The 72,089-nt window shown below is 39.5% G+C and overlaps 3 protein-coding genes across 3 annotated transcripts; 1 reads left to right on the forward strand and 2 right to left on the reverse strand.

Moving 5' to 3' along the window:
- The first annotated feature begins 2,077 nt into the window (after window positions 1–2,077).
- On the forward strand, window positions 2,078–32,112 carry IL16 (interleukin 16). Its single transcript, XM_029958847.1, has 21 exons — window positions 2,078–2,127; window positions 6,231–6,636; window positions 14,349–14,485; window positions 15,183–15,315; window positions 16,966–17,059; window positions 17,504–17,646; window positions 19,515–19,625; window positions 20,284–20,398; window positions 20,601–20,674; window positions 20,768–20,981; window positions 21,540–21,657; window positions 22,830–22,962; window positions 23,830–23,917; window positions 24,669–25,144; window positions 26,035–26,176; window positions 27,366–28,461; window positions 28,966–29,149; window positions 29,356–29,457; window positions 30,169–30,421; window positions 31,288–31,413; window positions 31,675–32,112. The coding sequence occupies exons 1-21, from the start codon at window positions 2,078–2,080 to the stop codon at window positions 31,866–31,868; spliced, it is 4,389 nt and encodes a 1,462-aa protein (XP_029814707.1). The 3' UTR covers window positions 31,869–32,112.
- A 3,069-nt stretch (window positions 32,113–35,181) lies between these two features.
- STARD5 (StAR related lipid transfer domain containing 5) lies at window positions 35,182–38,847 on the reverse strand. The gene is given in 7 exon segments (XM_018069536.2): window positions 35,182–35,369; window positions 35,811–35,904; window positions 36,899–37,016; window positions 38,381–38,513; window positions 38,621–38,670; window positions 38,759–38,823; window positions 38,826–38,847. Coding segments are annotated over 7 exon segments (630 nt in total). The 3' UTR covers window positions 35,182–35,221.
- Window positions 38,848–39,632: 785 nt separating this feature from the next.
- Window positions 39,633–60,833, reverse strand: TMC3 (transmembrane channel like 3). Its single transcript, XM_025894833.2, has 22 exons — window positions 60,724–60,833; window positions 59,341–59,484; window positions 57,957–58,032; window positions 55,129–55,210; window positions 54,309–54,415; window positions 53,413–53,511; window positions 53,178–53,320; window positions 51,606–51,753; window positions 50,269–50,312; window positions 49,966–50,113; window positions 49,100–49,209; window positions 48,866–48,944; window positions 48,154–48,387; window positions 46,468–46,596; window positions 45,736–45,803; window positions 45,379–45,507; window positions 44,465–44,575; window positions 43,887–44,012; window positions 42,454–42,532; window positions 42,214–42,256; window positions 41,498–41,792; window positions 39,633–40,766 (listed from the first exon to the last, which is right to left on the reverse strand). The coding sequence occupies exons 1-22, from the start codon at window positions 60,831–60,833 to the stop codon at window positions 39,956–39,958; spliced, it is 3,315 nt and encodes a 1,104-aa protein (XP_025750618.2). The 3' UTR covers window positions 39,633–39,955.
- Window positions 60,834–72,089: the final 11,256 nt, after the last annotated feature.

Raw genomic sequence — 72,089 nt, forward strand, 5'->3', positions numbered from 1 at the left:
AGAAGATGGAAAAAACTGCAAAAGGTTAGAGTGAAACAACATGAAAAAACAGCCCCTCCTTGTGATATTTATGTTTCTGCTGCTGGCCCTGGCAGGAGTCCAGATTTGGAATGAACAAAACTCCCAGTGGCTTAGGGACTACATTATTCAGCCCATAGTCAGGAAATGCAAAAGTATGTGACAATGGGAAGAAATAAAGCAAGCTTTCCAATGCTTTTGAGCTTCCAGCTCAATCAGTTTGGATCAAAACTCAGGGGCTGTTGAGATTTTGTGTGAATGAGTTCTCTATTGCTAAACAAAAACATGTGTGTGTTACAGTGAAAGACAGTGAAGTGGTAAACAGTATGTGGCTTTGCTCCCTTGTTGATATTTCATTTTTACAATACTAGCACTACAAAACCCCATTTAATGTACAAGGCCACTGTCCTTTCTATTCAAATACAGTGAAAAACTCTTTTCCAAAATACAAAATTAGCTCCCTATTTCTCCTCCTCTCCAGCAAAGCTACCTGATAACTATTGATCACTACTTATTGCCAAATCTCGGTTCTTTTATAAGATTAGAATGTAAAAAAGTTCAGTAATGTTCTATGTTATTTCTTAAAATAGTTAAAACTGTATCCTTTAGAAAAGATATCCTTTAGAGAACTAGCATCCTAAAAACTTAGTTGTTAGGAAAATAATGTCAAATTCTCTTCATAAAAATTTTAAATACAGAATACCCAAAATATTATTATCAAGGACAGAGTGTTGCAGGGTGCCCATAGACAATGTACAGAGCAGAGATTTCATCTTCCCTTTTTTTCCCAGTAGGGAAATCATTCCCACAGGGCAGATGCTTGTCCTCACAGTCCATGTTTTATCTAAAAGTCACAGGGCCACTAAGCACAAGACCATATCAGTGCAATATTTTAAACCTATTTTATAATTCCTCTCTCTCTTTTGCAAGTTTAGTGACAGACCAATAAAACCAGGACCTTCAAGCCACAGAACACACAGGGTAGCAGGTGTCTAAGTGCTCTCATGTTGAGCATTTCCATGACCAGACATGGCCAGGTTTATGTTCACATTTTCCTGAAAAGTATAGGATTTATGGTTTGTAAGAACATTCTAAAGAGGCCTCACAATTTCAATAAACTAACATGAAATATTTTAATTCACGCACTCATCACAAAAAGTAGTTTTCTGCAGCAGGATTGATATTTGTCGGAGTGAGCAGAACTGAGGATGGACAGCTGGGGACTGACACTGATCTCTGTGACCAATAAAAAACAGCTAAGCATGACTAGGACGTGGCAGAAAGGGTGAGCTGCCTGCTCCCACAATTGATGGTGGATGCAGCTCAAGCAGTGTTTTGTGGAGGGAATCACCACAATAGGAGAATAGATTGTGAACCACTTACTCTGCAGCAAATGAAAGGTGTGACTGAGGCAATTTGGATTCCATGGCATAGTTCTCATTTCCTGCATGCTCTGTGGAAAAAACCCAATAATTTTCTGAGTTCTTGATCAGTTTGGATCACAAAGTTGCAGTCTAGCCCATAAAGGGGAAAGTATTTAAGAACTGGTAAGTTATAGGGACCGTTTCACTTCGTGGTGAACAATACAAGGGTTTGGCATTACTTTTTGCTCCTGGAGCAGAAGTGGTCTATGAAACTGTGACTAGCTTAACGTTAAAATATCTACTAAAATATATGAGAAACCTGTTTGCCATCTGAGCCTCCAGCAGAAAATCCTGCACTTGATTAGCACAGATTCTGGCTGTCACCCTAACTCCCCTCAGGTGGGGTTAACATGTCTGAACCCCATCAATCCTTGGACAGGGGAGCAATGGGTAAAAACAAACGACACAAACTCCTTAAATGGTCTTGCCACCTCTGGGTAGCTGGGAGCCTGCTGGAAACAGTTTCCCCAATACTGCATCCCATTGCTTTTGTTTATCTAGCCTTGCTGACATTTTCTTCAATTAGGAAACAATAGCTCCGTTCCAATGTACTGAGCAGAATTACTGAAACTGAGTCACGTGGCACCAGGAGAGTGTGTTTTCAATTATTCACTCTGTCTTTTTTTGCCAGGCCTATGAAGAGGAACAGCCTTCTGCAGGAGTCAGGTTTGTCTGCCTCGCTGTTGTAAGTTCCTCCTTTTGAATTTTTCTTTTACAATTAGGTATTTTTAATTTTTAAATTTTTTTTTTAAACAGTAAATTCAACTCTACAGTAATTTCTTACTCTTTATTATAAAAATTCCAAATCTCTAGCTCTTCCTATTGCCTGGAAGCCTAGACATCTGCAATAGTGCTAATAATACTGCTCAGTAGTGAATCTGACAAAGATCACAAGATCTAGATTAAAATAGAATGCGAGATCTAGATTAAAAGAGGATGCTGTTATCACTTGGTAATGTAAATCTCATCTTGTTCTTGCTAGTAAAGAAAGGTTCTGTCTTTCCTACTGTCTGGTTAACAGCAGGGCATTCACATTCAATCTGGGAGCTACACCAAATTATTTGCATCTTGTAAATGCTCGGTTTAATATCCAACCAAAAATTTGAACCAAATGGGCACAGCTCAAATCATGTATTTTGTTTGTAGAAGACAGACTGAGTTCGGGCTTTTTAAACTTAAAGCTGGAAAAATAAAGCTTGAGGAAAAAAAATGAAACAGAGAAGGAACATTTGGTTTGCATTACAAACCACAGACAGCTTCCATCAGGCGAGCTGGAGGTATAAGAACAGCAAAAGAAAATGACAAGCAGTGAGTGCACTGGAGGAAAAGATGAATGGTTTAGAGAATTGACTTTGAAGTAATTGTCCATGCCATCAATACCTTGAATTAAATTTGGTGGAAGATGGCAATGAATCATAAAGCTTCTCTGGCACTTGTGATGTTGTTTTCTGTGTAAAATATAATTTCTTGATATTTTTATCAGAAAACATATAGACTATGCTTTTGGTACCTCCTATATTTCTGTCACTTATGCAACCCTGAATCAGCAGCTCTGGAGAGGATGTTGCCCTAGTTAGGACTTGTGATCAAATACTTATAGCAAGAGCAAGTATTTAACTGGAGGTCTTCAGGTCTACTGGGTTTGTTTTCACCTCAACCACTGGCTCGCTTTGAGATTAGGTAAGTCCTTCAGGGTTAAACTCGGGTTTTGAGTGGATGGAGCTATGATGGGGGTGGGGGAGGAGGAAACAGCTGACAAAGCAGGGCAGCAGAATTCTCTCTGCTGCAGGTAAAAGTCCTCAGGAGCATCACAGGGGGCTGGGATAGCAGAATGCACTTAGAGCAATGTTTTCTTCCCTGTTTCAACAGGTGCTTGTGTGTGTTCCCTGCATCCCAGATGCTTAGCACAGCCAGAGAGGCACCTCTTGGAGCATTTAGTACTGATGGCAGCACTCCCTTCTTAAGCTCAGCAGCTTCAGGCAGAGCAAGAAAGGGCTCGTGCATATCTCCATCCTTCATCCTAGCATGCCAGTCTCCAGAGAGCTACATTTTGACCATTAAGATATCAAGTCTTCTGCTTATCCACATGCTTAATAGCTCTTTTTTAAATTCTTCCTCTTTGGAAGCGTAAGAGTGCAGCTTATGTTTGTACAACATTGAAATCCCTGAATGAAAAGTGCTATTTCTTCTAATTTCCCCCCATAGGCAAGACTGTTTATGTCTGAATGTGCAACTTGGGCTCATTTCTGACATTTTTATTGCTACTGTCTAATAGCAATTATCAGAACACAGAAGGAACGCTGATTCCTATTGCAGATTTTCAAGTGATCCACATTCCACTCACCTCCAGCAAGTAGCTTTGTTGCTTCCTGCCCAGGTACTGAGAGTAGAGACCTGCAGAAGTTCCCCTTATCCCAGACATCCCACTGCTTTTTCAACTCCACATTCTGGTCTAGTGAGCCAGATTGCGTTTTTACCTTCCTTCAGACATACAGGAAATGCAACATCATAGGCTTAAATCTATTTCCTAATACACTGGAGATGCTAACACGGATTTCTGAGTTCAAAAATTGCAATTGAGTTCATTTATATTATAGTAGACTGAACTGTCTTTTTAAAAGACTCGAACAAGATGTTCAAACCTTGAGAGTCTTTACATATTCATAGTGATAGTGTTAGGCAGTTTTTAGCTAAAGTAATCAGCAAAGAAGCATACAAAAAAATTGCAAACTTTTGATGCTAAATTATACAACCACCAACTACTTAGTTCTCAAAATTACTGTTCTAATATAATTCATAGCACTTTTCATCTCTGTACTTCAAAATAAATTACCACATAGAGGCTCTGACAAGAAGGTTCTCTCTATAGTACAGGAATGGAGATGAATCCTAGAGAAATAAGACCCTGTGTCAACTACAAAGTACATGTGTTAAAACTGAGCTCCATCTATGTCATCTTTTTCCCCATCCCCTCTTGCCTCTGTGTCCTTAAATACAGTCCAGGATTGTCCTTTTATTCAGTGTGTCCTCTGCATCACAGGAAGGGAACATGGCTGTGCTGTTGGACAGTCCCCCATCACAGCAATCTTGTCATTCATAAGAAGAGAGGCTACTCTGAAAGGAAGAAAAAAGTAAAATTAACTATCAAATACACCGGAAAGGACCATCCAAATAAATCTCCTTTTCCCTGGGGCCTCCTTGCTTCTCCTGAAAAAGCCATGCACAAATTTTTTTTATTTTTACAAATTCAAAAAAATTCAGATTCATGTTGAACTGTGGATTTCTTCAGCAATGCCATAGACTTCCTTCAGACAGGTACTCAATGGCATAGTGCTTATCATCTGTTTTTGGTTTTTCCCTGTTTATTTATATGAAAAGGAAAAAATAAAGCCCAAGAAAAATAATCCTGCAGATTTATTATAATGTTGACTTGGATTTATTATATGAAAGTGGCTTGGTCTGAGTTTGCAGGACTGTGTTTATGGTTGTGGCTGTAAGGAGCCTTTAGAAAACCTTCCTTCTTCCATTTCTGTATCACTAGTGGCACTTCAGGTGCAAAGTGCCTATGTACCTAATTAATTCTGCATAGAAGCACCAAAAAAAACCCCAAACCAAACACAAAAACCCAGTTTAGAGCACAGTGTACAAACTTTTTCTCTCAATAGTATATCCAAGAAATGTTTTTTCAAATTACATTGATTTTCTGGTTTGTGTGTAACCCTTACAGCATCGTTATGCAAATACTTCAGTTTCAATAGGTACTTTCCCCAGAATGACAGCATTCAGTATCTATTAGGTACTGTGAGGAGAATAAAAAGTTTGTGTAATAAATACAATGATAAAAATGGTGAGAAAGTCAAAGTAATTAATTTAGAGTTTGTCTGGTTGAATTTTCAGCACTGATACATGCATACTAAAGTATTTCTAGAAAGCTTTTTCTGAGAGAAAAAGAAAACAGTTTTACAAAGACCCCCTTTGTTGCATTAACATGTTCATTATTCATTTTACAAAAGCTCCAACTTCCGCCACATTTTGATTGTATAAATTTTCTTCCATTTTACCTTAATTTTGTATGCTGAATCATGTGCTGAAACAAACCTTTTCTGTAATAGGACACTTTTTGATTGATGTACTGGGGCTGTATTCCTTTATAGAGTTCAATCCCTAATCAGATATTCACATCTTAAGTGCTTCACTGGATCTCTCTGTTACTCTTAAATGCACTGTCTTAAGTGAGTTCTGGTCTGCAAAGGTGGAAGTTTTATAGCAGCCTGACATTCCTTATTTTCTCAAGGCTATGATCTACTTTTGCTAAACCACTTACAAATCAGATGAGCCAGGCAGAGAACTTAATGTCAACAATTTGATTAATCTTCTTTGAATTATAGTGGTTTCATGAATCAGGCTTCAGAAGGAGCTTGTTCTTTCCAAATAATATTAGGAGGATAGAATAATGCTTTTAAAGTATCCTCTTTTTCAATATGGGATTTCAACATGCAAATTCAGCAGATGCCCAAAGCCAGGAGACAATGGGAGCATCACAAACTTTTATTAAAAGCACTCCATTGTGCTTGAGGAACATGGCAAGAGAATGAAAAGGTGAAGGAGAATCTAGTAGAGCACTGTGCAGAAACAGAATTAGCAAGTCATGAGATATCACGTGGCTGTTCGCAGACTGAAAGGCTCTGTTGATTCGATTTATTCATTAGGGCTTTTCAGTAGTGTAGGTTATTAGTGGGAGAAAGTGGGGTATATTGCAACTTACTTTTTATATTTCCTTTCCTGGAGGATATTTAGCACCAGAGAAGCGGCGAAAGTTATTGAAAGTATCATGCCACACAAATGGGAGAATGACAGGAAGAAGAGCAGTGGCTCTCTGAAGATGGATCAAAAGAGCAACGCTGGGAACAGGAAGTCGAGGAAGTTTCGCTCCATTTCAAGATCACTTATACTTTGCAATGCCAAAAACAGTGACGATGGGTCAAGTCCCGACGAGAAATGCCCCGATCCCTTGGAGATGTCTACCAGCTGGGGTCAAGAGGACTTGGACTGCTCTCCTAGAACACAAGTGCCATGCACATCGGAGACAGAAGACAGCCCACCCGATCCTCCACGTGTGATCACCAGCACGGTCCAGTCCAAAGCTGCTGCAAATGAGAACTGCAACAACATGAGAAGAAAGTTACTCACCAAGGTAGGCAATTTGTCCTGTATATTGTAATGTTTCCCATTACAGTAGTTTCTAAATTAATAAATTCCTAAATTAACTCATATTTCTCAGGAACACAGGGTTCTACTCAGCTTTTTTAGAGCCTGCAGTGTTCCTGATCTGCATAAACAATACGAAAATGTATTAGCATCCCTGCTGTGCTGTTGCACTCTGCTGATCGACGTTCTGCTGAAATCAGTGACTCCAGGACACACAGTGTTCAGATTAGCACAGCTGGTGTGTTCTACCTGCAGTACAGAATTCAGCTCAAAATATAAAGCTGTCACTATAGTAAAGTACATTTGTAGAGTGCAATACCATAAGATCTCATAAGCTATGCATGCACGAATTATATTAATACTGTGGAAGACAGGAGATTCTGTAGGAAGATGCTCTTTCCCTCTGATTCATGAAGAAGCTAGTGATGGCTCTAAAACCACCAGAGACATCACACTTCCTAGAGATATAAAAAGTCTTAACAGCCTTGTATTTCAATATTATTCTTTAATCAAGTAACTATATTAACACTAACAATCCAAACAACTTTTCAACCTGAACAATATATTTAGATGCTTTCAGAAAGTTCCTTTTCAGTAGCATAACCTAATTTTCCACTTTCTCTCTACCTGATGTGTAAAAGGGACCTCACTGCAAGCATCCTCCTGGTACCTCCTTTATTATAAGCCTTTTATCTGTGCAAATAGTTACTCATGTGAAAGAACTGATTCTTTCACCTAAAATGTTTTTCTTATATATATTTTATTTTATTTTACATACCTTCCATAGAAATTGGTTAAAACTAGAACTCTGTCTAAAACACAGTGGCACAGTGTTACTGAAAATCAGAATCTCCCTATACTCCTTGAGTTTCTTGCTAATGATCACAGCATGCCCAACATTGCAAAGACAGCAGCAGGATGGATACAAGGTTTTTCAACCCTTGGCAGAGTCCCAGCATGAAGGCAAAACCAAAACAAATTGCTATTACATTCTGACAGAAAACAAGACCAAGTCCCAGTATACACTCAGTCACCTGAAATCCATACCATCGCCTCCTTTTTGGAACACTGCTGATTCCCTGCTGCGAGTGAAGGAGCTGGCCCCTGTGGACTTCCCCACCTTCTCTTTTTAAAAGTTGAAGCACTTAGGTGTGTGTCAGCTGCCACGGTCTACTTGCTTGCGTATCTCCAAAGCGTGCAGGGCTCCAGTAACTGTTGAGATCCATATCCATATGAAACTACTCAGTATCTTATTGCAGGCTGTAAGTTTAGATCATTGCCTTTTATAGCTGGTAAGCAGCTAAAAGAGGAATCTGGGGAACAGGGTAAGTCCCATAACTAATACATTTGCACAGATAAAATATAACTGCTAAGGGTATAAATCCACTCTTTGGCTGAAGCCTCAGTGTCACTGACCAGGATGGGGCAGGAGCCGGGATGGATGGTGACATAAATTAGTCATCAGCCCAGTCCCTTACAGCAGCATTTGGGTTGCTTAGTGCCCCTGCAGACAAGGGGTACCATTAAATTCCCACTCCAGAGCTCTCATAGCAATATAAACCTCTTCAAATGCTACTTGCTAATCTTCCATACCTTTCAGAGTCATGGATCAATGAGTGATTCTAAAAAGTCTTATCTCATCATGGTAAATAGGATGAACTTTGGTAACAGCCATACTGACCTTATCCTGTACTACTGTTGCTGAGGCTTTCCCCTGTATTATGAACGCAGTGATCTCTCTCTTCCATATGGCAACAGCCTGTCAGTACAATCTTCCTGTACTACGTCTTAACAAAGCTTAAGCCTAAGACCTCTCTCGTTAAGGAGTCCACAAGCATTTTTCAAGTCCCAGTGTAATACTCTCTCTCTCCATCTCCATGTGACACTTTAGAAATTCATGATGTGTGACTCAGAGCTGAAGGATCCTTGCCTTTGTTCAAGAAAATTGATTCCATTCTTACAGTGGTGTTGCTGAGGCTATTCCATTATTCTTCTGCTTTCCAGCACCTGCAGCCCTAACCATAACTCTGAAGGTGTTAATAACTCCCACAGAACTGAACAACTTAATATTTGCTGTCACAATGGAAGGAGAGGAGAATGTTTAGAAGTGCTGCATGATTTAATGTTCCCGGTACATTTCTTCTCCAGAGTAAGGGTGAACCTGTAACATCAGTATTCAAAATACGAGTTCCTTTTTTCTGTTAAAAGCCTTAAGTATCTCCCTGGGCATGAGATTCACCACAAGCAATAAATCAAGAGCAAATCAAATAGTGTTTCAAGACTAAATAGAAAAGATTTCTTTTCCTTCTCTAGTGTTCTGTCAGCAACGATGAGAGCAGATGAACAGTCTTTTAATTCATTTGGTATCTGTGCTCCACTATTCACTTATACTGACTATTGCTCATCGTGTCCAGAGACCCAGGGTTACCTAGGGTGTCATTTGTTCAGCCAGCTGCCACACCACATAGCTTCCAAGATGAGGTGTGCTTGGTGTGGTATGGTGGAATGTCAGCTTGACAATGCATAAACAAGCAGATCTCCCTTATAGCTTGCTTCTCACAAAATCAGCAATTTTCAGATGGCCTGAAAAGAAACCAAAGAAATTGCAAGCAGTATCTGATACCATGAGCACTGCCACAGCAAACACTGTGGAAGATGTCCTTGCCTGGTCACGTCACTACAGAGACTATGCCAGTTATTGGGAGAACTGGGCAGAAATAGACAATACAAACTCCTATTCTTCAGGGAACAGCAGTCTCTGCTGGGTCTGAGAGCTGCTTCAAGAAGCACTTCCACTAATTCAAGAAACATTCTATTACCTCTTCCCTGTACCACAAGTGCCCTGGGAAGCATGGGGAATTACCAGTCAGTGGGGCTGGCAGCAGGGTTGAAATAGTATCTAGAATAAACCAGAATAGAGAAGGGCTGATTCTTTATGCAAACACTGGATCTGAGCTGATCTGACTGCATGGCTCTATTTGGTTCTAGAAACTTCTGTACCGTTGCTTCCTTTGGTTCCTGCCCCTCTTCTCAAAGGAGAGAAAAAGCAAAAGGTAATTTTTCTCCTTTGGTCACTACCAGAACATACTTTTCTTAACTTGCCTTTATGCAAACACCAGTTAGCTGGCCCTTTGGTACCAGGACAAGTGCTATGGCAACAGACTGTAATGTCTCAAACATGAGCCCGTGGGCAGGACAGAAAAACAAAGCCAAGAGAGGAGGCTGCATTTATTTAGATACTTATGTGTTCTCCTTACTTTTCCTACTTGTTCTCTCTTTCTGTCTTCCCAGCCTTTTCGATTTTGCTACACAAGAGCCATGTCATCCTCAGAGAAAGATGGGAAAGAGGCTGTTGCATTAAGACAGTGAGTGCTGCAAAACACAAGCCAGGGCAAAGGCTCCCAGAAAAACATACTTAAGGCCAGATGATGGGTGGAAAGGTCCTTCTGTAACATCTGATGTGCTGAATTGCCTGTCTAGGGCAGAATCTTAAACCCATGCCCTGCTCCTTGCATCATTCTTTCTAGCTTCTGCCATTTTATTGATTGCACAGGGAATATGCTGCTGGGAAAATGAATTACATTTACTATAAATATTTTGATAAGACCAAAGACCAAAGCATCAGGCTAGGATACATCAGAACCAGTAGAGTGAGTTTATGCCAGAGCAACTCTGGCCCTTTCTTTGTTAAACTTGATGCAGAAAAAAATTCTTCTTGAAGAAAATCCCCAAAGACTCTATTCTCTTGGAAATCCCAGCTATTTCACAGTCAGAAGGCCATAAAAGCTAAATATTTAAATTCATTATTGTACTGTTGTTAGATTTTTTTTGTTTATTTGTTTTGGGGTTTTTTTCTTTTCTTTTTTTAAACCAGCAGTCAGTCAGCTCATTGTCATACCCTTGGTTAACTGAGTCCAAGACCTTACTTGAACTAGCCTTGTATAACACTTCATTTCAGACAATCTAACTACTGTGTCTTACTTTCAGAGCGCACAAAAGTTTTTCAGTTTTCCACAGATGCCATGGTTACCCTTATGTCTAAACAACATCTGGAATTAGATGTTTTGAGATGAGACTGGCTACAAATGTCTAATGAAAACACGAAGGAAAAAGAAATCTTTTAAATGGCAGATAAAAAAACATCCTCAGAAGCTTTGCATTTTGCATGACAAAAAAGGGGGACAGGAAGAGAGGGTTGGCCTGGATGTGCAAATTACTTTTCCAGAACTAAATACAAGAAAAATTAATCTGCTCTCACCTATGAAAAAAATGCATTAAAGAATGCTCTTGAACTCCATCTTTGATTTTTATCTTTCAGCCAAGCAGTTTAAATACAAATTTTCTTTGAGTGCATATTATAACACAGATAAAAGTTTCCCCAGAGTCTTGAAGTGCTTGAAGGCAAAGCCCTTTATAAGCAGAGATTTTATTCACTGGCAGCAAATTCACGTTTAAACATATGTTCTAATACTGAATAGACAAGGTTGAACTAGAATCCACCTGCCCCCACACCAAACCTGCCAACCTTCTTTTAGCAAATTTTTAGTACTCATTGCATTCCGAGCTATAAATTACCTTTCAAAACCAGCAGGATGCTTTGAAAAGGAGAAGGGTGCAAAAATAAATACTGTCTTTACTCTTGGAACCATCCACAGTATTTCTACGCATAAAATAATCAGAGAGACAGGAAAAAAGATATTAAAGAACAAAACCCAAAGCAAATTGACTGCTGGCACATGAATTGGGTCAAATGTTTATTTTTCTACAGAACAGCTTTTATTAATTTTCTGTCGTGTTGCAATAACTTGGATATGAATGCAGTGATCTATAACCAGGACCCAAAAAATACAGATGCTGACAACATACAGATACTTGTCACATGTCCACAGCCCAATAAAAACTTTTTTTTTTTTTAAATTATTCACCTAAATGAATTGCAGCAACGATTGAGACACAGAGCTGATTTGAAATGTAGCCCAGCTTGGTAAGATGACTACATGTGTAAACAAAAAATGTTCCCAAGGTTTTTCTGCAGTGTATAACAGATTTAACCTCTACTTTCCTAGTGACTAAGTGCACGCAACTTACTGCTCTTACAAAAATATCTGTATCAGTTTTGCTTTAGTGTCATTTCACATGTATGTCCCAGTACAACCCAGAATTTCCAGCCTGGCACGTGTCCCATTGTACAAAACACAGTGTCTTCCCCAGGGGACTCACACAGTTCTGCACTGAAAGACCTCAAAGCCAAACCCACTGCACTCTGTGATGTCCCGTGAAACTGGTGAGAGCCACATAACTTTTGGACATGAAATCATGAGGATATTTACAGGTACCACTAACACAGTAGCTGTACACTGTGAACAGGTTATATGTAAGGCACCAGCACGACTCTACTTTTAACACTGGTGAGTTGGAGACAGTCTGAAAAGGCCTATCAGCTGGAAAATCAAGAAGAGGCTGAAGTATGGAGAATAGCTATGCAAAATTCTGCGTGCATGTCTGACCAGTATCTGTGAGAGGGCACACATATACTTCAGGGGAGCGTTATATAACAGTAAAGACTCATAAGAAGATAAGTTGGCAAGTCCAAATTTGAATTCTGACTACAGAAAAAAGAAAGGAAATAACTTTTTTAAACACTGAGATTATAATACCATTATTCTTTCACAACACCCCCAATCCGCAATCAGCTGACATCTCAAAATATTTAGCCAATTTCCTGCCTTTAATATCTCTCTTATATTTCTCATGTTTTAGAGCAAGCACACTACCCTATTGAAAACCCCTTGGGTTTTAAAGGATACTTCACGCATGCAAAATTTGGCCTGTAATTTCATAATCATACCTGAAATAAAGGACCAATGCAAACAAACAGAAAAGTGAGCTCACATTTTTGGCTACTCAAGATCTCAAATTTTAAGGTATCAGAATTTTAATCTTTATTTTGTTACTATGCCGAAGACTTCAAAGCACTGCCATAAGATATAAAAAAAGAACATAATGTAATCCTGATTGCAAGTAAGTATTTCCCAAGATATTTATCTTGGGTGAAAAGTAAATACAGAATCTCCAAAGCTAACATTAGAGTTCAAACAAACTGGTTTAAGACAGAATTCTGTCCGTGCTTATACGCTTCCCAACATATTACTCACTAGAAGCACTCTTTGTGAACAAAAGAGGCTTCGTAAAATTCAGACACTCCTCGTTAAAAGCAGACAATCTGGAATGCAAGTAAACCCACAGAGTTAACGAGTCAGTCAATACAAGTACAGCCCTTATCCCTTACCTACTGAACTCAGCCTGCAGTGAGCCTAGGGCTCCAAGCTAAATACTTCATTCATTCACAGCCTCAGATTTACTCTGGCAGGTTTCAGAATGGGAGCCAGGCTTCAGCAGTCAGCCTAAAAGATAATGACCTTTATTGACATTGCTGTAAATTTGAAGTTTGTGTTTGCTGCCAGTCAGGTATGATGTGATCCCTATTGATTTGTGGTGAAAGAGCATAATGATTCTCACTCTCGGGGCTGGAGGAACTCTGCTTAGGGCAGAAATGGAGCCCTACTGACGGTGAAAGTGGCTACACAGCTTTCCTTGTGTCTCAGAGGACTGCAGATTACTGGAAACAGTTTATGCCACTCTGATCAGGGGCCCAGGGAGCAATACAGACAGTTGACCACTGCTATATTTTGTGGCCTGTCCTAACATATGAAATTTGCCTCCCCTTCAGAAATCTATACCTCAGTCACACAAATCTCTTGGGAACAAGCCTGGACCAGGATACACTGAGAGTCCTCTTCACTTTGTGGAGTATGGAGAGGCTGGCGAGGGCAGAGGAGGTGCGTTCAGCTGGGAGCAGAATGAGTGAATACTTGAACCAGGACATATACTAAGCAAATGGAGAAGAAATTGTGTGCTAACGTTCCAGCTTTCCTTGCCTCTTTAGAATGTTTAAGTGTTCACATATTTGTGCCACAGGAGCATATTTCCTAGTCAAATGTGTTGTGCTTCATGTGCTTAGTCACTCCATTCTTTGCTTTCCTTAAAAGTCTTAAGACACTATTTCTCCTCCTGCGTAGCCGTGTGTTAATGATTCACAACTGCATTAAAAATATGCTTACAATTAGTCCTCCAGATGCAACACAGACTACAGCAACTTCAACCAGTCTGGAGTGGACAAAGAATTTTCCACTGTTGCAGACCTCTCTATTCCCCTGCCTCTACTTAACAAGTCAGCAGCAGGGGTGGAGCTTTTAGTGTTTTGTATACACTTATTTTCCATCCAGACCTCTTCTGTTTTCCAGAGCATTTAATTTTCTGGCATGTGTTTATTTTCCTCCCTGTCTTTTCTTATAATAGTTAGTATAGGCAAAGCTTGCCCAGTTACTGTGAAAAGTCTATTATTTGTTCTCTTCCCCTCTATGCAAAGGGACACTACATTCTAATTCTCCCCTCTTGTAGCCAGAAGCCACTGAAGTTCTAAGGAAAACAACTTTTTTAAAACACTGACTCTATAATACCACTGTTCTTTCTCAACTGCACAGTGTTAAAGGCCTGCTCCTATTCTTCTTGGAGGCAATCTGGTTCTAAGAATGTGAACACTTTCTGTATTTCTTAAAAAGACTCAAGATAAGTGTAAGCAACTTTTAACACCCTTGGTACATTTTCTTTTATGCAACCTTTCATCTTCTGAATCAGGACAGCTGCATCTGCAGGCTGTGTGCAACGTCGGGGAGCAGCAGCTCAGGATTCAAGTTCTCCAGGAGTCCAAAATGTTCATCCTTCTGGAAAGGGTTCACAGGCAGCCACGTGCCTGCTGAAGGCCGAGCAAGCAGGTACCGTACACATGGAGTCAGCAAGTTATTAGAGAGACATTTTTTTTTGCATGGAGTTTGCATGACCAGCTTTGGGTGAAAAGCTATGCCTTGAAGCTCTGTTCCAGAGAAAAGCAGTGATGCCTGGGAGTAACTTCTTACTACGCTTACATTTGGAGACATGGGTCGAGGTTCTAGAAAAATAGAACTATGAACATTCAGGAATTTATTGCTTCCCAATTTACACTAAGAAATAAAACCTGGAAGAATGAGAGAGCGTGCACATCAAGTTTTCAAACATGATTTCCTAGTCACCCTATTAAAGGGCAGTGTAGGATGGCCCCAGCCTACCAAGGTTGCTGGAAAACAATGTGAACCAAGGTTCTGACAGGGAGTAAAGCGTGTTTATAGTCTCTGATCAATTTGCAAATGCAAGATGGTGAGAGAGGAGGAATATCTTGCCTAGAAGTTAGCAAAATGTGGAAAGGCAGCCACTGATCACCAGGATAGAACAGCAACAGGAGAAAATCCGAGCAAGGGATGAGATGTATCACACATCAAGGCATCTTGCGGCAGCCCTCTTCAAGGCAAAGGGAGAATTGCAGCCAACTCCTCAGTTAGTGAGGGGACATGTAGCACAACAGTGCCATATTGTTCTTTGTAAAATAATATGCAAATGTTTCTGGTTTTGTTGGGTTTTGTTTTGTTTTTTTTTAAGGGATGGTTGCCTGAGCCCAGGGGACGAACTGTTAACACTAAATGGACAGTCACTTAAAGATCTGCCCAGGAAGGAGGCCGAATCTCTCATTCACCCAACGACACGGCTGGTGAACATCCTGATGGCTAACAAAGTAAGCATGAAAGCTGTGGTCCACTCCCACAAGTGTGGGGTGATTTGACATTTACTTTAGAGAGGAGAGGTATTTGTTCATCAGACGTTTGAAGAACATGGTTTTGCCTTTCCTGACAAAACCCAAAACCTCTTGTGGTCAGACTCTGGTGACTTTCAGCATAGCTTTTTCCCAGATAAACAGAAGTTATGGGGAGGCCAAGGCCCTGGGAAACTCTAGCAAGGGCTGTACAACCCCTCCTTTTAGAAGCACATAGCTTGCCAATGTTAATTTTCCATTTAGAAGTTGAACAAATGCGGATTGAGAGGTGGATTAAAGGGAAGATCCATGAATCCAGGAGCCAGAGAGCAGGCCCTGTAATGAAGTAGTTTTGTGGATCTAGGATCTATAGCTAATAGCAAAGGCTTTCCAAGCTACCTAACCTGGTAAGAGAAACACTGCAAAATCATTTTCAAAATTCCTTTTCAAGGATCTTCTCTGTATTTCTTATTCTGAACAGTTCCTTAAGGGAATGGGACTGAAAATCCCTAGTAGGATTTTGCTACTTGGCAATACCTCCACCTGCTGTCCAAGAGGAAAATTTTCTCTCATTAGATCTTGAGGTATCTCCAAACAGAACCACTGAAGTCAGAATTCTGGAATGAAGTGTTTGTTGGTTCCAGAAAGATTAGAACATACAGGTCGTGCTCTTATGCTGCTCTTGTGGTCTTTTTAGCCCCTGTAGAATATTGCTGAGCAAAACGCTTTTGTACTTGGAGTTTTACTGTATTCATATCACTTTCCATATTCTGTCTGTATTTAGTAACGTTCTTCCTTCAACTGTGATTCCCTCAGGATCAATGTCATAACAAAAGCAGGACTTGCAGGAACTATACACGTACAGAAATTACTCCTAACATGGACTGTTATTCAGATGTGATAATTTATTTATTTTCAAACCATTCTAAAAACCTGCCTTTATAAACCTGAATGTTTTATCTACAAGTTTTTAAGTGCAAGAATTACTGGCCATATTTTCAAAAGCAACAGGATTTTCCAAGTAGAAGATACTGATTTTTTTTTAAACACAAAATCCTAATCCTCAGTGGTTTTTAAACATGCAAATTGTATTTTGACTAAAAACAACCCTCTGAAATCAGAAGTTGAACACCTAGCCACCATCGTAAAGCTGGGTCTAAGAATTTCTCCCTTGAATATAACACCCCTCTAAGGTGCTTGAGTACCCAAAAGCACCAGTTAACCCCAGAAATTAGACAAGCATTTGCTACAATTCACCCACACGTCAAACTATTAGTCTACCTGAACCAACTGGGAGTGTCCAATTAATTTTCTGTCTGTTTTGATTAAAGATCAGAATCTATTTTTATTTTATTATTTTGTTACACCAATACTTCTAACAAAGTACTTTGTTACACTAATATTTATAACAAAGTTTTGAGCTACATTCTCCTTTATCATCCTATCTATTTTAAATAATTAATTTTTCTTCATATGTTTTGATTCAGGCTGAAATTTGTGCCAGCCAAATTAGGATAAAATTTATTTTTAAGATTAGACCAATTCAAAATTTTCTTGCATAGCAATAGAGTTTTTTCTTGTTTATCTGGTTATTGTTTTTTGTTTTTGTTTGCTTGTTTGTTTTTGTTTTAGGAAACGCCAAGGGGCAAGGAAAGGCCTTTGGAAATACAGAATGGTTTTCTGCACAGTAAATCTGCATGTCAGAGGACTCGCAGTAACTCAGCCAGTAAGTGGTAGAGAAGTCATCTGCTCACTTGTAATACTCAGGGAATGCACAGCACAGAACCTCCTGGTGTGATGGTACTGGGGTGTTAAAAGAAATGGCAACTGTTGTCCAAAGTTATTCCAGAATCCTTAGCTAAGAATTGCTGATGCATAAAACCTTCAGCTTGTCCATTCACAAAATCCTACAGTCAGGTTTTGTGCATAAGCTTTACATTTTATGGGGCATTTTTAAGGTGTATTCTAAGTGGGTCAAGAGTTGTTTGGTAGGGAATGTTTGCTTTTTATTATGTTTAACATTAGGCTATCCCCACAGTGAGGACTGAAAAGATTGATCCCTTCACAAAGAGATTTACGGGAGGAAAACCATTTCCAAGTAACGTTTACCTGATAAAATGACTGTGCAGAAGTGTCCAGCGCTTGAACAATAACAGCCTCTCTGTGTCAGGTGTGAGCCCGTTCTGGATGGGGGAGGTGGAGAGCACGGCACCCCGGAGAGCTGTGCCCCTCAGGGACCGACAGCCCCACACTCTCCACACCAGCCGCAAATCTCTTTCCCAGCAGCTGGACTGCTCTGCAGGGAGAGCCCCGGTAAGTGCTGCAGGAAATCACCTGAAAAACAGACAAAATTGTCTCCAATAAGACTCTGGGTGACTGTGGCAGCCGCTTTCCTACCAGAACCCAGCTTCTCTCCAGGCCCTGTCAGGGACGATGGTCACTCTCCTCTGCTTTCTACCCCCAACACCTCCTCTGTGAGGGGCAGGAGACCAGGAAAGGCTCATGCCAGCAAACCCCCATTTCTCCAGCAACTTCTCCCTCCTGTTGCCCCAACAAGTTTTATGGTGTGTGTAAATCCCCCTATGTGGTTCACACCGCCCCACTTTGGACCCCACTGCCACCACCCTCCCCAGTCACCTCCACTGGCCTACCCATGGCCACAAGAAGGATGGACTCACCTGATGGCTGGAAGTGGCTGCCCTTGCTGCACTGGCTGCACAAGGCATCCCAATTTCTGCCCACACTGAATCAGAAAGATTTAAACACCCCATTAATGTAGGCTAGAGACTGGCAGCAACTCACCATTGTCTGGGACAGCGAAGGCTGGGTAGGGCAAAGAGGTTGATGGTGTTTATGGCCAGTGGTTCCCAAGCTCAAGCCTGGAGGGAGATATGGAAGTGAAGCTCCTCACTGTCACCTCTTGCTGTGCCTGAAGCAAGGCTGGGGGACTCACTGCTGCTCCCTCTCTTTTCCTGGCCAGTCCCTCACCCTTGCAGTGCCACAGCCTCACCCAGGGCTTTAACACAAGTGAAGAAGGGCAAACTGGAGCACAAAGACCAATCAAACAACACCCACATACACAGACAGACCCTCAGGGATTCACTGGGTTCCCTACTCCTCAAAGGCCCTGCGTGGCGTGTGCTGCCCACTGGCAGAGGCTCTTTGGCAGCATCCTCGTTTTGGGTATCACTACCCACCACAAACATATAAAAAATACATCCTCTCACACAGAAGTAAAAGACACATGAAAATTTCCTGTTTCAGATTTAGAAGATCCACAATGGAATAAACAATCACCCTGATCTAGTAGAGGAATGTATTTTGGAGAGTGTGGTTTTGGTGTTGCACAGGCATCTCCCTCTCAATCATGTTCCTAATCCCATGTTGAACAATTAATCTTGTTTTTATGTCAAAACTGAGACCTATTTTCTCACATATGCAGAAGACAAAATTTTGGCTGATTTTCCACATGCTTCATCAGCTGTTAGTTTCACTTTGCTGCATTAAAAAAAAAAGTGTTGAACTCTCTCCTATGTGTAATGACTGCAATTAACTCTGGCCCTGCTGAACTTCATGCATACTTAGCTTTAGGTAATGACTTTTGTCAGGGCTTAAATTAGCTTGCGATACCCAATTCCATGTTGAAATAGGAGATTTCCATTAAATGCCCATTAAGATGGGTTAAATCTCAGGGGCTGGAGTTATGAAATCCACTCTCTGTGGAATGGAGGGAGGAAGAACACTGAGAAATTGCTCACCTTGGTTATCAAGCAAAAAGGATGTGCTTCACCTCTTTCGGCAGTAGAAAGATGCTTATGTAGTGGTTCACCACATAAGCAGAAGCACAGAGTAGTTCATGATCTGAAGAACTTTCATGAGCAAAACTGGTTTTATTTGTCCCAAGATAAAATATATCTTTCTACACCAATGCACCACTTGAAGGGTCAACGTTCTATTTTTTTCCAGTCTAATCACTGCAGGACAAATTCAGTGATCAGCAATTGTCTGAATAAAAAATGGCTTATGAAAATTAGAGAGACTGAAAAAAAAATCTTTAGTACCATCAGTTATAAGCAGGAAAATTTCAAATAAACAAGCAGGTGTAATGTATGTCCAAAAATTTCTGGTTCTGTATTAAAAATTTTTTGTGAGCCCCTTTTTTTTTTTTTTAATGTTCACAGGCAATTTCAAGATCATCTAGATCCCTAAGTACAGCACAGCTAGTGCACACTTCCTGTGGCTCACAGGCTTCAGTAATTTCAAACATTGTACTGATGAAAGGACAAGGGAAGGTAAGACTGGCTGTGTTGATTTACCATAGAGTTTTACTTCATTTCACAAATGTAATCTGCTATGCACAGGGAAGTGAATTCAGGTATCAATGTTGCTGCTTCTGGGTTGCCAATTCATATCCAGTCTTTGCCAGGAGTGATTAGTTACCATTCACCTGCTTCTTAACCTTCTGAAGTATCTCTTTGATGAGGTAGAACCTTCAAGTTCTAACACCACATCCACATCAAGCCAGCAACATCAACACTGACATTCACTGCTACCCTTTCTGGCAGCTGGAGGTAGGATTGAAATCATAGACTCTGTGTCATCCAGAAGTTGCACCAGCACAACAGCTTCAGAGCTTCTTTCAAGTCAGAGCTGAGCTATAAACATGGTTCTGTTGAGATGGAAAAGAAGAGCTACCAGGAACAAACCAGACCTTTCTATGCACTTATGATAGTGATTGAATTGATTGCAACAAACAAAATGCAAATCATGGGATATTTTGTGAAAATTCCCATTTGTTCTTACTATTGGAATGTGGTTGACTATTTTTTCATGGATTATATTACTCTGTTGACAATACTGCCTAAATAGGTAATGCAGAAGAAACTGCAAATGAACTATTATGACAACTGATCACAGGCCCTCACACACTGTTTTTCTTCCATAAATTAGGGTTTGGGATTCAGTATTGTTGGAGGGAAAGACAGCATTTATGGACCAATAGGCATCTATGTCAAAACCATCTTTCCTGGTGGAGCTGCTGCTGCTGATGGAAGGCTACAAGAAGGTGGGAAATCCCTCTTCTCTCACTTTGCCTGCTTCCCAGAAAATGATACCTAAAGACAGATTGAAGTGAAGCTGAAATGAGCAATAAGTGACTTCTACACCTGCTTGACATTATTGCATTTACAAGGCTACTTTTGAGTGCACGTATGTATCTTATTGCATAATATGGTAATAGTAACATTATTTTTTGCCTTTTGAAACAGGTGATGAAATCCTGGAGCTGAACGGAGAATCCATGCATGGATTAACACATTATGATGCTTTACAAAAATTCAAGGTTACATAATCTTCTTCCAGAACAATCTCTGTCTTTACACACAACATATACGTGAACTCAACCCATTCATTCACTCTCTGTTCTTTCTAACAGGCCAAAAAGGGTCTTCTGACACTTACAGTCAGGACAAGCTTCAGCACACCTCATTCTGCTTCCAGCTGTCAGTCACCCCTCTTGTGTCAGTCACTGAGCTCCAGCACATGCATAACCAAAGAAAACAGCTCTTTCAGTTCAGAAAGTGCATCATTCTCATCAAATCCTACAAAGCCCAATGACAGGGTCATAATGGAAGTTACCCTAAACAAAGGTAAGTGTTGAAATTAACTGATCACTGACAACAAAGCACTGATTGATGAACCGCTGTTCATTTGCTCTCTGAACAGCGAGCCTTTCCTCACTAATCTGATTCTTTTCCTGAACTAAGTTTTTTTAATACACTTGGTGCCTGTCAGTGCTAACAACTACCTATCAACAGCAGGATTTTGAACACCATCTGTCCTCAAGAGCCAATCATTCAGGTTTTTTTTCACTCGAGCAGAGTCAAATTCATATCCTTCACATGAAAAAATAAAGCTCTTGTCAACAACCAGATCTTGGAACCCCACAAGCAATATTGGTGTGCACTTACTTTAATCATGAGAGGGACAAAAGCCCTCAAAGCAACCACACAATAAAAAAATAGAAAGGAAAAGAAAAAAAGGAGTGGAAGCAGCAGTCAGTATTGAAAGTGCAACGTTCATGAATGCAAGACTTTGGTTGTGGTTTGTGCAGTAAAAAAATTAAGACAGTTTTTGGAAAGGTCTCTCCAATGGTTTGTTTTGACTATTTCTTACCTTTTTTTTTTAATTATTATTAATTTTTTCAGAACCAGGTGTCGGCCTTGGAATTGGGTTATGTAGCATCCCTTACTTCCAGTGTATTTCTGGGATTTTTATTCACACCCTCTCGCCAGGCTCAGTGGCACATATGGATGGGAGACTCAGGTAGGATGAGAAAGACTGTCTTATGCCACTTTTTCATTGCTCTGGTTTATGGGTTTATTTTTGACCTCTTTGGGCAGGAAGACATAGTGCTTTCTGTGAATTTTGGGTTTCTAACATGTGTTTTAAACATGTGCTATCCTCAGGGTTTGAGCATGTGCATTCAGGAGATGTGGGATTTTCAGAAATACAGCAACCCAGTGAAATTACTGTCTCTTGCCCTGCCTGGGCTAGCTTTGAAGGTCTTAGACAAGCATATAGCATTGCTACTGGAGGAGATTTTCAAATGAGAAAGTATTTGGAAAAATCCAAACACCTGGCATATTCTGGCTTTCTTGTGGTTTTTCTGATACAAGCTACTTAAATTCTATCCCTTCCTGCCCAATAGAAATGCAGATTTTCTGAAATGAGCTTTACTGGGAATGTAGAAATTCACTTTCAAAAATTTATGACCAGTTAGTAGTGTTGAATATATTGAGAACTGAACAGAACACTGCAGTTTCAGTGAAGGCTTTTTGATTTAATTTGAGGTGTTCTGTAACTCTCCTCTCATGCATGCCTGAGACTTTAGCTGAAAGAGCTGTGTCTTAAACTATTTGAATACTTGTGTGATATAAATCAGTGCCTTCAGTCAGCCTCTTAATATATGGGGATATTTTTTGTAGAGTAAACAAAGACAGTCTCAGTTTCCATGTGGGCCTAATTTGGATTTCATCTAGAAAGACTCAGTCTAGCAGTCAGCAGGATTAAAATAGCTTGTTATTAGAATTTTTCTATTAACAAGTTATTCATATGTAGCAGAAACATAACATTCTTTCTGACCTTCAATAGCACTAGCATAACAAAAAGATATGAAAAGTGAAGTGTTAACTTGAAAGGCAGGAAGGTGTAGGCGGAAGCAGCAGCTGAGCAGAAAGATCACAGGCACAAGGTGTACATAGCTGAGCATGAAGAAAGCTCAAATACTGCTTGCAATGAGACAGATCAAAACCCCTTGACATCCAACTCATTCCCATTCCATTTTCTGTCATGGCAACAGACAGATATAATCTGTGATCAAATTAGAGGTTAACCATATGGATTTTCCTTTTGCATACTTTCACATGGGTGAGACAAGGTCGGGACAGAATCTCTTTTGTTTACATCCTCTGCCTTTTTTTTTAATATCTCTGTAGGTGTGGAGATGAAATTATTGAAATTAACGAAACTTCAGTACAAAATACAACTCTCAATGAAGTTTATGCTCTGCTAAGCCACTGTGATCCTGGTGCAGTACAAATTATCATTAGCAGACACCCTGAACCACAGGTAGCACACTGTATTCTTTCTGACCTTCAGTATACCACATACTGAGAACTAAGAGTGAGGGAGGGAGCAAGTGCTAATCTAAACTTGGTGGAAAAATGTTGACAACAAAGGTGTTGATCTCTTTATAATCATCGCTGCACACAAACAAACCTGAGATATGCACTATCTTAAATAGAATCATGCAAGATTTGAAGATCACTGGAGACAGTCTTACATGAGTTTCTGTGCAGTGAATAAGGAAATTACAGAACTAACATTCAATTAGTATTGGATAAACCAAAATACAGTTCTTACCCAAGAAAGAATTCCCAATGATAAGTAAATAATTTGAAAGACGGAACATATCTCCCCCTAAAGAAATGTTTTTACACTTGTCTTTCAGTAATTAAAATTTAGGTCTTGCCCAGTCAATATTTATAATTAAATTATTATTGAAGTAAAATATTTTATTCTTGTAAAATTTTTATTGAAAAATGCTTCCTAAAACCAAATACTGTAGAAATGATTACCAAGTTTAAATTGTTGCATAAATTATGCTGCATTAAGTCATCTTATACTAGTAAATCCAGAACTCTACTTCTAGTGAAATATGTGAAAGAACATTTATCTTTAAAAGATCCCATTTTACCTAAATAACCACTTTATACAGCACATCCATAGATATACTTCATCTATTCTAGAATATATACAAATATAATGGTGTGCAGTGAGCTTTAAAATTAACTGATGTGTGATTTAACTTGGTCTATGCCTTTCTGTTTGGGGACTTGCAGGACTTGGAAAGCTTTGTGAAAGGAATAAATGTTTAAATGTTAATCATCACCCCACAGCAATCTCATGAGAGTATAATGGCATGATATTTCCTAGGTGTCTGAGCAACAGCTAAAGGAAGCTGTTGCACAAGCTGTGGAAAGCAACAGATTTGGAAAGGAGAGACATCAATGGAGCACTGAAGGTAAGGGAATAAGTGCATTCACTGAGACATGGTAATTTTGACTTAAAAGATGTTGAGAATGAGTACATGCTGTATTAGAATCCTTAGTAACAGTCAAGTAACCTGGAGCAGAAAGATGAAGAAACGTCACAGGACAACCTTCCTAACATGTCTCCTATGATATGTTGCCTGAGTGAAGAGAACAGACCAAATCTCTCTGATTACCAAAAAGAATTTTTGTGCAAACTTCCTCTCACATTTGCTCATCCTTCCTTATTTACAACCTCTGCTTAGAGCTTTTCAAACAACTATCTGTCGGTGACAGCACCAGGACAGCAACAAACTGCACAATGCAGGTGATGTGCTGGGAACAAACAGCTTGTTAATCCCCTAATTATGAGGAAAGGCATATGCAGTCATGGTTGGAGCTATTTGCCCAGTTCAGGTATGACATTCTCCCACAGTAACATACTCCCTTTAGCGTCCTCATGTCTTCTAAAGGACCAAAAGGAACAGAATTATCATTAGTATAACTACACTGCTGACATACATACATATATGTGTACCTATATATGGAAAATGCTATTTTGGTGCCCAGGAATGTACCTGTTGACTCTTCACTCTACAAGCCACCAATGCATCAATCACACCTTGGCATCCACTGATAATGGTATTTATCTGCAAATTTAATCTTAAAAGATTAAAAGCTGAATCTTAGAAGAGATCACTTTGTATGTATTGAACAGACACTTTGAACGTGTTCCTGATACAGGTGTTAAAAGACTGGAAATGAGCTGGCATGGAAGACACCCGTGTGAAAAACACATTGAAAGAAATGCTGCTTACTGCAACCGCAGGGTCCAGAGGCTGATGACCCGCTCCAGCAGCGACAGCAGCTACAACCCCCGGGCCTCGTGTGGCACTGGTGCTCTGTACCAACTGACTGACCTGAAAGCAAGAGTACATAGCGTTGATGTACCAATTACCAGACAACCTGGCCTGCTGTGCTCATTCTCTGCTCATAATTCAGAGAGAAATTCCCCTCCTACTTGTAGTGAAGTAGGTCGACCTTTGCAAAACACTAAGAAATCATCAGAGATCCTGGTTAGAAAACCTAAGTCGTCAAAGCCCAAACCTCCACCAAGGAAATACTTTAAGCAGGACTGCACATGTGATGACCAGTGTAACGCAGACAGAAAAGAAAAGCTTGTGTCAGAAGTGGCTGCATCACCTTCTGCAAGTGTTCAGGTAAAGCAAAATTTACAAAATCTTTCTTGTGTCTGCATTTTATATGTGTATTTGGACGCCACTAAATTTCAGTTCCCTCTCATCTAAAAGAACAGAAAGATAGCATTTCACATTTGCATGAGTGTGAAGGATTGTGAGATCTGCATATTGAAACAAAGCTGTGGTTAATTTAAAAATGAAACCTCTTTTCCCCAGCTTTAGTAATGTAGCAGTAGAAGTGAACCGTTCTCAATGCAATGCAAAGAAAAAAAAAAAAGAAAAAACCCACCAAAAAAACCCCAAACAGCTTCCAAGCTGCAGTATCAAAATAAAATTATATAGATCAGACTGAAGTCCACGTATAATGTTATTATCTGAGAAATTTTCAGTTACGCACCTTATGTAAGGTCACTCTTTTAACATTCCCTCAGAAGAGCAGTAAAAATATATTCAACACCTACTAGAAAATCACCTTTGAGAAGTAAAATTAAGAGAAATAAACACTTGTTGAACTTATCACTGACTGCAACTTCTTATTTTCTAGTACTTAGTAGTTCTAAAGATAATGAGAAAAACTTATGTCTTGAGATCAGTAAAGTCAAACTCTGTTCAGGAAGACAAATTCCTCTATTAAGACAGTCTGTATATCTGTATATGCTCAAGACAGAGGGTTTCTTATCAGAATTTCAGGTCATTAAAAGAAGGTTTTATTACTGCTTTTTAAATATTTTTTTCAAACCTTTATTTCCCAAACATTTTGTCAGTTTGAGGCCTGCATACCACACTTTTGTATGTGGTTTCTTCTTTTTTTCAGATTCACGTATTTTTTTCAGATTTTTTTTTTTCAGATACATATATACTGTGGTTTGCATAATTACGTTCTGACACAATTCTTTTTCCTGTTTGTTCAGCAGGAAGTTGGAGAACCAATGCTAGAGGGACACCAAACTGATGTAACACACAGTGTCTTTACCACTTCTCCTACAGCACATGATACAGAACACACAACTGCTGCTCCAGTGGGCAGAGATCAAGAAAGAAAAGAAAACTTAGGTATGTTGAATTCCATTAACTTTTTTTTCAGCTAAACCTAGTATTTGGTTTTAATGCCAAAATGGGTATTGAGCTGACTTCACCTTTCTCTTTAAATGTATCTGTAAATTTTGGGGTGAACAGATGAAATTTCAAATTATTGAATTATTATTAAAAAATTATTCCAGTCTTGGGAAAAAAAAAGAGAAACTAAATCAAAAGCAGCATAAGTGATGATTTACCGTAAAAAATGTTAATGGACAGGTACAATATTGGTATATTCTTCAGATGAAACTGCTTAGTAATTGAATATTTTATAGTAAAAGTTAATTTTATAATTTCTAAAGGACATTTTTATGCCTAGTTTCAAGGCTCTAGTGTTGCAATGCTACAAACCACTGATAAGTTAGCTTTCTGCTGTGCTAGTTAGAATCAAGGAAACTTAGTGTTAAGGGAACGAGACAGTCTCAAGAGGTCTCTTACAACATAAATAGCTATGTAATTCCATAACTTCTTGTTCAGATCTTTAAAAAAAAGTAAAAATGATGCCTTAAAAAAAACTTACACTGGAGCAGATAACAGCACCTGTGCAACTGCACAAACAAAAGTTCGCTGCCGTTCAGCTCTACCACATCTAACATTAAAATGCTGAATCAGTCTGTGACGTAAAAAATTTTCCTACATTACAATCAAGTTTTTACTTTTCAGAAAAAATCAACTGGAAATGCCTGCACAAATTTAAGAAAGCAAAAACAGTCATCAAAGATTTCCTTAGGACAGTCCTTTCAGAGCAGGATATACTTAAAAAACTAGAAAAAAACATTTTAAAAAAGAATTTACTGTAACATCACCTTTTTCACTAGGCTGCAAACAACACAATTTTAAGCTTCTATTTTAACTGTTCCAGTTTGTATCATGACTTCAGCACCCCAGAATTTTAGGTTACATTTAGAATTTGCAAACCCTTTAAAAAGGGATCTCGCATATAAGTGTGTAAGAGCCTTGTTTTTCAGTTAATTTCAGTGTCTGGATTCAGAACTTGTAGATCAAGAGTTATTAATTTTTAAAAAGTTTAAACTTTTCAGAAACTTAAAAAAAAACCTATCAGAGGCTTGAATGAAATTCAAATTTCTGCATTAATAATGATGCAGAGATAAGGAGTGGAGAAGTAGAGGGAAGCTTGTTTATAATCACTGTTTCTTTAATACAGGGACTCCACTTTCATCAGTACAAAGGCCTGTACTTAAAAGACAAGCACGGGTAGATTATAGTCTTGATACAACAACAACAACAACAGAAGACCCTTGGGTTAAAATTTCTGATTGCATAAAAAGCTTATTTAATCCTACCATGAGTGAAAACAGCGTCCATTTAGATTTGCAACCTGGCACTGACAAAAAGAAAGAGAATCAAAATCGAAGCAGCTCAGAGACAGTTCAGAAGAAATCAGAATCAGAGTTAGTCGGTTCAAAAGGGCTAAAATCAGATGAAAATGACAGTGTGAAAAAGGGTCCTCCTGTTGCACCTAAGCCCACCTGGTTTCGCCAAAGCCTGAAAGGATTGAAGAAAGCAAATTCAGATCTAAAACCACAAGCAAATCAAAGTCCTCTTAATCCTGACAGTATTTCCATCAAAAAACAATCCAGTTTATCACTTATGTCTCCTGGAGGATCATCAATAAAACAAAGAATAAGCTCATTTGAATCCTTGAGTGCTCCGCAGTCACCTGAAAAGACACACCGAAGGTTCAGCCTGAAACCATCAGTCCAGAAAGAATCCTCTCCCACTGCAGCAGAGCCAGAGGTGGCTCCAGCCCATTCAAACCAACCCTTCCTCCAACGCTGTGAAACCAGCCAGCAACAGCCACCTATGCCCATGGGTACAAAGAGCCTGGATAGACCTTCCTCTCGCAGGGAGGATATTGCAGCCAGCTCAGAGAAAAGCAGCAGTGCCAGCACCGAAATTTTATCAAGTCTCTTAACAACAGGAGCCATTGCAAATTCCCATCTTGTGTCAGTAGCAAAAGCACACAGTCTAAGGTCACGGAGCTTCCCACTTACTGCCAGGCAGGCTTGTGAGATGATGAAGCCACATGACGAGAAGTGCAGCAAAATCTATTCCATCAGTAACCAAGTGTCGTCTGCTTTAATGAAATCATTGCTTTGCCTTCCTCAGTCTCCAGCCTCTCCTGGAAACAGTGCATGGGAAACTGCAGACACAGTGTCTCAGTCCTCTGGGGAGGAGGACGGGACTTCTTTCTCACCTGCAAGTGACCATCATCACCTGGACACTGGGTTTTCACTAAAGTAAGATACCATGTTTAAAACTCAGATTTACAGATCAGCTTTGGTGAGCATCTGTGCTGATCTGCTGACAGATTAAAGTTCTGAGGTAGTAGCACACAACAGTAAAGCACAGACTAAGTTAGGAACTTTTTAGACCACAAAGGTTAAATGACTCATATGACTGTTACACTTGTTTTTAATTCATACTACATACGCCCATGTATATTTCAAACATCCTCCTACTTAAGGAGCAGTATTTCTAGTATCTCCATGATAAAGGAGATTAAAGTCTGTTTTTGCCTGGGACCAAGGGATTACCCTTATTCTTTTATGTGATAGATTCTACTTGTGTTACACTCATGATTAATTTACATTTGTCTGTATTTATAATACTTATAGGAATTACCACCCCAAGTACAGGCTAATACAATCAAAAGATGACTGCTCCAAAATTGTCTTTTGCTTTTCTGGGTATGTTCTTTCATAACTCAATGCTTCTTTTTCACTCTTGCCACAATGGGACAGCCTTTCTGAGTTGAGAGAATACACTGTGAGCTTGGCAGACAATGAGAAGGAGGAAGAGAGACAGGAACACAGCTCACCTCAAGCATCCGGTGTGTCAGGGCAGTCAGTCATCTCTCTGCTTTCCCCTGAGGAGTTAGCAAAGCTTATAGAGGAAGTCAAAGCACTAGATGAAGCAACGTTAAAGGTAAACCTGCTTTTTGTGCATGATTTTCAGAAAGATGTGGAGCGAATGTGTCTTGTTAATCTTTGCAACTTTAATGTTATGCTTATGCCATAAGTCTCATTATAAAATGCACAATAGAGAAAAAGAAAACATGCTGATTTTCCAGATTTTCCAATCATTGTGACATATCTTTTGAGAAGTTTGACTGTATTCCTTTCTCTGTCTAGGAATTTGATGATATTCATGTTACAATTTTGCATAAAGAAGAAGATACTGGGCTTGGATTCAGCCTGGCAGGGGGCATTGATTTAGAAAACAAAATAGTAACAGTAAGTAACATAATTCTTAAAAAAATACTCCCCAAACAAGTACTCTGTCTAAAAACATAAAACCTTGCTGGTTTTCTGCTCCAGTGTTTGGTTTTTGGCATAATCAAATAATCAGGCAGCTGTACTGATAGGATTGGAAGAACCACAGTCTCAGTAGGTGAAAAGGGAATCCTTCTGCACAGATCTGCCTATCCAGGTGACTGGCAGCAGTGTCCTGCTTCCTTGGGCACCCAATCCCAAACAGCTCTGAAAGCCAAGGCAGAACACACAGCCCTCAGCAGGAAATAACCAACATCTTGTGCTTACAGAAGATCAAGCAGTGTGCTCTGGAGGAATGAGATGGGTGCATAAATACATGAGGGGTCTGGAAGATAGAGATAAGCTTCATGCCTTCCTCCTCCCTCGAGCAGAGCAGAGAGAGGGTCAGGAAGTAGCATACGCAATGTACACACCACAGGCAGCACAGCTTGGGCCATCTGGTACTGGGGCCAAACTGCTTGCCTGGCTGCTTGAGGAGGGATGTGCACAGGAGAACTTCTCTGTACAAATTTTTTCAGTCCTCAGTCCTGAAACATGATAGAAGCAACTCGTTCCTGGCAAAGAATGAAAAATTCACATGGTAAAAAATATCAACTGAATGATTTAGTGATTTGACCTCTTTCCCCCCCCTCTTTCCTTGTGTGCATGTGTGGTGTCTGGGCTGTTCAATAGGTTCACAAAGTGTTTCCCAATGGACTGGCATCTCAGGAAGGAACTATTCAGAAAGGAGATGAAGTACTATCCATTAATGGAAAGTCTCTCAAAGGTGTGACTCACAACGATGCCTCAGCAATCATGCGACAGGCCCGCCAACCCAGACAAGCTGTTGTTGTCACTAGAAAACCTAAAGATGGAGAAACAAATCTCAATGCTTCAATCAACTCTAGTACATCTTCAGTAGCAAGTGATGCTTCACAAGAGTCTGGTAAGTTTAGTGGCATTACCCTGCAGTCCCCACATAAGTGTTTACTCATCACCTGAAATCCAGGTGTTCATAAAGCAGCACTGGCTGCATGAATCTAAAAAAAACACGATTAAGGACAGCACAGTTAATAAAGCATTCCTGTAACAGACATTTGGAATAACTTCATTGAAAAGAGAAAGAATTAATGGATTTCTAAAATAAAAGAACTCCCTAAAAACCCAGTGTGATTCTCTATATGAATTTCTGTAGATGTATAAAGATGGTTATTGTAGCAACACATCTAATTGAAGGTAAAATGACAATTCAGCGAACAGTGATTCTTTATTCTAATATTATTACAAGACTTGTTCTCTGTGAAAGAGAATTTAATTTTGAACAAACAACGTGCTATTGTTCGATGTAGCAGGTGGCTACATCTGAACCACAGCAAGGTCAGAATTTTGCAGAATATTTCACATTCAAGATATTTTTGTGTTGGGTGTTTTTTTTCCCTAAAGAATGATCTGGAGATCTGTAGCTTTATTTCCATTTGCAAATAAACATTAGCAGCTTTGTAGTTGATAGCGTCTTCATAACTAATAGCAAGTCAAATGTTTACTTTAAATTTTGTTCATGGAACAGATTTTTATACTTCCAGTAAATGTCTTGTATTTCCATTCTCACATGAATTCAAACACAACTAACTTTCCTCAGCTCCCCAGAGGGCCTTAAAATGACAAAAGGAGAAATTAAAAGTTTTCATTTTCTCTTTCATTTCACAGTTTATGGTACCTTTGCAAACAAACCAGAAGTTCATTTTCTGTAACAGATGTTTTAGCTTTTCAGACTATGTGCTGCCCACCTGGTAACTCTCCATTTGTTTCCAGCAACTGGAGATACAATCTGCACTGTAACTCTAGAAAAAACACCTGCCGGTTTGGGATTCAGCCTGGAAGGAGGGAAGGGCTCTGTTCAGGGAGATAAACCCATCATCATCAACAGGATATTTAAAGGTAAACACACTTAAATGGATACACAACATGTTCCCAGCTGATGCAGACTTGTGGGTTTCATTACTGCTGATTTATAGCTGTGGGAATAGTATTTTTTGCAAATGCAGCATTATCTTGTTTGGTGCCAGTAATTCATTGCCTGCTGGAACCAGGTGGTTTATACCAAACATGCTAGTGGTCCAGCTATTTCACTGCTAAGTCAAAGATCCATTAAAGTTTCCTCCACATAAAGAATTGAAGGGAATTCATTTTCTTTCCCAGGGACTGCATTGGAACAGAGCAGCCCTGTTCAGCCTGGCGATGAGCTGTTACAGGTGCACACAACGGCCATGCAAGGACTCACTCGTTTTGAAGCATGGAATGTAATCAAGGCATTACCTGATGGGCCCATCACAGCCATCATCAAGAGGAAGAATCAGAGCTCTGTTACCACCAAGTCATCCGAAACTTTGTAAAGAGAGGAATTAGACTACTGCCAATAATCAAACAAAGGATTTTATTACTTGCAGGCACTTGGTGAGCACAGCAAGATGCTCAGAAAGCACACATGAAGAGTATAAAGGACATCACTGCCAGTACAGAGAAAGCTGTCTGGGATGCACCTAAGCTGTGCAGAAAATGGGCATGATTCTTATTCCAACATTCAGAAACAGATGTTATAAAGTGTAGAATTATAAAATAATGACTTTATTAACAATATACTGGCTGTAATAAAATACTTGACAGCTAAAGTATGCTCCTGTTTTAAGCCATTAACTAAACAAATATCATAAGCACATCCTGTGCTATGTTTTCAGTGCCACTCTCCAAGTCCTGTTCCCTGCCTTGCCTTACCTTCCCAGGAAGAAGAAATGTGTCTACAAGCCTTCAACTAAACACTGCCTTAGGGAATACTTAAAGGGTAGAGAAAGGCTCATGCAGCTCTGTTTATCAAAAACCTAGAAAATTCCAGCTTTTCTATTCAAAACACAGAACATCCAGGACAGCCAAAACCTGTCAAGGTAACTTTCTACTAGCAGTTAACAGAGCCATCTCAACTCCAGCAGTGAAAGACAGAGTGGGAAGGAATTCTCATGGTACTTCTAGGGTGAGGCAGGAAGATGAGGGTAATACAGTGCAGGTTTTCCTAACCTTCCTCTGGCCAGAGATCTCAGAGGAGTACAGCAGGAAAATAACAAGGCCATTCAAAACCGTCTTACCTTGTAACCACACTTATTTTTTAAAGGTCCCTGTTAATTCTGTAAGGGAAAGCACCAATGAGAGTATGTGAGAATCCAAGTACTTCTGAACTGAATTGTTTATCCCGGAAACACTAAACTTGGAGACAAATATATGCTTGAAACACTGCTATCAGCATTGTGGCAGTGCTTTCTGTATGCACTGCATGGAATTCTACCAGCAGCAGCACGTGTATCTAAGGCAAGATGGTCCCGTGTCCCCAGCTGGTCTTCTCTGACCTGCTTCACTGAAGGGAGAGAAGCAATGGTAAGATGGAAGTAGTAACTCATCAGCTAAAAGCCAGATGGCTGCACTGGTTATTGTCCTTGGCTATTCACCTTCCCAGAGTTGGGAATTTCCTGTACCCTTCTTCGGTTACTTAATTTCAGCAGGAAGAAATTAAGGAGCTCGGAAGCTATTTTCTGTGCACTTAACACAATGCCACAGAAACAGCAATTGACAGAAAGGGAAGTAGGACAGGCAGCAGAAGCTGTTAATTGAATCCAGGCATCTAATTTGCTTTGGCCTTTCCCCCACCTTCCAAACCCTTAACCAACCGAGTTGTCTTTTCCAAAAAACAACCTCTTATCTCAAAACAAAAATTTTATTAATTGGGTAGCAACCAAAATAAGAGAAAAATGTGAATCTTTTTGTACATTTTTACACTGGTACCTACACAAAACTCTTTCCCAAGGCATTTTCAACTCCAACTTGGCAGGGCAGAAGGTTAAGGGCTCTTAATTCCTTCTGGATAGAAGTTGTTGAGCATTCAGAAAAGGGATCCTTAAATTATTGCAACAAAAAGCCTCACCTACCACCTTTGTTGCTCACAGCAATAAAAAAAAAAATTACAAATAGCTAATAAGAAGACACATTGTCTGCAAAAGGTTTACCTGCAGAAATAATGAGTGGTGATCTCAGCTCTGCTCCTTGAACTTTTTGCTAATTAAATTGAGGACAATCCTGGAAAGACTTTCCAAGATATTGCAATTCATGCCAAACAACTTCAGTACATTTAGAAAAATACATATAAGCCTCTCTAACATCCAGGCCCAAATCTCTTCTCAGCGAATTTATTACTCTTCCTGAGTATAGAACACAGCAATTGGAAATAAGGACCAACCAAGGGCAAAGAACCTGTGAAGGGCAAGTGTTTTCATCAAAAAACCTCTTCCCCAGGTAGTGGGTAGGGAAGTAGCTCTTATGTTTCCTTGACAGCAAGGCAGGTGCACAAAGAACCACTTTAAAGGATGATTCAGGAAAAACAGTAAGAGGTAGCAGAAAAAATATTTATTTCATCACACTTACACAAGTTTTTACATCTTTGTATACAAAGGAGACTACACTAAAAATTGTTTCCTTAAAAAACTATTCCATGGGGTAAGATTTACAATGGGAAGCTTTGTGTGCAAGTCCATGCCCTATAATAAATATAAAAAAATACAGGGACAGAAAGCAGAGCATATTAACCTTATTAAATAATTGAGTTACTGCATTAAAATCACAACCTGCATTTAAATTCCTAATTCAGCAATTATTTTTCTTTTTGTAATTATATGTAACCTACAGTAATGTCTGACATTCCTGTAGCAAGCAATGCCATAGGTATTTCCTAAATATAGACACAACACTGCACACAAAATCAGGTGTTGGTTTCCAAAGACAATGCTGAGGCAAACCAGTCTTAGAGAAAAGCAATGTCCTTATGGCCTGTCAAGACAAAGCTACAAAACAAGATTATTTACCCGTTAAAATCTTTCCCCACAGGAGACTAAAAAACATTCAAGCACAGTTCAAAAGGATCATTTCAAGTGCAGTTTAAGAAATGGCAAGTAAAGTGCTTAATCCTCTTTATTTATTGCCACTGTGTCAATTCAGTTTGTTTAATGACACAGGGGAAATCACTGGTTTTGGTACAGAGAGGGGAAAGGAAGAGTGTCGATTTGCCAGCCCACAGACCTGTGAATTGATTTGCACTGTTGCACCCTGACACAAAAAAGCACTTAAGGCATATTTACCATCACTGCTGACATCTGCTGGAACAAACAAGCGGAATCCTCCACACAATCCAATTTTGGCTTTTTACCATTTCCTAGCTTAGACCCACTGATACATCCCAGCAGCTCTACAGGTTCTTCTTTTGGGGAAGAAACACTGTTCCACAGGAACCTACAGGGTTTCAGAGACCAAACAGAGCTGACCCACACCTGGCTAACCCTGTGGTACTAAGTGGGTTTTAACAACGCTCCCCTTCGCACACATTGACATAGTGTGGCCAAGAACAGATCCAGCATGTGCATCTTCTCCCTGGAGACAGCCACCACTGCTGTCTCCAGGATTCTTCCAGCCTCTGGTGGGATATTTTTCTAAAAGTGAAGAATTTTGTATTAGAAAAGAATGCATTGTTCTGCACGGAGACAGGTACAAAATGCTATTTTAAAAAATTATTTTACTCAGTTCATTGTTTCATGTCACCTTTCTTAAGTATCTTTGCTGACTGAAAAGTCCTGAGGTCAACTTCCTACTTTTACCCTCGAGTTGCCAGGTTTCTTTTCCTACCCTCAGCTGGTGATGTCAGCAACTCATCTTGTCATGCTTTTAATGTCTTAACAGCTTTGGTCAGGTTACTGTAAAATCCAGATATGCTAGATGGAAAAAAGGAATCCACCACTGTCTGGGGAAGGTAGCCACCAAGATCCGTCTGAAAGAAAGTGAGGAGCTGAGTCCTGTCTGGTTCCCTGAAAAGACAATGTAAGTGATTTTATAGCCAGTAGTTTAAGAGCATTAAGAACTTTTCAATGACTCTTTCAATGACTCAGTAGAATAGATATTTCTATGAAGTTTTTTTTTTTTAACAAACAAGCAAATGTCCGTGAATGTAGCTACCAAATTACAGATTAAGTAGGCCCTAATTAGCTACTTGACTCGGTTTATAAATTACTATAAATTATAATAAACAACTAGATACTCATTTACCAAAGATTAAGACCATATTTGTATGTTTTGCTGAATCTCTGCTTAAGAGGTCAGCGAGAATCCTACCATGATGACAGTTCCTGTAACATTAAATACTTCCCTCCAGGAAAGGAAGAGAAACTAACTCATTGCCCAAAAATGAGAACACAAAAAGGGCACTCAGTCATAATGAATTCAAAACAGTCAAATAGATAATTTCTTACCCTGGAACAGGTATACAGAGACAGCCACAAGGGTAATTAAAACCTCTCACAAAATTTGGTCGAGGTGGACACAGTGGGTGTTCCACGTTGGTGGCTGTAAGAAAAAGCAGTGAAGAAAAGTGTCATTCTTACAGAAGTTGGGAGAGTGCTCGGTACTCAAAGCACCAGCTGGGAAGCAAACTCACTATATGAAAATATATTTAAAAAGAATGGCAATATAATCCTCTTAGTGTGGGGCTATGTCACAAAACTGGCAGGAAAGACCATTAAAAGGAACCACTCTGGCCTTAGAATGGGGAAATCAAAGAAGAGTTGAATTTACAAGCAATTGTTACTGAGCTCTGAAGGAAGCATCAGGACACTTTGAGGCAGTTGCATTGAACCCCTGTTGTGCAAGGTCATTCAGGATACCTCCAATAAAAAATGTCACATGGATATGCCCCTTGGCTGCTGAGAAGCTACACTCTAGCAAGTACATAAATTCCTGGCAAGGCATTCCTGAACACAATGGGCAAATAGGACACCTGAACAGTGAGGGAATAAAAGCACTGACTTGGAACAGTTAAACCATAGAGTGAAAGTGAAAAAAAACAAAGAAACATCCTTCCGTATAGCAGCAGCCCCTTAAAAATCAAGACTACATTTGTTTTCATAAAAACAATCATTTCCACATACAGGAGTGGTACATTTACTCAGTGGTTTCATCAAAACCTAGAGGCAGTGCAGAAAATGTTAAAATGGGATTTAGCCTAAATAGGACTTCTTTTGGAAAGTTCTGTAAACTTGTAAAACAATAGAACCACACACAAAATATCCTAGAACTTAATAGTAAATTAAATACTTATTCAATCTCAAAAGCATAGCAAGGGGAGAAACCGGCCAACAGTATCACCATTATCTTAGTGTTAAGATGATTTATATAGTCTGAGAACAACACAGAGAGACAATTACTATTTTATCTTCTGATCAAGATCAGGCCAACAACTACTGAGCAGCATGTTACTTAGTTTTTATTCTATATTTGTTTCTGGTAGCTGCTGGATATCTCCTGACTTAACATGAACCTGTTGGGAACACAAGAGCCTTACCAGCAGATAGCAATGTCCCATCTTCATATTGCTTCATTACTACCACATCCACAAATTCTCTTGGTGAAATAATCCTCATGAAAGCTGAAGGGGTTGTGGTTCTGCATACAGAGATAGTCTGGAAATCAAAAAACAGAATTATGCCAGTTAATGCTTTCTGAAATACATCAGAAAAATACCTGTACTTTTTGAAACACTTTCAGTTACACTTTCTAAGCTCCATCAAAGAGTTCTACTACGCCCTTGGTTGAACAAAATATAAGTCAGCACAGTCAAAAGGCACTATCCTGCATAGATGAAGGACAGTTTAATGGAGAAAAACATAGTGATGATGTGTTGCTTCCAGGTTGACTAAGGACAGATATCACAAGGGATGATGAAATGCAAATCTGGCACATCTATGGTCATAGGACAGGTAAAATGCTTCTTGTTCCCAGGAAGCTAGCAAAGATAACTTCTTTGTGTCATATACATGGGATACAACTTGATAACCCAATCTGTTACACTGCAGAAACATTAACACTACCATCCCCTTCTGTGGAGGCTCAGTGGTAAGAGGGTCCCCAAAACAGACATTTTATCACAGTGCTAACTGCTGGCAAGTCTATGAATTTCAAGCAGGAGGTTGCAGCATTCCTCAAGTTTATAATGAACACAAAATGCCTCTACAGTTCCCCCAAGAAAAACAAACTTCACAGGACTTCTACAAGCATTTCTGGGACCAGTTGTGTTTGCATCTGGTTGCCTCCAAGCACCTACATACATTTCAGATTTGGGGATCTAAATCCAACACCTTTTAAGAGGAAAAAAAAAAAGAACTAGACTCTATAACTGCAGTAGCAGAAGCTGCTGCTCATACATAGCCCTGTTCATCTGTCATCCTCCAAGTGCAGCATCTCCATTTTAATGACAGACAGAGGTAAAGCACTGGGTCCCAAGGCCAGCTAAAGGCAGTGCAATGCAGAGCACTGTGCTGCCATTGTGAAACAGGGGGCCTGAATTTAAGGCTGGTGACATGAATGTTTTGCTGCTTAGCTAAGTGTATATATTGTCTAAGCCTCCTCTTCCCTCACAGACAGCTTGTTAAAAATAATCACACCTAGCTTGACTTGCAGCGTTAACAACATAGTGTGGGAATCTTTAATATTATACATTTGCACAACTTAGGCAAGTATTAGGCAAGAATGTCTCAGCAGCTCCTTTCAGAATGAAAAAAACATTGTTTATATATATGCTAATAGAATATATAAAATTGATGGAAAAGAAAAAAAAAACCAAAATGAAACAAAAAAACAGGTTTGTTATCCCAGTATTGTCAGGCTGATCCAGACAGAGACACCAGACAACTTTTTAAGATCTCTTTACTTCCCAGCACATAACATCGGTTGTCTCCTGAGGCACGACAGGAAGGGCTGTGCAGAGCCCAGCACTGCTCAACACACGCTGCGTTAATCTCACCAGGACAGTTTTTAAGGAACTTACATCGGTGAGGGCTTCGATGACCTCGAAATCCTTCACGTTTTGGTCCCACTTGGTCCTGAGCCCGCCGGCCACCGGCTTGATGCATTCCCAGACATCCCGCGGGCTGGCGGGCAGGATCCCCTCTCCCCTGTACCTGCGGCGGGACGAAACGAAACCAAATGTTTCTCCACCCTGCCCGGCTCCCCACGGCGGGCAGGATCCCCCTCAATCCCCCTCACCCCGGGAACGGGCCGTACTCACAGGTTACCAGCGAACTCCGCCGAGGGTCTCCAGGACACCGCGACCTCGCCCTGCGGGAGGAGAAGCGTTCAGCACCCGGGCCGGCCCCCGTCCTCCCGCCGCGCCTCCGTCCCTCCCGCCGCGGCCCCGCTCACCCACCGTGCTCCGGCAGCCCCTCCAGCCGCCGGGGTCCCGCCGGTACAGCCGCAGCTGCTCGGCCGCCGCTCGGCGCGCTCCTCACGGTCCATGGCGGCGCGGCGGGCCGCCCCGCCGCCTTTGAGCGCCCGCGCCGCGCCGCCCCGGGCGACGCGGCACCGCCCCGTCACCTGAGAGGTCACGCCGGGCCGGCCCGCCGCGCCCTCCGGGGAGCGGGGCTGAGGGAGGCCGCCCGGGCAGTCGGGGACCCCGGGATTAGCAGGGCTATCCCTCCGAGGCCTGCGGAGAAACGAGCCCCAGTACCCCGGGAAGGTCACAGGGATGGGGGCCGGAGCGCTGCCGTGCGCCTCCCTAGAGATGGGGCCGCCCCACGCCCGCCATAGTGTGATCCCAATCCCAGTGACACGGGGCAGGGGTGGGGGGATAAAAATCTTCCGCGTCTAAAGAGAGTGTAAAATTCCAATTGTGCGTGAAAAAACGGGATAGAATTTAGAATTCAATTAGGAGTAATGAAGCGAGCTTTTTAAAGGCCATGGGTCGAAAGTTTTCCACTCGAGAAGCTTATCAGGCTGGGCTGAGTTTCACCAGAAAGAGGATCTAGGAGTTAATCTAGAAGGCAGGCACGCGTTGCTGTGATCAAATAACTGTATTACCCAGAGATTATTATTCAGGGCCCTGTAAAAAACCTCACTATTTGCTCTAATTAACTTTTTTCTCCCTGATTTGTTTGAGCCGTAGTATGTTCAAATAAGACACATGAAGATGTCATACTCTAAGTAATAAATCCATTTGTAGGAAGCGGATTCCCAGCTGAATTTATTCAGTGGAAGCATCTTTAGCTTTGACCGTGTCAGATAGAGAAAGCCTCATCTCACGTATTTTTGTACTGGTTTAAAGCAAGTGCCCCAGGTACACAGCTTCTGATTTTCCAGTAAGTGGATATTTTGTTTTTTTAACAGCATAACAGTAAGGAACAACTTGGAATATTTTTCTCTTACAAAATTTGCAACATGTCAGTTGAGATATTAAAGCAAGGTACAGTAAAACACAAGGCTAACTATGCTTTTTCCACCCCGAGTGGCTGCATACAGGTTGTTACAAACACTACTAATTGTCACAATTACTCTGGTAGACCTCAAAGAGAAAATTCAATAAATGCACATATACCTGTTGAAAACACAAAAAGATTGAGGCACTTTCTCAGACATTTGAGCATATCAGTTCATTAGGCTCAGGCATACTTAGATCAACACTGTTTTTTGATTTCTTTTTGGTGAGTTTTGTTCCAGGCTTTGGATACTTGTCCTTGCTGTGAATGACCTGGATGTACTGGTCATTGCTGCTGTTCTGTGGATCACTGCTGGATTCAATGGAAATGGAATCAGATTCTGTTAGAGACTGCTCCTGTTTTTGCTTTGATTTTGGTTTCACACGGGGCTCAGGATAGTTCAGGTGTACTTTTTTGTAAGCATATGGAGGCCTGTCCAGGTCCAGCTCAAACCCATCATCCCAGGATTTGCAATGCACTCTGGCAGCATGTTCCCCGATGTAAAATTGTGGTGCTGGGCGAAGATCAGACAGAGAGCGAGGGCGGTGAGATCTGCTCATTAATTGTCTCCCAAGTTCTTCCTCATCCTCGTCATCTTCACTGGGATGAGAGGAATACATCTCGTGTGGTGTTCGAACCACGTATCTTCTGACATGGCGTGGATACAACTCGATAATGTCTCCTGATTCCTCCTTTCTGAAATGCCTTTGGAGTCGGGAGGTAGAACGGAGCGATTTTTTGCGGGGCTCATTTTCATTAACCAGAAAATACCTGGTAGCATATGGTCTGCATTCCACAAAAACAGGAGCCCCTGCCCCAAGGGCATCCGGATTTACCTGCCGAATGGCTTTTCTGAAGAGAGGCTCAGAATGAATATCTTCAGTGTGCTTTTTGAAAGTCACTGGTGTGCAGGACTTTGTTTTGCAGAGCTCACTTGTGCTCCTATGCACAACACCTGGGTATCTTTAGGAAGGAAAAAAAAAAAAGAAAGAAAATACTGGAATACTTATCAATTAATGTAATTAAAACATATTAAAAATTCGTTGCTCTGGAAGTCAAACACTAGGTTGAAAGACTGGAGATCGTCATATTTCCACTGTTCCAAATTTTTAGAACCATTTTGAGAAACATACCCTAGAAATTAGGAGGTATATTTGTTCTTCCCGGGGAAAAGGCAGCAGGCAATTGACCTCTCATGTTATGTTCCCTTTCTGTTTTCTTATTATTCTGAGAACTATTTTTTATCTGATCATTTGGAAAAAAACACAGCAGGTAGCTTAAAGCATCCATCGGCTGATGTCCTAAACTGATTGCCCTACAACTAGACCTGCACAGTGTTTGTTACTGTGTTTGTCTTGTTCCTGGAAACAGTATCCCACACAAACTATTTTAATTATGTGCCCGAGGGGAAGCTTAGTATTTACATTTACTCAAGGTATGTGTAAACTCCATCAACTACGCAATTGCAAAAGGTTTATAATCCCATCTCAAGCGAGTGTTAAGGAGGTGGTGTCACCAGCAATATGAATAGTATCCCTGAATTAATCTGCTTTTAAAAAATTTCTCAGCTAACAGCTCCAGACAGACTGAATGCACAGCTATTTGGTAAATAAACACAGCTATTTTGTCAATAAACACACGTAAGCCATGGAGCTGCTAGAATAAATGCCATTTCAAAACCAAAGCAGACTTACCTGTTTGTGGTATGATCATTTCTTGGTTTCTGTACACTTGTTATGGAGGGAGCTGGCGTTAAAGAGGTTGAAGTTGTGGGAGTTGCGTTGACAGGTCTTGCAACATCAGTTGAGGGCACGGTTTGGGGCACGGACTGGGAAATGGTTTGTATTCTGGTGCCTTTGCTCGCAGGAGATTCAAAGTTCAGGACACTGCCATTCTTTCGGGGAGTTGAGGACCGAACAGAAGACTCCTGGCCAATATCATTGTCTTGGTCTGGTCTCTTGTCATTAATATCCAGATTTTGGATTCTGGCTAGAGATTAGAAATTATTACAGGAACTTTCCAGGTCTCTACATTTAGAAGCTGCTGTGTAAATGCAGTGGCACAAATTCCTCCTTCAGTCAGGGATCCAATGCCAACAGAACCCACTGAGTTCAGAAAAGAGAAACTGGTGCCACAGTGGGAGACATAGTGATAAAGGGGTGGATCCTCATACTGAAGTACATGATAGATGTAGTATTGGGGACATAGAAAAAACACTGGATGTTACACTGTAGGATTCCAAATTGGGCAACAAGCCATTACCTCTTTTCAAGATACCCGATCTAGTTCTCAACATACGCAATACAGTTTTTAAAATGTAATTATAGCTCCCTACATGTATGAGAAATCAAAATGGTTTTGCATCCAAATGCTTAATTAATAGTGGCATTTCTAAAGCTCACCTACTTACCTACTGCCATCTGAACCACCTTTTTCTTATCTTCAGTTCTTTCCTAAAACACATTCAGAAGAATGAGAAGCAGTAAATTATTATGGATTAGAGAGTAAATCCACTTCTCTGTAAAGATGAAACATACAGGATTGGTTTTACATTATGAAACACTGGAAGTGACTTTAGGGATTTAATTAGGCTTGAACTTTGCTGAAGACCCACCAAATCACATGTAAAATTGCTTTGCACTGTACTTACAGCTTGGATCTTCATTCTCAGTTGATTGTTGGTGAATTTTAATGATCTTGCAATACTTTGTAGGTAGTAGATTAGCATGCTAGAAGTGAAAGAGGTGATATTAGTCACTTCAAACATTCTTGACAGTTTCCCTTTGAGGGTTTATAGGTCACTGAAATGATGTACAGGTTCAGTTGTTGCTCTGTATCATTTTCTTATACAACGATAATCGATCACAGCCTTCTTTCAAGCAAACACATAAAAGAAATAAATGACACTGAAAATAGATTTAACAGCAGTTCTAATTTCACCTGTGTTTTTTTACAGCTTTTTTCATTGTCCATGTAACCCTGAGTGTATTTCTAGATTTTTATTTTTTTTTTTTCGAATTCTGGACACATAATTTTGTTAAATATTGTCTTGTGTTTTTTTCCCCAGTCCAAGGTTACGGAACAGAGACACCAGAATTACGGCTGAGCTTGCACACTCATACCAATGTAATTTTGTTGGCTAACTGAAATAACACCTTGTTTACCCTGGCACAGCTGAGATCAGATCCTGGCAGATTATGGCCTCACATAATGGATTACACTGGCTTTCAGATGAAGTAGTCTCATAGACTTCATACCACAAATATTTACATATGTGCTTTGCCATCAGTTTGAAGCAGTCAATAGATTTATTTAAATTTGTAAATATGTTCATATTTACATGACCAGGATATTAGAGGAAAAAAGTTACAAATAGGAAGTGTTGACTTGATCTTTCTCATTTGTTTGAAAAGCCCACTGGTAGAACAAACTCTGCCTTCGTCTTTAGTTTACAGGGAGAAAAATGGTAAAAAGGTACATGCAAGACAAAAGAGATTTCACAGAAGCAAAGTGAATTTCAAACATCTCAAAGTTGATATTAATTCCCAGCTAGGAACAATTATTTAGAATCTAAGTAAGAAAAGACTTCCACTGGAGGGTCTGCAGCAAGTTATATTAAATTAACACTTAAGAGCAGACAGTCATAATTGATTTATCTTGTCAGAAATCAGGATGACTGAGTAGCTTCTTTAAATGACAGACTAAGCCCTGTTCACTGTCATAAACTGAAGACCACAAGGAAATGGAAAAATTATTTCTGAGGAACTCTTGAAAGTGAATTTAACTTCCTGGAAAAAACAGCACTGCAAGCCTTGACACAATATAGTGAGCTTGCTCTAACACAGTATCCCAAACCAAGAAATTCCTTTTGATAATGCAGTAACAGTCTTTAACATACTGTTATTCCTGTCTGATCCATACACCATATATTCAGTGAGGTGTTGGATTTTTTTTTTTCACGTATGCTTAATAAAATTGCAAAAATGCAGTGTTTATTCCTCAGTGTCAACATTTGACTCTCTAGAGATAGGGCCAGTATTAATACAAACAATTTAACCTGCCTGTGAAAACCAAACTACTTACAATAAAAGTAGTAGCGCAGGGAGGACAACCACAGGACTGCTGATGTAAGTAATCACTGTGTTGAACCACTTGGGAAAATCATTTTGAATTGTTTCAGAAACGATATCATATATTTTGTCTTGACCACTAGAAGAGGTGTGGGGGGAAAAAGGTAAATTTAAGTTGTAAGTAATCCTAGGTACATTTGTTAAGCAATGTTGTACTGAGTAAACAAGAAGTTTCATCCAAAACTACTTTGGAACATTGTAGTGAAAAGGAAAAAAAATAAAAAAAATAAAAGCAACTTGTTCATTAGTTGCTTTTAAACAATGTTTTTCCAAAGCACAAAAGCATTCACGAAGCTTGGAGGGTGCTTGAATTGAGACACGAGACAGTGATGTGTGGGAGATTACATAATGCAATGCAGTGTGCCACCGAGCAAACATAACTGAACTGTGTCTATAAAGCAAATACACTCAGAACACTGACATATTCACTTTATTAAACCTTAAACTGTAAAACATTGGCAGCTGAAAAGCATTTATTGTGAGAGGGGGAAATAGAATCTTTGCAGTTTTCATTAGTCTGTTCTAACTCACCTGAAGGGACCACAGCTTGAAGATGGCCTATACCGGGCAATAGCAAAAATTGTTGGTAACATGCATAAGAACAACATAAACAGCAACATGGCCAAGTAGAAATTATTGGACCTGCAAGAAGGTGCAACAAGTTTCAGATTATACTAATCGGAGAGAAAAACAGAGGCAACTTAAAAGGTTCAAGTCTGTATCTACCTATCAAGATCTACATTTCTGAAACATTAAAATCATTCTGCTATAATTAGAAAGTCTGGACAGAGCTGGTATAAACAGACTCTTAATGATCAAAATCCTATTTATGGTGCTTTCCAGATACTTCTGCGGCAGCCAGAGAACTGTTTACTGCATAAAAACTGACCTTACTGTCCAGTTGTGTTGGGGGAGAAAAAGAACATTGGCAGAAACTGACTCATCTTCCAAACACGTTAGAAATAAAGGATTCTTAAGAATTAAAGATGCCCTAAATTATTTTCATTTTGAGTAAACAATTAAGATATTCATCATGATAAAAGAAAAATGGGGAAAATTGTGTGATGCAACAGAAAAAATGAATCTACTTCACAGCTTTCAAGGAGAGAAACATGAAAAAATAGGACTTGGAACAGTTAACACATCTAGGTTATTGTGCTCGAGCATATTTGTATAGAAATAAAGCATTTATGTCAGGCCATATATAGCTGTCTAGGAATATTCCCTGACATATTTTTCAGTTCTTGCATATCTTCAACTACCCTGCTTTACAAGACCTCCAGTTTCTCAGTGACTGTTTTTTTCCACAGACTTTTGCTATCAGTATTACTGTGAAATTTGATTGTCAGCTTTCAGAGCTAAAATCTCCTTAATTTGATTCATATGCACATTTCCATTGTCTGCATTTGATTTATTCCCTGTCTTTAGTTCTCATCCTGACTCACCGAGATGCTCTGAAAACCTGCTGATGTGGTACATTGCACGTTAGCACAGCCCAGCTCCTGAGATACATGAGTCCAATCAACTTGAGAACATTGAATGCTGGTAAGCAAGGGGAAAAGAAAGCTCCCATCCTGCAAAAATAATGTCATGTCAGTGCTCAGTGTTGCCAGAAACCATTTGAATGACAAAAAAAGAAGACACCCCGAACAAGAAAACAACAGCTCACTATTAATAGATAATCTGCCAATGTAAAAGACCACACTACCAATATCCTACTTGAATAGGTTTCATTGAAATCATCAGATTGACTTAGCAATCAGACAGCAAAGAACAAGAAAAATCACTTAAGGGCTACATACCAGATCATTCCTTGGTTGTAGACCAAATGCAATACATTCTCTGCAATTTTGAATTCTCCATATTCTGGCTACAAGAAACACAGTGTAAGATGAATACCTCTGTCTTTATCTTGTTTTCAGAACATTTATTTGGAGCATTTGACTGAATTAGTTTGCAGACAGCACATAGCCTGAAACATCCAGATCAATTACCAACTTTTGGCAGGCAGTGGGAACACAGCAAAACCTACTCTGCAGCCAGGGACTGAATGAACTAATTCCTCTCTAGTTTACTTCACTTCTTTAGTTAAGGACAAAGAACACTCCTCAGCCTTCCATAACAACAGCTTCTTGCTAACCAAGTATTACTCACTGTAGTTTTCTTAAAGGGCTGCTTGCTGTTGGTTGTGGTTTCTTGGACCACTATCTTTGTTACAAATAGATGTTACAGCTACAGAAAAGAGTAGGGAGCAACTCCACACCCTCTGTCTCACCTTTGACTCTGGTATCGCTCCATGATCTCATTTTGAGAAAATGCACCAGAGACATGGGAGTAGGCTTGAGAAAAAAACATTCAGTCTCAGCATTTACCCTGTGCCCTCCAATTTAAACTCAGTGTGAGCTGTGCCTTTATAGATGTGTGCTACCAAGAAATTATTCATTTGTGCCAAGACTTCAAGGATATTCAGTACTGAGGAAAGGAGCCCACCCATCTTCAGCATCTTAGTTTGATAAAATAAGGACTGTACTTACAAACTTGCTTTCTAGATCCCAGCACCAGCAGTCACTTAAATATCGGACACACAGTCCACGGAAAAAATCAATTAGCAGGATGCTTGCGACTGTGAAAATCATGTCGATAATTGAAAGCTTTAGCATCTCCTGAAATACACATTGTTCACACATAATGAGTCATTCTGAAGGCAAATGGACTGCATATGGCTCTTTTGCATTTGTGCTTGTATTTTTGGCTCAGCTCAGTATTCTGATAAGATATGAATTGAATATATAAATTACTTCCTTTTAAGCTTTTCCCTTACTTGTCTTTGTTCTGGCAAAGAGAATAAATATAATCAAGCTTCCAGGGTGCCTTCTATTGCTTGCAGCAATAAAACTCTGGTTATGATGGTATCAATAAATTTATCTGAAAATTTATCTAGTGAAACTAGAACAGGATGATTTTTCTATTTCACCAAGTCCTTTATTAAACTGACTGTTGCAATATATACTTGCTAAGTGCTTCACAATGAGAAAAATCCTATAATTCATACAAACCCAAACCCCAATGGCATAGGATCATCAAGCCATAAAAGACAGCTGCCTAGGGCTTACAAAGGAATGTGGTTATCCTATATTTAATTGAGCTTTCAAAATATAAAATTAAATAGAAAAGGTTCAGTTCCAAACATCATTAGCCCATTCTGGGGAAAAAAACAAACATTCAAACCCCTCTATTTCCTATGAGACTGTACAAAAGGAAGAGGGGTGTATGAGAATAGAAGTCAGGCTAATAAAACTAGGAGAGGTCTTTTTCTCCCCACATTCAAACAAGACCTTTAATATGCTCACTGAAACAAGGAGCTCGGCAAGTCAAAAACACACCAGCATCATTCTTAATCCAGTGGCCTAGACATGAGTGTGACTGAAAGAGACCAGAGCCTCAAATTACACCTTTTGCATCTTGTGTGGTTAAAATTTCTCTCTCTGCGTTAGTGCCCCTGACAGTCATTCAAAATAAAGGCCACAAATAATATACCCTTAACACAAAGGAAAGCAAAAAGTGTCATATTAAATCTGCAGATTTTCTTCACCCCAATATGGGAACATGGCACTGCCACCCAACTGGCCCCTTTCCTACAAATTGATGGTATTTTGAAACCTTTTGTTCTTGTCTTCTCTTCCTCTGAAGGAGTGAAGAGCACTTGATTCTCTAGTGATTTACTGAGGCAGAATGAATAGAGACTTCAGATATTGTACAAATGACTAAGAGCACAATCTCATGCTTGTTTTGGGTCTGACATCTCCATGTATTGAGGCAGTAACCTGAATCTGCACAGGGTGCATGTTGTTGCTTATATGTTTTTATAGTCATGTTTCTCTCTATGAGTTAGTGGGACATATCCTACTAAAATAGGATTCATATCATGCATCTATACAGATCTGCCTGTGCAGAGCTGAAGACAGAGACCAAAGCCTGGCAAAAGAACATTTGTATAACACTAAACATACTGTAGATATCAAACAAAATCCAAGCTTGTATCTGTGGCTTATGACTTAGCATAGCCTTTACTCGTTCTACACAATCCTTAGCTAAATTAGCTGAATTCTGGAATTTATATGAAGAAGAGCTCTAAAACTGAACGCAGCACAACATGATTTTAATTTTTTGTCAAATGTGGATTAGGAATAAGCTGATGACATAATAGAACAGTTACGTACTTGCCCAACATACGTCTCCCAGCACTGATCCTGTGGGTTCTGGGTGTTAAAGGAACTTGTTTTGTTAACCAGTGATTCAGAGACCATCAAGTCTTGAGTGCGATGCTCTTCCAGTGTGACAATGCTGCTTCTCTTTATTTGTACATTAGGAATAGTTAAATTGTCGTCTTTAGAAAGAGTTTTGGTTGCTAAGGAGGTGGTAGAATTACTTGCATTGCTGTTAACGCTGGAGACCTGAAATAATAAACGTCCCCAAAGCTACTTTTTAACTCTACATAGGTGCAGATGTCTGTCCCTTCTACACACATTTCTTTCACATATTTTCCAGCAACAGTTAGGTGACTGTTAAGTAGCCGTCAGTGCACAGAATCAGATGGAACTTGTAAGGACAGGACTGAAAGCTGATTTTAGGTAGCTGGAAATATTTGGCCCTAAAGTGATAGCTTTTTTTTTTTTTTAATAGTTCAGCTGTGCACAGAAATCTATATATCTTGTTACATTAGCAGTCAAATGGATCCACCTATCCTAAAAACCTAATTTAAAAAACCGTAAGTAAATTACTGAACTTAACATTACAATCCTATTGAACTGTAATATATTTTAATCTATTTCAAATAAATTGTCATCTGAATTCATATAAATCACAATAAATGGAATTCTATCTATGAAGTCTGCTAGCTTTATGCATCAGAAAACTCCAAGTTAAACTTACAGTGACACTCATACTGTCCACTTTATCCAGGAGTGCAATGATTAAACTGTAGAGGTTTCCCAGGTATAGAACAAGAACCCTGCAAACAGAATAAAATACAGGTTATCAGCATTGTTATTTCATGGAATTCTCATACATTCTCTGGTTTAGCTGGACTAAAATATATGACCAGAATATACCTCGTCTCTTCCTCCCTTTTCCCCCAAATATTTCTACACTTCATAATGCCCATACCTGGCAAGCTGGAAGCGAAGAGTGGTCCTTGGATGATACATCTCCAGAGCTGCCACAAGTTCAAAAGCAGAGGGTGCAATCATTGTGATCAGTGACACAACCACGCTTACCTACAGAACAGAAATATGCAGCATTTTTGTAGCTTTTTATGTAGAACCTCTGTGGAACCTTGGGTGCTGATTGAAATACTGCTGAGGCACATGCTTTGGTGATTGCTCTTCTTGGAGGATATGCTTTAAAAATTTGTTATTGACATTAGTAATAAGAGTAGTTATGATCCAAAGTTATAGATTTGGAATACCACTCAGGAGTTTTTACTCTAGATATTGTAGCTTTAAAGTTCTACTTTATTAATTAAAAACTTAATATGTGGGAAATATGAAACCAGAGTCTTCCTCTGAAATGAATGAGTGGCTTCTCCATACCCAATCACTTCCTACTCTCCATTTCTGAATGGAAATATTTACACAACATTTGGTATCCCCCAGCTGGAATCCACTGGTGTCAAAGTCAATTCCTTTCTGGTCCAGCAGTCCAGTGTTTGTTCAGCTCAATTATGGGTGCAAAAGCAGAATTGTAAGTGACAGGAGAGTTTAAGTTTTGTCCTCACAAAATAGGGACCTGCTAGAACAGCAGTCTCTGTGAAATGAGGACCTGCAGCCTCCCCCTGCCCACTTCAGCTCCACTAACACCTGTCTGCAGAGCAAAGGGAGCAAGAGAGTGAAGACGGATCCAGGTAAGCACCACTCATTCCTCATTTCTCCTGGCTCATCTCTTGTGATTTACACCTACGTGCACACTTGCTACAGACAGCCCCGAGACAGTAATCCTGCTTCTACCACAGAGCTGGCATAAAGACAGTGTACCTCATTTTTTTCCCATAGAGTCAATTCCTTTTTGACGCGCTCTAACTTTTGGGATCGATCCACGACGAAGTAGATGATGTAAATACTTCCAGCAAGTGAGAGAAGCACAAGGATGTTTGCAATAATTCTTAAGGTTATAGTCACTGCCCTAGAAAAAAAGAAAAATACAACCAATACAGTAGGTTGTCTGACGACACCAGGGGTCATTTCTAACATGGTTTAGAAGTACGAGACAAGCAGATTAGCACTGATATCTGCATCGAAACAGTGCTTTGAAAAGTACCTCTGATCTCATATACATACAAGTTTTTGTTTTTCTTCTTTTCCTGCTCTTCCAGTATAGCTTCCTTGAAAGAAACACAGCATTACCATTTTAATAATATCCAGCAAAAATAATGCACATATCTTTCACAGAAATTAAGGTACACTAATAAAAAACATCACATCCTGGAAGTGCAAGCAGAGAAATACCTCTTTGTCCTCATTGCTTTGTAGCAGTCATATGTGAGCTTAAATACTGAAGGACATTTCTGAGAAACAAATACACAGTAAGCAAATACTTGTGCACTTTTGGTCATGCACGTTCAGGGGGATATAACCAGGGGTTTACACTACCAGATTTTTTGCAGGATACACCTATAGAAACTGGGTGTCACTAGTATAATACAAAAATGTCAGAAGTTAACCTCATTCATTGAAATACCTAGATGTCATAGCTTACTAATTCATTCTTGGCACAATTTGAAATAATTTTGTTCAATGACAATGAGAATACACCAAATTTGGGAAATTAATTACTTTTGATAACACCACATATGCTCTTAAATTCTAAATGGAAAACATCTGTATTTATAGTAGTTTTCTAATATTGAGAGAGCTGTAAGATGTCTCTCCGTTTGTTATGGAGAGATGAAATAAAATATAAAATCATAAAATATCTCAAGTTGAAAGGGACCCATAAAGATCAGTGAGTCCAACTTCCTGCTGCTCATAGGACTATTTAAAACTAAACCATTTGACTAATAGCATTGTACAGATGAACTTCAACAGGCTTGGTGCTATGACCCTCTCTAGGAAGCTTGAATAATAGCTGATAAAATAAAGAAGAGCAATAATTTGTGTCCAGGAAGTTATAAACCATAAGAGAGAGATATAAAACTTATTACCATTTTAAAAAAACACCTTGCAAAATACGAGATGTGTTTCTGCTTCTCCACCTGTTATAAAGGAATCTCTAAGGCATAACACACTCTCTTTGCATAAAAACAATTACACATTTTATAAAGTTGTATATTTTCCTGTCGAAGCAATTGTTAACATGAATTTGATTCTAACACTCAATGAAAATTCATCAGAAGCAAATTTGTTTCTAGTTATATAATTTCCTGTCACACATACATTGGCATTAAATGAAACTCTCCCGAAGAAGGACACAATGACCTTGCTGGGGCAAAATGTCAGCAAGTACGATGTGCCTGCAATAGCACACAGGTGTGATGCCAGCCCTCCCCTAGGCAAACAGATCTGTAAATGAATGCCAGAAACCATAAGAAAGTGCAGGGGAGTCAGAGGAAGGACTTACAAGGCTTACAGATTAACAAGCAAATCAACTTGAAATAATTCGAAGGTCAGTTGCTCACCCTAATGCTGTTGACTATGGCAGCAGTTTTGCTTTCTGCAGCCTCAGGATTTCCTATCAAATAGTCCCAAGCACAGAACAATCTCCAACAGAAAGTGTAATTTTCATCAGAGGCACTTGCTAAACTCATTCTTGAGTTCTTTGCCATTCTGTAAAAAAAAATAACAAACATTTAACTGCTATTGGTGTGTGAAGATGAACATGAAGAAAACCACTGGTTTGGTTTAGAGTTTTCAGATGTCTCTTCATTTAGAGCTACAAAAGGTTTGCAGAAATTAGTGTCGTTTTTGGCAGCTTTCTGAAGAACAGAAAATAGGGTGAGGTTCAGCACATTAACTTCAGTTTACATCTAGTGTAGATGTGACTCACTGTGGAAGGGCATTTTGATATTTACCATCTTTACAGCTGACAAATAAAGTAAATAAATCTCACTAGAACTGTGGACATATTTCAGTTTTACAATCTCCAGGTAGGATCCAGCTGGAAGACACCATCACTAAGTTTGCTGTTACTGTAATTACAAGCTTGTTTGGCATTACTAGTGATCATGGACAAGATCAGTTTGTTTTCCCTATTGTTTACACCTTCAAAATATCTGTTATTGCCAAATAGAAACCCAATGCTATTTTAAAGACCTTGGGAAAAAGAAAGAAAACTCCTCCTACTCATCTCAGGTAGGCAAGGAGGCAGAATATTGCAAAGTGTAAGAAATGAAATATAATGGCTTATGAAAAAAGGGCATCTGAAAGGACAACATTAAAGGGGGAATTGTACCCAGCTAAGGAAAGAGTCACTGAGCTAAGTCAGAAGGAGAAGAGCTAATCATATCCAGAAACTGCAGATGCATAGATCAGTGTCAGACATACCAGTGACCCTTGGCACAAACCAGGAGATAGAATAGAAATAAATGAAAAGGTTTGACTTCAAAACTGAGAGTTATTACAGGCAGCGCTAAAATGTCCCCGGACTGCACAGTGCCAAATAAATAGGTATCCAGAAGGGAAGGGAAAGCAAATCAGGGGAGGATAGAGTGACCTTGCCCCTTCTCCAAGCATTGCACATCCCTGGATTTATGGTCAGCACTGGCAGTTCTGCTCTCTCTGCTAAGTAACTCCTACTCCTGCCCCTTCGACAGTAAGCTGCTGAAGCAATGTAAATGATAGTTCACCTAAGAGGGAATTTTTATATTTGTATTTCAATAGAAGGAAATAATAACGCTGAAAGCACTACACTTCAAACATAAATTTCTGACATAGCAATATTTATTACAGAAAAGAGGAGAACAGAAGGGTTTTCCGTGAGTGTTGGGCGTAACTCTACACAAACACAAAGCACACAGATGATCATTTGCACTGCCCTCCTTTTATAGACTGGGAAATGGAACAGAGAGTGAAGTTAATGATAGCAAGATAAAGAGCAATCTAGAATTAAACTCATTCTGCCTCCCTGATACTAGCAGGCTTGAATATTTTAATAGAACTGCACAGAATAAATACAGAGGAAGTGGTATAAATACCATCACCGATTGCCTGAACACACAAGCTTATGAAGAGCAATAGATGGGAGGTCTTACTTTTTGAGAAGAATGATGAAGCTGTAAGCAAACACCGCCATTCCAACAAGGAAGTAGGCAAGAGGCAGCCTGTATCCAGCTTTCCCAATCTTCCTTTCACTACCGTAGTAGCCATAAAACAAAACAGAGTACTGGAGGTAGCCCTGCAAAGACCAGAGACTGTCAGTAAGAGCAGTAACTAAGGATTGCAACAGAACAGCAATAGTGAAACAAGAAAGAGTGGTTTGAGTCTTGCCCCCAGTGACCAGATGGTGTCCAGGTCTTGAGCAGATTCAATGTGCTCCTTGGGGATGGTCTTGCTGACAGTGCTGCCGAACGGTTCTCCGGCCAGTAGCTGGGGAAGAGAGAGAAGGTCTCAGATCTGAGCCAGGGCTGCTCAGCAGAACCCATCAAGAGCTGCCTGCACGGGTGGTACTATGTCGGTAAAATTAAATCCGACAGTGTTTGATCTCAAAATGGTATTTCAGAATTAAATTATTTTTCCTTTGAAAAAGAGAAAAATGGAAGTGAATACCTTTTTTTTTTTCCCCCACTCTACTTTTGGTTTTTACTGGAGCTATTTAATTTTTCTTCTACTTTAGGCAGTGAGAAGAAAAATCAGAGATTCCCATGTTTCTTGAGAACATTATTAAAGCACAGGGTAGGTGAAGCAGAATAATATCTATGAATAATTAACAAAGTTAAATGAAAATGACAGCCTTACTTTCATGCAAGAACTAAAAGTTGTGGCTGTTCAGAACTTCTATTAAATGCTTTCTAATGGACAATAATCCAGAGTCTGGAGAGGGATGTTATGTTTTTCTGCTTGTAAATGACACTAAAAGGGCTTGACCATACTCTATACCAATTACAGCTTTTAGGAACTGGCCCTTTATTTTAGTAATCAGATACAAACATATTCTCTAAAAGAATTAGTACCATGTTGACAAAATATCGTCTCTAAAACAAATAGCAAAAATCTGTTATCCTTTGGCAGAGAAAACCTCTTAATAGGGGAATTTATTTTAAATAATTCATGTAAAATTGTACATTACAAATTGATGCATGACTTTAAGTGTGGTGTTTGTTTCCTTCAGCATGGAAAGTGCAGCACTAAGCATTTTTCTGTAAATATTAACAACATGTTCTTACCTCTGGTAAGACTACAAATGCTCCTGTCATTATGGTAAGTACAATATTGATTCCAAACAGCCATCTCAAGAAAATGAAGTAAGAGGCAACTCCAGACCCAAAATGACCTTAAACCACAAAAAATAGTTACCTGAGCTACACAGTCTATAAAAGCTCGTAGCATTTATCCATGAAGTATTATTTGAATAGTAGGCCAAGAGAAAAACCTCTCTTATTCACACAGGGAATACAGTTAAGCAGAGAAAATGTTAACATGTCACTGAGGAAAACACAATTGCAAACAAATTCTGTTGGGGATGTCTCATAATTACGAGCAGCACTTGTGCAAGAATCTGCCAAGCTGGGAGACCTCGTGCATCCATTTTCCTTTACCACTGGAGCACAGAGGTATGACCTGACTCCTGGGGGAACAACAGGGGCTGCTTTCAAGTCCATTGAAAGACTCAAGGGCTGGTGACGTGTGGTACAACCACATTTAACCCTGGGCAGGCGTGGGGGTGTTGGCCCAAGGATGCTGGCTCAGGGACTGTGATAAACTAAAACCTCATCTTGCTGTGTTTTCAGAAATACAACAGAACAAATATGACTTCTGCAAAAGTTAACCCCCTCCCAACTAAGACCATAAATGAGGGCTGTGCAGTTTCCAAGGCACCCAGAGAAGAAGAAAAATCAAAGTTTTAAATAAAACATTCACTGCTGAAAATTTTCATTTAATTTCCTCCCAAATATTATTTAATTCAGTACATTAAAAAATAAACCACAAGACTCAGCATTTTAGCAAGTGTTTTACTATTCAATACTATTAAATCCTTATACTTACTCTCAATTTTCTTTATTCTCATTTCCCAAGGAATAAAGATTACCACAAAATTATATGCAAGTCGAAGAAACTTCCTCCAAAGCTGAGAAAAAAAGCAGAGAAATGAGAAATATGACACTTCTCCATGTTAAAAAAAACAACAAGAGTATTTTGCTCTTGTCTTATCTTGTACCACAAGAATTGTTACAAATATTCATGACTAAGGTCTTAGAGCACATCTGTGGGTAAAGAGGAGTAAAGCAAACCATGATAGGTTTTAGATAAAGCATGTGGGGGACAGGATGCCTTGACTCTGTTTATCAGCCAAATGCCAACGAAGAAGGGTCAGAGTGCCCTTTATTCACCTCTGAGGAGCCACCAATCTACATCTTTTGCTCATAAAGACGATAAGGAACCAACAAAAGACAGTGGGTGCCATTCCCTTTTGCCTTCTTGCTGGGACACCTACCCTCTGGGTAATCTGTGAGGGAATCCTGCTGCACTACACATATTAAATTTGATTTTTTAGGACAAACAAATGAACAGGCCACTAACTTCAAATTTAAGAGGAGCATAGTGCCTTAGAGGAAATTTTCTTAGAGGAAGAATGTTCAATAGCAGCATGTTTAAGTGCTACATTTTCAGCTCTTTGTATTACAGCCAACACCTGCAGAAAACCTATGGTTATATTTTGTAGAGTCTTTATTCAACCTTCATTTTTTGCATGGTCAGAGGACCTTCCTGCACACAGTGGGGTATGCATACACCCATGGCAGAAGAAACAAAATCCACCTGTGCAACATTCAATATGGTTTTTGAGTTGTTGAATTAGAGTTATAACTTCACAGTATCAACAGAAAAAATAGTATTTGTATTTCAGGCATTATAAAGTACTTTTAGTACAGCTAGGTATTAAAAATCCCACCTATATTTTAGGCAGCAGCAGTGTCAATGTTATATCATGTAATCTAATCTCCTAAAACCTAAGAGGAGTAAATAACATTTTAATTACTGAAAATTTAATCAATCTCTTTGGCCAAAGTTAATTAATTTTTATGGTGATATGGATATTTAGTTGCATGAATGAGAAGTATTTTAACAAAAAAAAGGAAAGTGCAGATGCTGGAAATTTGCATGGGAATTGTTGGAATTGCTGCTTTTAGTTGAAAACAGGGTTCTCTGGGCTGAGAAATGACTCCATCAGCTTGTGCCAGCTGTCATGCAGATTTATAAAGAATACAAATGTGTCCATGTGAAAGTAGTATTTGTTAAAATTATAATTTGATAGCTATCACCACGTTTCCTCCCTACTACATACCTGAACAGATAATTTGTACTCTCTGAATCCAGAGTATGGGCATCTAGCATTAAATGAAATGTAACAAAAACTACAAAGGAAGTGTAAAATAATTGAACTGAAAAAAAAAGTTGCTTTCAGTGTCGAGACAGTAAAAAGTATTTTAATTTTGATTTTCATATATAATATCATGATTGGGTTGTCCAATTGTGAGCAGTATATATTCTGACAATTAAAAAAACTAATTTAAATACATATACACTTAACAGCTGCATTTTGTTCTTAGCACATGTTCAACCACTGAGTTCTTAATTTTGATGATGTAGTGCTTGTTTTGTTGTGCTGCAATTTTTGTCTCCTTGGTCACCATGTTTTTTTCTAAGAAAATATGTGCAAACAAAGCTCTTCCAAACAAAAAAAAAAAAAAAAAAAAAAAAACCACAGCTCATTCTGTTGCATTTGCTGAATTTAGCCCTGATGAAAAGGCCATATTTCCTAATTTGTGCTAGGAAAAAAATACAGATCCTCTACACATAATGAGCGGTACTAATTAACTGTTGAATTATATCCCTGTGCTGAATGTCTTCAAGCAAATACAATAGAGGCAATTAGATTAGACACAAACTTGTATTACATGAAAACTTCTGGTTTTGTAAAGGAAGAATAACATGAAAAAAGTACCAAGCCCAATGTGTGATTTACTGACATGTATTGCAGACCTTTAGCACTTCTCTTTCTAGATAACATCCTAGTTCCCCTCCCACAAAAGGCAAAATTAGTGTTTATCTTAACAGCATTTGTTACTTCCACTGCTTTTGCCACACGTGCAAAGACAGAACAAAGAAAGCTTACTCTTTCTACCTTGGAGGGTAGTACTTTTAACCTGTTGTGGCCCAACATTGCAGTACAACAGATACATGTGCAGCCTTTCACTTGTTCACATGAAAAAAATGTGTGGTATACTGCTTATTGGTACAACCCTGCCTTTTTGAATTAAGGTAAGTTAGTTATTAAAAGTCTATTTATTATGATGACAAAAATATTCTTAACTGCTTAGATGACTAAAGAACTCTTCTGTGTTAGTTGCTTATTAGATACAATTTCTTGCATGTTACAAATTTCCAAAAACTCAGGCCAGAGTCTATTTTCAGAGGTGTAAATAGATTTGCTAAGATTTGATTCAAATTTTTAAGTATTATACAAGCAAAAACCTTCTTTAACAATGTATTTACCACAAGCTATTGTAGGATTGTCTTCCAAACCACAAGCCAGACACATTTTTCATAATAAACTATTGAACTGTGGCCCCAGAGGCTGCTGAAATAGCTCTTCAGAGAATACTGCTCTGCGTTATTGATATCCCACTACCCCTCCAGCAGGCATCAATACTTGTAGACTCTCTGAAAAGAAAGTTTATACTGCATTGGTAGAAGGACATTCATTTCTTGACACACGAAATTAGTCGGCACAGCAAGCACATGCTTCTGTAAATGAGAACTGCAAATGGCTGCTGTATAGGCAAGAGCTGAGATTTAAGAAAAACGACCCATACCTCTGCACCAGCAGCTTGGTAACCTCTGGTTCTAGTGAGCCTCCCTTCGTACTTCAGCACGATCTCCTTCGCCTGCCTGCACAAGAAGGTGGAGGTTCATTCTACATTGATTCCATTACTTAGGGCCCTTATTCTGCACAAGCAGCAACCAGTAAAGTTGTCAAATGCTCTGGAATACAGCCATGCACTGTCTCATCATCAACCTTCAATCAACCATCCAGGCAAAACTTTTTCCTTTGATTATTGAGGTTTTGACTGATATTTTAAATCCACTCAGAATTTTGCCTGAGAGAACTCAGCATTCAAAAGACTGCAGGGGAAGTTTTCTCTTCACCTATTTCTCTGTCCTCTTTTTTCAAAGTATTTCTTTTAAAATGGCACAACCCAAATGAGTAAAATAACAAGATCCCCATTACAGTCTGGTAATCTCATGTGGATACTAACACCTCTTCTATAGATATGGCATCTCTCTTGTGAGATGCAAAGAGGTACATGTTCATCTGGTCATACAGAGTCTTTGAGCTCAGCAGAAGGTGGATGGGGATCACTGAGATCTCATCAACATGAGCAGGAAGGCAACAAGTCACAGACTCTGCCTAAGAGAGAAAAATCTCTCTTTGCTTCCCAGATTACACAAGGGCTTTACTACTGGTCGGGATTCCTCGTGACTACATGGCCATCTGAGCACCATACAGTGTTTTAAGAGAAAGTTACCAGATAAAAAGGAAAAAAAAAAAAAGCAAGCCTCAAACAGACCATGTTGTAAAGGACCTGACATAGTTTGGACAGGGGCCTCAAAGAGTTAGTTACACACCCTTTCATTATAAATTTGGAATTATTAATATAATAATTACAATCTTAAACCGTGGAACATGTCTACACTGACCATATCTTTAAAACCTACAAGTGTCCTGTGTTTCCTGCCAAGATGTTACCTGAAGATATGACCACCTTCTGTTTTCATACCATGCAATTACCTTAAAAACAGTGGGCTGGTTTTCCTTTTTGGGACACAGTGAAACAATTTAGCTTAAAAATGTATTACAGAACATTATCAAAAGCCTTTCTTTAGATCACTGAATAGCTGACACACTGTTTTAGTGGTAATAGACAAAGCACGATTTCTTGCTCTCTTTTTTATGCTGTTACTCTCTAAAGGGAGCCACAGGCATGTGCAGGAGACAACTTCACCTACAGACTGTCCACCCCGAGGCTGCTCCTTCAGCCGGCTCTCAGATCTCAGAGCATCCTCATGGCATGCTTTCCTAGCAGCTCTTAATCATTTTTTGTGCACAAACCCTTCCAGCTTACACTGGAAAAGTCCTGAGGCTGCAGGCACTGTCACAGTCAGTGAGCCTGAAAACCTTTGTGCAGACACCGTTACCTGAGCGCCCTCAGCTTCTGCCTCATCGGCCACGGCCGGCAGCGGATGTTGGACATAATCTCCTTCTGGTACTGGATGTTCTGGAAGAACTGCTCTGGGTCATGGCTCTCAGCCTTTTCTTCACTGATATCGTCATCTGAGTTGCTGGCAGCCCAGCACACACCCCACGAGAGGAAAAACAAAACAAATTATTCCCATTCAGATTCCCAGCCAACTGTTGATTTGCACAGGACCCATCCTATTAGAGCAACATAAGAGCAGTGAGCTGGGGAACTCGCATGACAGTATTGTTTTAAAGTTGATTAATAATTTGGATGCATTCCCCATCTTCAGGATGTGCCTCTTTCCCTCCCCACCAGTTTCTCCTCAATTTAAATTATCTCCACTCCCCACCACAAAACCCAGTCTTTCCCTTCTGAGCATTTCCAGCCATACAGCTTGTGCATCATGCTAGCAAGACTCTCTGCATATTTTTCTGGAACAAAGTGCTGTAGAAACATTTCCAGCAAGAGCACGTAACATTCATTTATTCATCACACCTTTTATTTTGATTTTAATAATGATAAAATATTTTCTTGTTAGAATGGGGGAACAGATGATTCAATTGCAGTCACCCTTTGATCCTGTTCCCTGCTGAGGGCGGTGGCAGTGTGGGACCCCACACACCAAGAATTATTCCTCCCTGTAAAAAGGTTCATGTGCTTTGCTACAGATTTCTGTGGATGATTAAATCGTCTTTTCTGATGCTGTCACCACATTTGCTCAGCTATAGTTCTTGCAATTCCCTGTTAGTCTATGAAACAGCAGCAATAGTCATTCTTGCAGAGGTTTAGGTCTAAAACCCTGTGACTGTTTCTCCCTGACTGACATGAAGGGATCTGAAGGACTGCAGGAAGTTTCCCATTTGTATTGCTATGTACTTGTTGGGAAAGTTCCCTGCAATTTTGCTGAAAAAACAACACCTTTTAATCACTTAACAATAAATCATAGCCTAAACTATGCCACGTAAGAAAACTGACATACTTCATCAGACCACCAATTCATTGGTCTGCAGTCCTGTCTGCAGAATGTCACAGGGGCATTCAAGGGAAATTTATAATTACGCAGAAAAAGAATAAAGAGATTTCTTACTCTGCTATGCCCTGAACTCATTGGAGTTACACTGCTTTATGTACAGTCTCGACGTTTCGGCATGAAGCGTGAACTTTTGAGAAAATAAAAAGAACAGAAGTTTGAAATACATCTAAAAACAGAGAGAAGAGGGATTTTTCTCATGCTCATTTCCAAGTTAGCACGCTCTGTCTGAAGGAAAGTGAAAAGACAAGATCCCACTCCTGTGCTAGGTAGAGCAGACTCGCTTCAGGAGAGAGGGGAGTCTCTTACCTGTGGGGTGGCTCCTGGTAGGTGTAGATGCCGGCGTGACGCTTCGCCGTGCGGTGCTTTTTGCCGGACTTGGCAGATTTTGCGGCAGGGGAGCCCGTCACTGCTGCCATGGTGGCAGCTGCTGCCCGCACCAGGTGGAACTCTGCTGCGCTGGAAGGCAGCTTTGAGCTGAGGTCAGATGTCTCATAAGCAGCCAAATGTTATTAAGCAGAGAGCAGCGAGTGCTGCAAGCCCTGCGGAGCAGAGGATCACTGCCTGGTGCTCCAGCCTGGAGAGGACCTGCTGTCTGGCAGTGCCTTAAAGCCACAGCATGCAGCAGCCCTGCCTCAGTGCCTCAAAGCCAGGTGCCCAGATCAAGGTGGGAAGCTGAGTTCAAAGGTGGTCCAGCTGCAGCCCTTAATTCACAGCCCTTAATTCCTTGTTGTGGGTGAGGTATTTCCTCAAAGCATCATCCCACTGGCCTGCTCTGGGTGATGTTCCCAGTGATTGCCCTGAATGTACTGTTGACATCTCTGCTTCATGTGCTTGAGAAAAGGTCCTTGCTTAGGTAAAGCAAAATGGTTTACCTTTTGGCCTTTACTAACAAAGTGCAATATCATTCTCCTAACAGACTTCCAGATCCTCTCCCGAAGGACAGCCCTGACAGAACAGGATGCTGCTGCTTTCCTGGGTCCAAGGCCGGCCATTGCTTTCATTCCTTTTACCTTAATTTACTGGCTTGTCTCTTGGAGATATCAAAATACCTTTTATTTAGACAAGTACTGATTACCAAGCAATTTGCTTTTTCTTGGTAGATGCAGTATCTTAATCATGCTCAGTTCCATTAATCGTTGTACCACCTTTAACATTTACAATAAGCACTGACTGGATTATTGATATGTTATAATAATGGTTATTCCTAGACCTAAACCCCTGGAAAATATCACCTCTTAATGTTCTTTTTCCCCTGTTTCTTCAGCTCTACTACTTAACTAATTTTATTACAAAACATACCAGAAGTATATTTAACACAGATAATCACTGTAAGAAACAACAAATGGACTGGTGCTGCCAGCTTGAGGACCCTGTATTAAATGGTTATTTTCTCTTTCTCTCCTTCTGTATGTCCTGGGGCAAATCCTTGCCCTTTTTTGCCTCATTTCCCCTCCTTAAATAAGGATAACACTTCTGTATTTCACAGGAATGATGTACTCACTGGAATCACATAGGCATGAACTTCCTAATTCACTCCAAGTATTTCAATTGCATAATAAAACTGAAAGCAAAACACCAGTTTTCAGTTTTGAACGCCTCAACCAAATGCAGCACCAGTGGCTTTGACTCAGTTTCCATCTACTCAAAAAGTAATCCACCCATTTATTTAATCCAAGATTAACTATTGGGCAACTGACACACTGTACACACCAGCAGCCATATTTTCGTGGTGGAGAGTCCTCTAACACCCTTCCTATAGTCAGCACCAACACCACCTTTCCACCAGCATCTCTGTGATACTGGCCAGGACAGAATACACTGCTCCAAGCTCTGCTGGGACCAGGGTAGCTGAATTTCCCATGCTTTTCTCCATCATAGAAGTTGTGGGTGTTCTGGGTCACATTACTGAAACAGAGCACACAAAAATACTTTACATTAGTAGTTTCTGTGGCCATAATTTGATGCTCAAAAAGTGGGAGAGAAAGGAAGGGTTTACAGAGAGTTTTCACTTGTTCCCAACTTGGTGTTTTCTCTCCTTAATAGCTCTGTGCAAACTGCAGCAAGGGTTTTGATTGCATAAATCAGTGGTCTGTTGTAGTTAACTTTTACTTGCAGCCTCTGACAAGAAAGAACATGAAGTTCCTGTAGAGAATTGCACAGGCTGCTTTTTCCCTCTGTCCTGAATTAATCTAAAATATTGCCACTTGCTGAGAAATTTTACTTTTCCATTATCATGGTTCTGTCCACTGTCCTATACTTACTGAGTTAAATAATTGAAGGGCTGAGTAGCCACAAGCCTTATTACTTATTACTTGTATAGTCTTACATTACTGAAAGAGTAAGTCCATTTGGTGTAATTTACTCCACACTTTTTAGATGAAAATTCAGCTCTAGAAAAAGACGATTCTGCATTTCCAAAATGTACCTTGCAGTAAAGCCCAGAGTTCACTTGGTGTATCTTGTTTGAAACTTCCCCAGAAATTGGGGAGTTTCATTAACACAGAGCAGAAGAGCCCCAGAATTGTAAAGAAATGCCCCTATTCAGAGTTCAGTAAAATCAGTCAGCTGTATTCTGCACCACAGAATGTCATATGATGCATGACATTTAAGCCTGCTAAAACCCACTTACTACATGGATTTTTTTTCTGTGAATGGAACTCTCTAGTCCCAGCTCCACTCTGAGCATCTCTTGTACCCACCTCCTTTAGCCACAATAGAGATTAAAGGTTGAGGACTCCAGTTTTCAGCTTGCCAAGGATGGACCACAAAAAATTGTACTTTTTCTGTGCTGTGTTTCATTATTTTTCATTTGAAGTCTGTAAAATAGAGGCTGTTACAGCTTCGACACCTCAGTCTTTCTGTACCACTCTAAATCCACAAACCTTTGAATGGCTTTCCTCTTTGGCTTCCAGTTCACAGGACAAAAGATACATCCTACTATCCTCTCTGTGTCAGACCATTCATCAAGTGAAAGCAAACAGCCAAAAGGAAAGGGTATCAGCCCAGAAACACATCTCCATTAAAAGTCTTATCACCTCTTTCCAGCTGGAAAAACAAAAGAACTACTCTGAATGCCAGGAACATCCTTTAAAGCTTTGATGCTCAGAGTATGGCAAACAAGCCCACAAACCACCTTTTTCAACCTGCCACAAGATATGTTTTCAATTCTATAACTTAAAAGCAATAATATGTTAGTTCAGATGTATTTCCTTGGCTGTAGTTATTTTTCTTTGCATCTTAGCCAGTGGTACAACACTGAGGGCCAGATTCTGCTGCCTTGGCTCATGAGAATAAGTGCCACTCTAGTCAGACCAGTCTACTGCAGTCCATTAGCTGCCTGCTTATTCCAGTTACGTGCAGAAACATTAATGTCATGTTGCAGATAGATACCTCACTAAGGAAAATTCCCCAGAACGCAGGTTTTGACACAATAACATTCTGAATTCCGCAGATAACATAAGCTAGATCTCCAAAAACTGGCTATTTCTCCTTCTGTATTACCATTCCTGCTTCATACTTTTCCCTGAGATTTCGGATGCCCTACTTTTTATTTGAAGGAACCACAGTAGAGGGATTAAGACTTAACATCATCAGTATTTCCTAGGGATTGCTACATTTCACAAATAAAGCAGTATCCATTAATATCATGGTGGTACATCACTACCCAAACCATTAAAACACTAACATTACTGATTTACATAGATTTAATTGGCTAGTGTATATTAATGTGTCAACAAGGCACATAAATTTTGTTTCCCTTTGTTAGAAGAAAGCTTAAAATCTGAAAAAACAGAGCGACAATTTAAGTCTGACATTTATACAACCCTAATACTGCCAGTGCTCAAGGCACATACATCATACAAAGTTACTACCAAACAGTAAAAGCACAATGAGTAGCAGGAGACTTATGGAGCCCATCTGACAGAAGGGTGCAGAGTGCTTTGTAAGAGAAACCAGAAAGCAGCCTTCAAGAGCTTAGCCCTGAAGTTGGCGACGTCCTCCGTTGCACATGATCCCTGCAACTGCCTCTTTAGAGGACTCAAGTGTTAACTCAGACCACAAAGAGGGTTTTGGTTTTGCTTTTCAACTCAGCAAGCAGTTTAGCAGCCAGAACACCCAGCTGCCCATTTCAATATGCTCTATTGAATCCAGAAACCTACTGGGGTTTGTTTTATTCTGAGTGAATACTACGGGAGTTATAGATTTGATTTCAATTGCCATTAACTGGATGTAAAACAGGACATTAACCTTTTACTGCAAAACTTGCAGCTCTCTGTGCGTAATAGGAAGCCTCACATTTGATCCACAGGATCATTTTGCATTCTCAAACATTTATCCAGGAAAAAGTTGGGCTAGTGAACTCTGCTTACTGAAAATTCAGGGAAACAGGAGGCTATATTCTTTCCTATATATTCCATTCATATAGAGTTACAGTTTGAATTTTACCCATCATTACCCATCAGTGCAGTCAAACTCTGGGACCTTTTCAAAATACCCCTGCTCAGGAGAGTCACAACATTGCTGATCCCAATTTCAAGAAAGAAAACATCAAGAAAAGGACAAGTTTTCCAGTCATCTCTGTAATAAAGAGAATATTATCTCTCCAGATTCTTGAGTACCTAAAACAAGTGGAAGAAAAAATATTTGGAAACTCTGAAAAAGATGACTTGTGTGTCTTTAAGCGAACTAATTTGATTCCATAGAAACCAGTGGTAGGTAATGATGCTGTACAGCATCCAACTTTGTGTGAAAACACCGAAACTCCTCTTGGCTTGAAGACATTTACTTTTAGAGCTGAAAGAACTAAGATCAAAAGGCAACCCAAACGGACTTCAAAGACAAACACTCCCTGCTCAGATTGCAATCTCAGCTCACCTGTTTAGTCCCCAGAGATGACACAGACATGCAGTTGGACATAAGAGCAGTTATGGGATTTCCAGGGCAACAATGGCAAAGCCATCGTCTTCACTTACTGAGAGTAAAATTGATCCACTGAGCTCTGTTAAATCATTGGCACCCCATAAGATTGTTTGGACAGTTTAATTTCATGCAGTAGGTTTTGCTCTTCAATTTCAGCGTGTTCATAACTCTTGCTGACATTTATCATGCTTGGATCAAGGGGAATACTCCCACTGTGGTTCAATTTTCTTTGTGAATTCACATCCCACATAAAAATTACTCCATTTAAAAGGTTCCTCCTGTGTGGTTAACTGATCTTACAGCATCATAAGATGACTATTTTTATTCTTGGATGACTACTATGACTATTAAAATATACATTTCTCTAAGAGTACAATCCACAAGAGAATATACTGAAATCAGAAAACTGTCAAGAGTGTTTTAAAGGCCAATTCTAGGACAGTGACTAAGGACAAAAAGAAGGAAAACAAAGAGGGGCTAAAGACAAACAGAAACAACCACATGCTGAGCCAAGCACCCATGGTGGGGCAGAGAAGGCCCCAACAGCTTTAAAGGCAGTTCAGCTGATGTCCATGGCTCGCAGCACTGCCCTGGCTTGCATGGCACATTGTCCCTGGAACTTGCAGCTCTCTACTTTCAGGGGGCAAAAAATTAATTAGACACCATCAGAAAACTTATTTTTCCAGGAGCATACATAGGCTATAGTGACTTCTGCTATCAAGAAGTCTGTGTTTTGTGCAGCTTTGCCTATCCAGCAACACAATGTGAATCTCACAGACATATGCATTTCACCAGAGACCTTTTTGAAAGCACTGTAACCCAATTATTTTCTAGACTTACGTGAGTTGTTACAAGCCAGACCTAAGAGTCTGTGAAAATGAAGAAGATAATTTTAGAAATTAAATAAATAAATAAAAATAAATGTCTCATTTTAGAAGAAGAGAGGAAGAGTTCCAGAAACTGACAATGGCAAGAAGTAACTCAATAGTCAGGGCTTTCTAGTGATGATACTTGGGACAATCTGAAAGTCAAAAGACTGGCAGAAGTAGGTTGTGTATGGAGCAGACATCCATAAAAATCTTTTTCCAGTTTCTTTGCTTTTTGTAACATCCACTCAATTTCCCAGCCTTAAATTACACTCTAATTTTAGAGGGCCTTTGGCATTGAAATAGTAAGATTAGTTCACCTACATTTATTGCCTAATGTCTTCACAAAGGAGATTTTCATAAAAAATGGGAGAGGAAATCCAGATCAGCTTAATTCATTGCATGAAGAATGTTAGTAATTCTATTACTGCATCACCCAGGAGGTTGTTTAGGTACAAAACATTAGCAAACAACAATTATCATTTGTTCAAGGAAAAAACCACAAATATAGCTACTCAAATTACTGCAAAGAGATGGTCTGTACCTCTTGCTCTCCAGGATATTGCATCAACACAGTACTTGTAAAAGCTGGGTGTACCAGGCTGTGGTTACATGATCACCTGAATTCAGCACCTCTGCATAATCCTTCTGACAATTCTCTGCCTCTTCCCACTTCCCAGCTTAGTTTTCAGCAGAGCATTTCTTTGATTCAACTACCAGCAGCACGACACTTACTGGGAGCACTAGACAGCTGGTGGGAACGAACCAGGGGGATGCAGGGAGTCGGGTGGGCCCATCCTTCTCAATAGTAGATTTATGTCAAAGGTACCATGTAACAATTGTGTCAGAATCTAAGGGACACAGGATTCCTCTGCAGCACTTCATTCACACACTGTACCTTGTACAGAATGTTTCCCTCAAGCTCTGGCTGCTCCCTTCCTCCATTCCTTGGAAACATACCTGCTTCCTCTGTTAAACTCATCTCCTCGTTTCCTTACTCAGTCACCAAATTCCTTTAGTGTTTCCAAGATTAGGCTTTTAAGAGTTCACCAAAATCCACTGTTCTGAGGGAAAGCTGCTGGGAATTTGGAGCAAACTTTCTCTTTGTTTAGACCAAGGAGGCAAAGCAAATCAAATGTCGCTTTCAGCTGCCAGTGGGCTCATGGGCTGTTTTCTTGTGGTCCATTTCTGTTCCTCAGCACAGGAAACATACATAAGAATTCAACAAAAGATACTCAAGCAAATCTAGAGTTTGCAATATTAAAACCAGATTCAGAAATTCTACCTTGGTAAAGTCTGCAAACCCCGAGTAGAGAGTGCATAATGAAGATACACAATATCCTTAGGCTGGAAAACAAATCCAGCTGATTATCTCTAGATACACTGTAGACCAGGCTCACGATGGGCAGAACAAGCAGCACAATGGTTTATCGGCAAGAATTTTCTAAAAGGAAAAAAAAAAAAGAGCATTAAGAAACACATTAATTAAAAACCAGACCTTGTACCATCAAGAAACTGCCCGGGGGAAACTTTGAAAGTGTAACAAAACAAAAAAGGAAAGCTTTGGAGAACTTCAAAACATTACCCCCTACAGGAAACTATTCAAAACTATACTTAATATTCTTCACACAAAGACACTGTGCTAGTGGCTAAATGCTGCAGTAACTCAATACAATAAAATCTGACATTTCTTCTTGCTCTACCCAAAAGACCCACCTATATAGCTAAGAATTATGACATAAAGATTCATGTTTATTAAAAGTAGTAAAATGTTTTTAATTTTATACAGTCTCAGAAGCTCTGTGATGCCTGAGCTTACCATATATTGTATGACCTTGAAAGTGCCTGAGTCATGGGCAGTTCAAGCTGCAATCTAAACAACCATCTTAAATCTTACACATTGTCATGTACTCATTATCTGGACTTCATACTTTCCTACCATGGACGGATTTTCACATAAATTATATGGGAAATGAAACAAAATGTAATTACAGTGTGTCCAACAGCTCCAAGGCAGATAGATAGCACAAGGCATGCAACACAGTTCAAGAGTCAGCTTTCAATAAATATCACCTATTAGGAAGAATCTAAATGAAACATATATCATTAAGCCACCCGCCTCTAAATTATGTCATTATCTCATCACTGGAATAAGCCATTATAAGGTTACAGCCATTTCAAATAATCAGCTTTCAAGCAGATTTCTCAAAGGGACTTTTTGTCTTTGCTTTTACACATCACCATTTGGACTTTAACAAATACTGGTAAATTCTATCATACTGTATTAAATTGAATTATCCCAATGAAAACATCTCCAGTAAGGTTGACCCAGACACTTAATAATCCATTAGCACCCTCACTTTTCAATGTAACAACTTCTCTCATAATAGCTTTTCAGTCTCAAAAGGAAAAGACACAGCTGTAGAGCTTCTGAGTGTTCTGAATTCACAGAATTCAGCTGAACAGTAGGAGCATTGCCATGATGAATAAAATCACATTTTTGCCCCTCACTTCAGTGGATGGTAAGTCTTTGCAATAAGTGCTCACAGCCTAGTTCATGGAAGACCACACAGAACACTCACATCTTCACATTTTTTTGGAGAGAAGATCTAGGAATGTTTTGTTGCTTGCATTTAGGGGCTTTTCTGTGTGCTACCCTCAGTGCAAAAGGATTATAGAAACAATACAAAATGTACTTTACACACATTAAGTAAACACTAACAAAATCCTAATACAAATATTTCAAAAAGTCCTTCCTTCCCAGGATCTCCCAATTCAAATACGTAAGCCTTTCTATGCTGCTCAATTAAATAATACCGAGGCTATGGAGATCAAGTGTTGGAGCCCAAAAGTTAGAAGAAAAGCCTCAAATTAATGTAAGCAGTGAGGAGACTTTCTCACATACTGTGGTAATGAACTTCCTGTGAGCACACATTAAACACATGCTGGTTTTGGTAAGTTCATCTACTGTGTTCACTGGTCTCATGGTACGTTTTATATCCTTTGTAGGCGGAATGTTTTGAGAAAGCCCTGTAACAGCCAGCATGGGCTTCACTAAATTAACACATCTAAGATTTGAGATACGCTATGAAGATGCATATGGGCAGCCTCTAAGGCTCAGCTCGTGCAAAGCAGTTTAAATCTTGTTGTGAGTCACAACTTATTAATATTTAGTTTTTCATTAATATTACACAACAAACTTAGTCTGATCTCCTTTGTTTTGCTCCTTTTTCTTGTATTTTCCTGCTTATGGCATAATCATTAAATTCTCTTCTGATCACAGTATTTAATTTTCACTCATTTAAAAAAAAAATGTTCTCAAGGTTTTAAGATGTGCAGTTCTTTTCACAATTTAAAAATGCTTCTAAGCTGAAACCTAAATGCAGAAATTACATCAATGGAACTGAATCCATTTTTTTGTATGTTTTTATTCTGAATGCAATCTCTTTGCATCTTGTAAATCGTCTTAGCTGTAACTAATACTGATTTGTTTAATTGGGTAACTGGTTTAAATGCTTAAAGAATTAAACTGAACCAACTCCAAGTTAGGAAGTTATTTAAGTCACCCTGTGCAGACCTTTAGATTTGTATTCTAATTCAAAGCACACTAAAATGAACAAGAAAACAAAATAAAGAAATGGTGTATAATTTAATTAGTTCGTTCAAGACATCCACTCATTTCAAAAGGAATAACATGTCTATCAATAGGTAAGAAAATATGATGAAAATAATGACATCTGAAAGAAAAAAAAGAAAGAACATCAGTGAAAGTTCTTATAAAAAGTCTTACTTTTTATCAGCAAAACGATTTTTCTTTGAGGCTCTGTTTCTATTATCACACAATGAATCTTCTGCCATCACAAACACAGATGTTCCCTTAAGTCTGCACAAATGCCAAAAGCTCTTTGTCTTAATATCCACTCTGGAAGGGCTTCTTTGTTAATGAGGATGTATTAGCAATTTATTAAGTAATGTTCCTGCATCTGCTGCTGGTCCTTAGCCTTTCTCCTCCATGTGATTCAAGTCAAATACAACAAGAGATGAGCCTGGAGAAAAGCAAAGCATATACTGAGCATCCTGTAGGCAGCAGTCCAGTGGGGAAACAGGGTGAGGATTGCATACTGCTTTTATTCGTAACATAAATGTGTATGTGTGACGAACTTGATGCCTCTGGGGGTGAGGAATAGGCTGAGGGTCCCTTCACCTGCATGTGTCAGCAGCTGAGAGTGCAGCTATAATGCTGAAAGTAAACTGGACTTGCTGGCCTGAATTAAATGCATTAGTAATTAATTTCACTATTAGACGCAGTTTCCAGACTGGCTGGGGGGGAAGTAGTTCTCACCTCTTATTACCCATATAAGCATAAATCACCATAAAGAACAGTGTTTCTCAGAGAACTTATGGAACTTAATATCTCCCTGTTTAGTGGAGGATCCTGGCAGTCAGGCAGCTTTTTGGCCATTTTTTCCTGCAGAGAGATCTGAATGCTCCACCGTGTGGCCAAGCTGCTCCCTTGTACATTGCTCACTGTCAGAGCTAACAGGTTCCTTGGGTAAATGTGTTTTACCTTAATAAAACTTCGATTAACTCTTGGGAAAGCAAACAAAACATTGAAAAGAAGATGTCTGCAGATAAAACAAAAACAAAACAACAACAACAACAAAAACCCCAAACAAACACTCCAGATACAGTCACATGTATTTGGGTAATTGCAGAGCACAGGATAGGGCTGGGAAGCTGAGAAGCCCAGGAACACTAAAGTAATAGGAAACTGATGTGGAAGTCAAGAAAAAATTAAATCCTCATTTAAAGTCCAGATCAGCATTTAAAATTCGGAGACCATTCTTTTGATTTGTTAAGAAGTGAGGAATTAATAGGGGAAAAAATAAGAAAAACTGATACACAAGATGCTTTTGTTATCCTTCTTTCCTCTTCTCTGAGATATACGAGGTGCATCACTTTTTCATTTAGGGTTGGGCTTTTTTCATTTACTTTTAATATCAGAAGAATGGAATGGTTTTTACTTTAAACTTTTTGCTTCAATCTTCAGTGAACTTTTTAAGCACTACTTCTTCAGTAGAACAAAAATATTCAGTGCCACATTAAACACCTAACATCTGTAGACGAATAAAGAATTTGTATTACTGTTATTAACGTTTATCAACAGGAAAACTAAATGGAGGGATATTTAGGCTCCCGTTCTTAGCCTACTAAAAATTTTCTGTAGTTTTTCCAGTGCTTGTGAAGGGTTTTGAAAATGCTGTAGTGCAACCAAGGATTCCAGCCATAAAGACCTTGGAAATATTGTTTATAGGATGGGGACTCCAATTCATTGGCCAACACAGAGAAGCTGAAAATGTGTGAATGCAATACAGCTTTCTTCAAAGTCTGGTCTCACACCCTCTGAGCTAAAATAAATAAATACACTTAGAGAAATAACATCTTTTGCTGAAAGGTGAAGTTCTCACAAGTAATATAATGTTTTTGATGCAAAAGAGAGATCTGATTCCAATGAGTAATGTGTTTCCTAGAAATATGACTCCATTATCTATTTGTTGTAGAACTGATTTCTTTCTTCTCATAATGATGAATAATAAAATCAATATATTGCAAGTGCCAGAACATAAGACAAGCTTGGAGTGCAGACCAAGTGATCTGTCATGTTCATAGGAATTTTTGAAGAAGGTAAATGGAACTTACAGTTGAAACAGAAGCAGAATTTCAAATACCAGAGTATTCTTCTGAAAACCACTTTCTCAGATTTACTGAGAAAGTAATCTCTGTTTACTTATTATGGAAAGTCTCCTTTAAACAAAATTAAGGGGGCAATGCATTCAATACTGAGTGTTTTGCTCCTCCTGCATACCTAAAGTAGAAAAATTCTGT

Source organism: Manacus vitellinus, unplaced genomic scaffold (genome assembly GCF_001715985.3).
Source record: "Manacus vitellinus isolate BGI_N305 unplaced genomic scaffold, ASM171598v3 scaffold_16_pilon, whole genome shotgun sequence".
Taxonomy (NCBI): domain Eukaryota; kingdom Metazoa; phylum Chordata; class Aves; order Passeriformes; family Pipridae; genus Manacus; species Manacus vitellinus.

Excerpts from the sequence above, each read along its gene's own strand:
- IL16 (XM_029958847.1), top strand. The coding sequence starts at position 2,078 with ATGAAGAGGAACAGCCTTCTGCAGGAGTCAGGTTTGTCTGCCTCGCTG. Across the intron at positions 17,647-19,514 it reads GCTCTGCAGGGAGAGCCCCG|GCAATTTCAAGATCATCTAG; the intron begins GTAAGTGCTGCA and ends TAATGTTCACAG. Across the intron at positions 20,675-20,767 it reads ATGCTTTACAAAAATTCAAG|GCCAAAAAGGGTCTTCTGAC; the intron begins GTTACATAATCT and ends TCTTTCTAACAG.
- TMC3 (XM_025894833.2), bottom strand. The coding sequence starts at position 60,833 with ATGGCAGCAGTGACGGGCTCCCCTGCCGCAAAATCTGCCAAGTCCGGC. Across the intron at positions 50,114-50,268 it reads AAGAAGAAAAACAAAAACTT|GGCAGTGACTATAACCTTAA; the intron begins GTATGTATATGA and ends CTTTTTTTCTAG. Across the intron at positions 45,508-45,735 it reads TACAACCAAGGAATGATCTG|GATGGGAGCTTTCTTTTCCC; the intron begins GTATGTAGCCCT and ends TTATTTTTGCAG.